A 68513-nucleotide genomic window follows, 5' to 3' on the forward strand; every position below is an offset into this window, starting at 1 on the left:
AGACCAAACTATCTTGCAAATCGCATCTATTACATGTGAATTTTCGGACCATTGTCCCTTCTCTCATCCGTACACTACTTCTACTACTAATGAATTTCAACAATCTGTCACAGCTCAGCATTTCCTCCACAAAAAAAGGCACTAGACATCATCGTTGTAGGGTGACATCATGGCCAGCTGACGAGAAAAAACATTGCTGTTAATACTACTGTATAAGTGTATAAACCCATTAAATAAATCGATGAACAGATGAGTATAAAAAGTTAGACCAAACATACAAAGGACTTGAAGTCTCGAACTAGTCGAGACCTTAGAACCTCTTCTTTGCATGAAAATAATTCTGAAGATCCGAAGCAATTGCATGTTGCCCCCTTTGAGATATGTAGACATGGCATCTCTTCAAACTCATTTCCATTACTCAGGAACTACTTTGGTTATAAACTTTGTATATATTCATACTGAATACAATTATATATATATANTATATATATTATATATATATATATATATATATATATATATATATAGTGATAGATTTAAAATTTGGCATGAAAGGTCATGGATTGATCAATAATTTGGAACAAAAATTAATAACTTTTAAAATAATATAAAATTTCATTAACAATTTAAATATAAATTTTCATAATTACTAATACAATAGATATCAAGCAAAAAAATTAATTTTAAATTTTCACATTAAACATCATAAGTTGTTAAGTATTTATGGAGAGAAAAAAAAAGAAAAAAATTTGTTTGGTTGATTTATGAAAAAAGAGAATAGGACAAAACCTTTTAATTGATTGATTTTCACATTAAATATCGTGAAGAAAAAGGGAAAACAAATTGTTTGATTGATTTTAGAAGATTATCCAATAAAATACATACTAAAGCCAAATCTTCCAATACATATTAGTAGTTATTTGATTTGAAGAGAAAAAAAGAAAAAGATTGTTTAATTTTACAAAAAAAAGGACGAAGGTTTTTTTAATTTTATGAATAATAATTGTTTAATTGATAGATTTTCACATTAGAAATCATAAACTGTTAAATAACGTATTTTTTATATAAGATCTTATTTGATTTGAAGAGAAAAAATTTGTTTGATTAATCCATGAAAATTATTTTTTTGATTCATGAAAAAAGAAAATAGGATTAAGGTTTTTCTAATTTGATGAATAACACTTTGTTAAAAGCATTGATGAATAATAATTGATTGATTCATGAAAAAAGAGAATAAAAAAAAGTTTTTCTAATTTGGTGAATGATAATTGTTTAATTGATTTACGAAAAAAGAGAATAAGATAAATTATTCAAAAAAAATAGAACAAAGGGTTGAAAAAAGGGAAAAAATATTTTTTTAATTTTATCTAATTTGATGAATAATAATTGTTTAATTGATAGATTTTCAAATTAGAGTTCGTAAGCTGTGAAATAATGTATTTTTTACATAAGATCTTATTTGATTTGAAGAGAAAGGAGGAAAAAAATTATTTGATTGATTCACGAAAATTGTTTTATTGATTCATAAAAAAAGAAAATAAGATATAAGGTTTTTCAAATTTGATGAATAAATTTTTTAAAGCATTGATAAATAATAATTATTTGATAGAAAATTAATTGATTCACGAAAAAGGAGAATAAGAAAAGGGTTTTTTTATTTTGATCAATGATAATTATTTGATTGAATCATGAAGAAAGAGAATAAGACAAATGATTCAAACAAAAGATAATAGAATAAAAAGTTGAAAAAAAGAAAAAAAGATTTTTCTAATTTGATGAATATGAAAAAGAAAAAAAAATAAAAATTTAAGTTCAAGAATAATTGAACCTTATTCACTTAATGATATTACTAAAAAGCTTATCACTATTTTAAAAAATTTTTAATTTAATTAAAATTGATAAAAATATATATGTCAAAGTTTATACATATAATCATAAAAAAAATAAAAAACTACCACCCTCTCCCTCCCCCACTACATATAGATCAAATTTTGATCTGTCACGTCATTGTGATTTTATTAAGATATAACCCAAATAAAAAGTTAAAATGTTTTACTAGTATCCAGAGTTAACGTAACGTAGTATAACATTTGAACGTGTAGTCGTGTACCACGCGGGTGGATAACCCCATCGTTGACCATACTCTCTGAAAATGATACTCACCGGATATGTTTGACGTCGACCGTCCATTTTTCTTCCTCCTCGAAATTATATACTCCAAATTTAGTTCTTAAATATATTATGACCAATTTAGTTATCTAAAAGCGATGTTCACGTTAGCAATGTTAGGCAACGAAGGTACGCACAGTACATGTATAATTTAGCTTGACTATTTGATTTTTTTTTATTCTTGGGTTTTAATTGAAAGCAAAAAACTATATTACAAGTGATGCATCTTTGAAAATATATCTGAAAATTAAGAAAATAATATAAAAAACGAAAGAGAACAAAAAGGAGTGTTACTTTGTTAAGAGACAAATAGACAGAGTTCAAGTAAACTTGATAATTTTGGACAAGATACATTAACACGATACGAGAAAATATAAGATTAAATATGTTTGGATATAGTTTTAATGTATTTCACATCTAATCGTATTTGGCATATTTTAAACATACAAATTTTCATATTTTAACATGTTAGACACAAGTAACATATTTAAAATACGTTTAATTAATTATATTAATCGTATTGTTATGTTTAAATGTGTATACGGAACACGTCTATCAACTTATTAAAAATTAATAATCAAAAATTGATTTAGCCTTACTTAAATAATTTTAGTTTTGGTGTTTGGAATTATTCATGATTAATGATGTGGTTAATGATATGTATTTAATTATGTATGAAACTTATGAATGATTTTAGATATTATTGGTATTTTAATATTAGATGTTAATGAAAGATTTTATCATGTTACATGATAATGAATTTTATATATACTATTTATGTTAAATTTTATTATATTTAATGTTATTATTATTTTGCTTTGTTATAATTATTTTTTTAATTATTGATTTTAAATTTAAATAATAAAATTGTATTTATTTGTAAATAGTTTTTATTTAATCAAAATGTGTTAATCTAGGGACGGAGCTAGCCAATTTTTATTAGGGGGGCCAAAAGCTAAGAATAATAAAAGTTAAAAATTTTTAAAGTTAATATATTAAACTTAACCATTAATAATCAAAAGATTTATAATAAACAATAATTTTATATAACATGTTAATAAAAAGAAACAAAAATAAAAAAAACTTATAATAGTGCTTCAGGAAAGTTTTATTTGACAATACTGATATATTTCTTAATATAAATAATTAAATTATTTGTAAGAAACTTATAATCTATTTTGTTTTAGAGTTTTGTCTTTCTCAATATAAATGACTAAAAAATTACTGTAGTCAATATTCAATATTTTTATTTTATTATATTTAAGTTTATAATACTAAATATTAAACTATAATGTATAAAATATAAATAGTTAAATACGATATATATAATTAATAATTTCTTTTTTTACTCAAAATAATTTCTTTTCAATTAAATATAAAGTGTGAAGCATATTAAAAACATATACTCAAAATAGTTTTTTTATATAATTAGGATTAATAAAAAAAATATATTGGTGAAATTTTAAATAATAACCAATAATGTAACGTTATAACTTATATTTGAGAATTACATATACAATAATTTTTTAATTTTAAAAAATTAAAATCATTAAAAATAAAATTTACATAACAGAAAAAAAACTATGACAAGTAGAATATATAACCTATATAACAAAAACAAAAGAATATGGTTGATGATTCGTAAAAATTTAAAAAATAAAATCTATAGAAACTTAAAACATATAAGCAAATAGAACAAAATTAAAAAAATATATATAAATAAAAAAATTAAATAAAAACTTTACTTCTTTATAATTTCACAATACAATAACAAAAAAGAAGAGAGGGAAAGATGGGTGAAGAAACTTAAAAAATTAAAAAAATTAAGAACTTTAGTAAAATTAAATGAGACTTGTAAAATCATTTTATTATTTTTAATTTTTTAATTATTTAATAAAATATATTTTAAAAATATATAATATATATAAATTTTCAAAAATTTTGGGGGGCCCATGGCCTTCAATTACAAAAGAATGCTTCACCCATGTGTTAATCGTGTCATGTCGTACATTGATATGTTTAATAAACATGTTGTGTTATATATTTAACACGTTTATTAAACATATATGTATATATATTTCATATTTAAGATATCAATATTATTCGTGTCGTATTCATGTTTAACCTAAACGTGCTTCGTATTTAATTGTGTTTGATACATGTAAGATACGAAAACACAAATTATCAAGTCAAATTTCAAGTTGCGTGATTGTCTACTTTATATATTTTTTTTCTGTTCAACTAAATCTCCACATAATTTTCATGGTTTGTAAGTTTTCAAAAATATTTGTGTTAAAATTAGGACATTGGGAGGACAAAAATTTTAATTCCTAAAAAAGAAATAAAAAAATTATAATAAGACTCTCAACTCACTACATATAGAACGATAATAAAAATTAAAAATTAAATCAAAACAAAAAGAGGAAATTTTACATATATCTTTTATCATTTCAATTTTTTTCCTATGATATTTTATATTTGTTTTCTAATCAGTATTATGTGTGTAACTTCTATATACCTACAAAGGGTTAGGTTATTACTTTTATCTAATAGAATTACAAAAATATCTGTTAACAAATAGATTAATTTTGAATTGATAATACATATTTTGATAATTCATTAAAAAAATTAAAATTGTAAAAAATATAAATAAAATTTACCCAAACAAAACTTATTATCAAATTATAGATACTATTTATCCAATTTACAAATTCTGTGGTAGCATTCCTTACGCGAGCTTACGTTGGAGACAGAGAGTAGCTCGATTCGAGATAGTGCTATGCATAGGATAGTATTAGTTTTCTACTTTTAAATACAGAGATATAACTAAAAAGTTCAGTTTCCACGTCACTGCTAACATGATTAGGAAAATTGCACAATTCTTATATATATCTATTAACAAGGAAAGTGCATAATTCTTTTTCACTTTTCAAATTTCATGCACAAAATTGAAAATTTTGTTTTATTAGCAAATACTATGATCTTGAACTCCACAAAGATGGAAAGAGCCGAGGCGGTATTAATTTCATTTGTTTTCTCCATCTGGTATAACCAAAGTGGAGGAAACTATTTTGTGCCGGAATTAACGTAAGCTCAAACAATTCAGGGAGGAAAATAAAAACAATGTATAATTTTTTTATGGATGTGACATGCCAAAACGTACCGTGGATTAACAAGTAATGTAATGGTCCACTACTATAGGCACTTAACTAAACCAAGTGGGGCGGCATTAGATTGACTTAAAATTTTGGTTTATACATTAAAAAAGATAATCGGTTTTGATAAAATTATAAGTTCTTTTTGGGCATTTGTCAACGGGAATTGACAGTGGCTAGTGTGCTCAAGGTGTTTTCCACATGCCCATTTGTCGTTAATCAATGCTTTGTTTAATTTAATCAAATCTTAATCAATGCGGGAACAGGATTGGTCAAAGCTAGCCAATGAAATCGTAGGAGTAGCTTTCCTTATGATCCATATATTTCTATTTTTTTTTTCTAAGGTAACCAATGATAGATACAGAGTCCCAAACGCCAAGTTAACGGGAGAGTTGTGAACACCGAATAATGGGAGTGGCATTGCATGATCCTGATCGGGACCAAACACACTCAGTTCTGTTCGTGGGCGCTTTTAGAAATAAAGTGATTCTTCTTATAACATTATAGTATACATTGCACCATTTCGAGTTCCCTGTTTACTTCTCTCTTATAACATTATAGTATACATTGCACCATTTCGAGTTCCCTGTTTACTTCTCGGATCTTGCCTGGTTGACTGGTTCGTTTCTAGTTCACAGTATCCAATCTCCATCCTACTTGGAAATTTGGTGAACTTTACCAAAATTTGAGCATTTTTTAGGACATTAACCCCACCCAAATTTGACAGTCTCAAAAACTGAAGCTTCATGAGCTGTACAAGCTGGCTAACAGAGTCAGCGGTCAGCACATTCCTCAACCTCAACGAACCTGCTAACTTCACACTGCAAATGGTGCCCCAAGCTTCAGATTATAACAGGATTTTCCTCTAAGCATGGAGCTTAAACTCTCTGTATTTTATGATACAAGGAGTTATTGGGGATATTTCCTAAAACCCAAATATCCATTTCGAAAGTCTGATGTACACAATTAAAAACATTACAAGACTGATTGGGTTTATTGAGTGTATAATCGCCCTCATATTTTTGGAGTATCAAGAAAGCGTTTTAAATGATTTGTCGAGTGCAAGACGATTGCAAGGAGTGAAACGGTTCAGACTCTGTAATAGCAAAATTAATTAAGGAATATGGTAAATGACTACCATCTGAAAATTAGTACAACTAGACTGTCTTTTGTATAAACAGAAGAAAAGGGAAGAATGCAATTATTCTTTCTTTGGAAAGAAGGCTTTTAAAGAATGAATAGACCATAAGCCTCAGCTCAGATTCATCCCTGAATTGGCACAGAGTTACTGACTGAGCCTCCACCGAACTGTTTATATAGTATATATGCAGTGTGCACTGAAACCGGTTTCCAGATTCAAATAAAGTCTACACTTTCAATGCTTGAAACCGGTTTCCAGCTTCAAAAACCCGTTTGTAATATCCATGAGCAGTATCAGTATTAGTTTAACTATGTCTTTCTCTAACAAATCCAGATGGTAACAGGATTTCAGAGATATCAAAGCAAGGTGAATCTCATAAAGCTTGAACCTTTCAAGTCAGAAGGATTTTAAGCAGAGAGCAAGTTGCTGTAGGAGACGAGAGGTTGCGAAAGTCGCAAATGCTAGGACTATAACAAGGACGAGGGCCCTCTCCCGTACTCTTGATGCCGTCCCTAATGCCATGAGGCAAAACATAGGTTTATCAACAACCCAAAACCGCGTCGTTTTGCTTTGAGCCAGCTACCCCTTTCACGGTGTCGTATTGGTACGAAATCTTAATCCAAAAGCAGTAACTTTTTTGTACCACATTCTTGGAGTTCGGATTTAAACCTCAGTTTCACCACGACGCTACTTTCTCTAAACCCCCTGCGACAAGACAACAAAGAAGATCCACCTGTACTTTTAAAAAAGGGCAGGCGGTAGGCCCCCAAGTCGGCACCACCTGCCAGAGAGGGTAAGCCTCAAAAAACTGCCCCAAGCTTTATTCTACACGTTTCAATTTTCGTTTCGCGCTTCCAACGAACCCAAAATTTCCTCCTCCTCCCCAATCTCCCTCCGTCTTTCCAATATTTGGAGCCAAAACACGGCGCGATCTGTGCCACCCCGCCACACGACACCATATTTTTAAAGTCCATTAATTACTTAAACCAATAATAATACTCTTTAAAACCCCATAAAAAATATTTTTAAAAAATATAATAACCATCTCGCCTTCCACAAAACAAGACCTCTTCCTTTCCTTGTCCGTCTATAACTATAATAGTAGTAATAATAATAATTTCACATCGACTCTAATTACCCTTCGCCAACTTTTATTTTAATCTCTTTTGCTTAAATTTAAATATTCGAATTCGAAATTTCTTTCAGTGTTTTGTTTGGAAGATGGATAAAGCAGGGAGAAGCGTGGGAATTTTGTAGCTTCTTCCTATTTTGTGTTTCATTGTATCAATCGGGACTTTTTTAGGGTTTTTAATCGGGATTCCGGTGCGCGTGGTTTTCAATTGCGCAACCATCGACAACCGAATACTCTACATCTAGTTGGGGCCTTTTGTTTTGATGTGAATTAGGGTTTTGGTTGACGTGCGTAGATAGATAGGGGAGATGATAATCAAACGGACGTCGAAACTTGAAATGCCGAGTATGAAACGCTGCAAGATGGAAGAAGCGAGCTGCGACGACTACGAAGAAGACGATATATACTACGATTATAACGCGAACCCCAAGAAATTGAAATCGAATTGTTACTATTCCTACGGCGAATTCGAAGATATCAGCAGCGGCTCAGGTTATTGGAGCAGCGAGGGGTCATACTGGGCTGGTGAATTCGAGTCGAATTCACTGAATGTGAATAAAGCAAAGCAATCTAAGAAGAGTTCCAAGAAGAGTGTGAAGCCTCCGTTACTGAAATCATCTAGAGGAAGAACTCAAATGCTTCCTTCCAGATTCAACGACGCCCTTCTTGATTCATGGAAAAACGGCGAATTGAGTGTCGATTACGAGGATTTGAGCTTGGAGGACGATGAATTTGATAGTGGAAGGTCTGAATTTGATGGGTCGAGATATATGAAAGATATTCGATATGGAAGCTCGGATTTGTATCTAATTAGTAAGAAAAGAGAGGAAAGAGAAATGGATTATGTAGGAACTAATAGTAGTTTTGATTATGGGAATTATTTGAATTCTTCTTTGGCATTGCCCGGAACGGAGGAGTTTGTGCCTGGGTATAATGGTTATAAGGGTTTAGAGAAATTGAGAAAAGGGAGAGCTGGAAAAAGGAAAGATGTGTATAAGCCTGAGGATTTTGCTTTGGGTGATATTGTTTGGGCGAAATGTGGGAAGAGATACCCTACTTGGCCAGCTATTGTGATTGATCCGATATTGCAAGCTCCTGAAGCGGTCTTGAGTTGTTGTGTTCCTGGTGCTATTTGCGTTATGTTTTTTGGGTACTCGAAAAATGGAACTCAGAGGGTAATCTCATCTCTTAAGTTGCTTTTGTTGTTGTTTAGTTTATGGCTAGTATACTTATATATTCGCAATTACGAGCAGGACTATGCATGGGTGAAACAAGGAATGATATTCCCCTTTGCGGAATTCATGGACAGGTGTGTACTCTGTAGATGACCATTCTTGGCTGACGTTACTGTAATGCCTTCAAAATAAGGGCTTTCCTAATGTTCTTGAAATTTCCTTGTTCAGATACCAGGGGCAGACCCAGTTTTACAAGTGGAAACCAAGTGATTTTCAGATGGCACTGGAGGAGGCAATTTTGGCAGAAAATGGTTTCCTAGACTCAGGCCATAAGACCCAGCAATTAGGATACCCTGAAGCTCAACCCAGTGGTTCAAGTCAGGATCTGGATTATTTATGCTCTCAAAACCAGGTACGTTTCAGAACCACTTTTCTTGCATCTCTGAGTTGAGCTTCATGACATCAATAAACTTGTGGGGCATTTCTAATTTTGGTGACCTAAATGACATGGAATGCAATGTGTAGTTGTAGTATGCTCTAGCTCAGTTGGATTTTTCTTTCTTCTTCCTGTAAATTTTGGTTTAGCTCTCTGATTTCTCAATTTTTGGCTTATAAGGCTCACAAAGTAGTTAAGTTGTAAGAATTCCCTGTTGATTTCTGCAGGATGCAAGACCTTGCGACAGCTGTGGCTCAGTTGTCCCATTGAAAACTATGAAGAAAATGAAGAAATCTGCTTATGAGGCTGAGCTTTTGTGCAAACATTGTGCTAAGGTTGATTAAAAATTCTTACTTTGGAGGATGTAGGTATGTTTGAATCTGAACGCCAATAAAATTTTAGTTTCTTAAAATGGTGTTCATGTTTCCATTACAGCTGCGGAAATCAAAGCAGTATTGTGGCATATGCAAGAAGATATGGCACCATTCCGATGGTGGCAATTGGGTAAGATATCTGCAGTTTAGATTTTGTAACTATTTTCATCGATAAAGCAGTTGCAGAATTTGAGATTGTCGGTTTAACTGAATTAGGTCTGTTGTGATGGTTGTAATGTGTGGGTACATGCGGAATGTGACAACATCACCAGTAAACTTTTCAAGGTGTGCTTATGATTTTGAACTTGCCTGTTTTTATGTTTTTGTTCCCCTCTTATGTTATTGTTTACCTAAGTAATTAGGACTAATTTGTTCACTGTTTGAAGGATATGGAGCATACGGATTACTACTGCCCTGAATGTAAATCAAAGTTCAAGCCCAAATCATACTTAGTGAAAAGAGAGCCAAAAAACAAGTATGTTGGTTCAATCTGTGTTCCTCCTCTTTACAGTTCCATGTGAATTTACACATTTGTCTTAAGGGAACCCTCTAGATTCTTTTCTAAAGCTGTAGACTTAATAACGTGATAAAACACTAAAACAGATCTACGGAAAAAGGGGGGGAAAGTGGTGTTCCTCCTGACAAGCTAACTGTAGTCTGCAATGGCATGGAAGGAACATATATTCCAAAACTTCATTTGTAAGTCCTCAAAACCTACTAAAATATTTGGAATAGGTTAAAGTGGGTTGTTCTCTACTGTACTTCTATCTACCATAATTTGTTCTTACAAAAAGATTTTCTTCACATTCTAGAGTTCTATGTGAGTGTGGGGCATGTGGGTCAAAGAAGTATACGCTCAGTGAATGGGAACGGCATACAGGCTGTAGAGCCAAAAAATGGAAGTACAGTGTGAAAGTCAAGGACACAATGATACCTCTGGAAAAATGGGTTTGTTCTTTTACTTATTCTTCTTTTTTGATTCTTGAAGCATGGCTTTGTTCTTTTACTTGATTTATAGTTTAACTTGCTTCAAAACCCTTTTTTTTGGTAATTTATAGGATTATTAGAGCAAGAACGTACTCTTTCATTTTCCCACAGAGAAACGAGCTTTATTTCTTTTTTTAATTTTGCTTCCACCTTTTTCTGCTGAAGGTTTTTTTTCATGGCTGTTCTTTAATGTTTTTGAATCCTATGTAATACCTTTTTTTTTCTCTCCTTTGAGCAGTACATATCTGGCTTGGCCATGGTAGTAGTAACTCGTTATTGTGTAGTCCTTACATGTAACTTAAGCTTATAATGCTTTCAGATGATGTTATTAAGGCTAACTTCTGTGTGCATCCTATATAACTGATGCAAAGATACTAAATTATTGCTGCTTTCTGATTGTTATAGCTCAAGGTCCCCCAACCCTCAACCTCCCAGAAACACCAAAATAATCCCATTGTTTTCTTGTTTTTTATAATATATTCTCACATGCATTATGTATGTGTGGTTCTTGTGTGCAGATTGTTGAATATAATGCCTTTGGTGTAAATACTATGAAGTTAGATAAGCAGAAGTTGATGGGTTTTTTGCACGGTAAAATATTATTTCAATAGGACTTTATTTGTTGAAGTTCTTTGATCCCTTCCTTTTGTTTTAAGTTGCAGAAGTTAATCAATCTTTAAAAGCTTGAACTTAGTTATCTACTACTTTCATTGTAATAGAAAAATATGAGCCTGTTGATGCAAAATGGACGACAGAAAGATGTGCCATTTGTAGATGGGTTGAAGACTGGGACTATAACAAAATTATTATCTGCAACAGGTATGGTATGAATCAATTTTTTAGTTGACTTTGGCTACCATTTTATGTTTGCCAGATTTATTGGAAACAAAATTTTCTGTTTTCAGGTGTCAAATAGCTGTTCACCAAGAATGTTATGGGGCAAGCAATGTTCAAGATTTAACTTCTTGGGTTTGTAGAGCTTGTGAAACACCTGATATTGAGAGGGAGTGTTGCCTCTGCCCTGTAAAAGGCAGGTTATCTAAAATTAGCTTTCACTCCTCGTTGAGATTATATATGTACATTGTGAAGATATTTTAAGGCACTATTATAGCCATCCAATCAAAAAAAAACCCGGGGGAGGGGTGGTTGTGGTCTCTGAAATTTTGGGCCATCCAAGATTGTTATGGGGTTTGTAGAGCTTGTGAAACACCTGATATTGAGAGGGCGTGGTGCCTTTTCCCTGTAAAACGCATGCTTTTTGTGGAGTTTGACTGTTTCTTTGAACTGTTTGTTGTTCTTACAATATGTAAATCTGCTTCTCCAGGGGGTGCTCTGAAGCCTACCGATGTTGAGTCACTGTGGGTTCATGTCACATGTGCCTGGTTCCGGCCTGAAGTTGGTTTCTTGAATCATGAGAAGATGGAACCTGCTGTTGGAATCATTAAAATTCCATCAAGTTCATTTTTGAAGGTATCTTCTGAATTAAATGATCCTTTTAAACTGTTATATCTTACGATAATTCAGTTTTAAGATTTTTTGTAGGTAAGCCTGAGGTCTGGAACTGTCATCATTTTCTGCAATGCATTTTAATATTATTATGATTACATCACAACATTTGATTGCTTTTTATCTGAGTGCGCTTTAATTGTGTGGATGACAGAGTTGTGCGATTTGTAAGCAAACTCATGGCTCCTGCACCCAGTGTTGCAAGTGTGCAACTTATTTTCATGTGATGTGTGCATCAAGAGCAGGATATAGCATGGAAGTAAGTGTTTTTTTTGGCTTAATGGCAAATGTTAATCCCAGATTTATAAGTTGAGGAGTGTTATATGAACTTAAATGGTTGCTAAAATGCATATGACTGACTTTTTAAGTGCTTGTGCTTTTATAGAACGGGCACTTTTGTTCTTAACTCATATTTGTGGCTATCTTATGTATTAAATTTACAGCTACACTGCTCAGAGAAGAATGGAATACAAATGACGAAAAAGTTAGTGTATTGTGCTGTTCACAGGCAAGGATTATGTTCCTTCCCTTTTTTTTTTCTCAACAAATGGAAGGGAATACCTTTTTACCTTCTTCTCCTGTGTGCATCATTTTTATTGTTTGGATTTTATCCTTATACTTTGGTCTTTGATGCAGGAGCCCGAATCCAGATGCAGTTGTTGTCATGCATACTCCTTCAGGGGTTTTTGCTGCCAGAAACGTACTTCAGAATGAAAATGAATGTCTTAGAGGTTCAAGGTTAATTTCATCAAAAAATGCGGAGCTCCCTGGATCCCCAGCTCCAGAAACCAATGAGTTTGATGCATACTCTGCTGCAAGATGCCGTGTTTTTAGAAGATCAAAATTTAAGGTAGATGTCAGGGAACTTGTGATTTGCTGTCATTTAATTTTTTATATTCTGTTAGTATTTGCCAAATTTCCCTGATTATATTTTTATACTTCTTGAAACCTTTCTATTTTTTATCTTCATGAAGTTAAAGTCCATTAATTTTATGCGATTAATTTTGCCAATTAAGTGTGCTTTTTTAGCTAAAGTGAAAGTTGTTTGCTGGTACTAGTTACCATTAGCTTCATATAAAGTAAACTGCTAACATGATGCAATTATTGGTATCATTATTATGTTACTTATACTACTCTTGTTGTTTGCCAGAGGGCTGAAGGGGAGCCAATATTTCACCGACTGAGTGGGCCAAGTCATCATACTCTAGATGCATTAAGTGCATTGAGCACGTATAAAGTATTATTCCTGTCCTTAATGTAGTAGATCTCCTATTTTTTGAACAAAAAAGTTTTTCATTTGGAACATACATTGTTTATTTTTCCTTCTTGGTCCTTTTATATTGGTCAATGAGGTAGATAATTTACTATATTTATAAAAACCATTATCTCGTTACAGGAAGTAGATGATTCTACCGTTTTCTTGTCATTTAAAGAACGACTATTCCAGTTACAGGTAAGCTATGATTCTTGATTATGTCCCATGGTTATTTCTTCATTGATATAGTTTTCTAATTCAATCTTACATCTGTTTGTGCCTTTAGAGAACTGAGAATCACCGAGTTTGTTTTGGCAAATCTGGTATTCATGGATGGGGCCTCTTTGCACGTAGGAACATTCAGGAAGGAGAAATGGTACTTTGTTTGTGCTGCTATCTCTGTTTCTGTCCATTTCTTAAGTCATTTATGTAGATTGGGTTTGAGGTTGGACTTCATCAAGGCAACTATTATTATGTTTGGTGTGTGTTGATAGTCAGCTTGTCTATCTTCAGGTCATTGAGTATCGTGGTGAGCAGGTTAGGCGTAGTGTTGCAGATCTTAGAGAGGCACGGTATCATTCTGAAGGAAAAGATTGCTATGTAAGTTTTTTCAAATCCCCTGTTTAGTTTATGGATATGCTGCATCTGTTATTCAAACAGGTTAGATTTGACAATCTTTATGGTCTAGATTTTTAGTTTATAGACATAAAATTCATCATACTAATGAATCATCATGAAGAATAGTTCTGCACATGATCTTGTGGTGGCTTATACCATACAAGTACTACAAAAATCATTGAATTGATAAGCCAATGCCAATATTTTCTTGGTTTCATGAACTTTCAAGGTTTGATTATGCTGAAGTACCCACTTGATTAGTAGTTAGTCTTAGCATTTAATTTGATTTGGAAAATGTTACTAAACTTTTTGAAGACCACCTTGATATGTTTATGTAGATTGTATAATTTGCTGAAAGTCCAGAAAAAGATTGCATGCCATAGTTTCACTTTCAGCCAACCATCAGATATTGAACCGAATGTAGGTTAAAATAAATGTCTCTATCATCTTTGTGATCATGTATATGTTTTAAAGCATTTATAAAATGGCTGAAGTTTCTACATTTGCTGTACTCAATTGACACATGCTGGAGTCTCTAGAGCCTCCTTGATTGTCTGTAATTAATCATGTTTGAAACACCCTTGCTTTCTGGATACGTCCATTTTTAATTGTTGCTGCTGCTGCCGGCTACTTTTGTTTGGTTACTGGTTTTTAATGAGCTGCTGCCGGCTGCTTTTGTTTGGTTACTGGTTTTTAATGAGTATTCAACATACAATGCAGCTGTTCAAGATCAGTGAGGAAGTAGTGATTGATGCCACCAACAAGGGGAATATTGCACGCTTAATCAACCATTCGGTATGGCCTTATAATTGGATTGATGCTCCCTCCCCTTTTCTTTCCCACCAAAAGAAAAACAGAGGAAGTCGTTATGATTACTTCTGTAGCATTACGAGTTATCTTTTTATGCTGAAAATGTCACATCCCTTTTGCAGTGCATGCCCAATTGCTATGCACGGATCATGAGTGTTGGTGATGAGGAGAGTCGGATAGTTCTTATTGCTAAGACTGATGTGTCTGCTGGTGATGAGCTAACGTAAGATTTGTGGATTCCACTTTTCTCACTCTTTCTTTTTGTCCTTGTATATTCAAGCTAGTCTGCATTCATTTATCAATACTTCAATTGCAAATTTGGATGATATAATATCATTTACGTATGATTTGTCTGGCAGGTATGATTATTTGTTTGATCCCGATGAGCATGATGAACTAAAAGTTCCTTGCCTATGTAAAGCTCCCAACTGCCGGAGGTATATGAATTAATGTCTATACTCCTCTTTACCTACAGAAGAAGCATTAAAGAGCTCCGAACATGGGGAACCTCTCCCCATTGACATATTTGATAAAATCAGAACCGAAACAGATGAGGAATGCCACAGTGTTTGTCACACATTGAGCTTGTCATTCTTTCCTTTTTTTCCCCATAACCTCATTTTTTTGTAATTCTTTACGAATAATATGTAAATTTACCAGCTCTTCGGCTGGTGGCTTTTATTGCATGGATGTTGTTGCACTTGCACCTTATACCATCTTACCTTACAATGTGACGCCTACGCCATTTTATATACTAGAATGTACTCATGTGCGGCGCACACAAATACAATAATACATATTGTAATAATTATATTTATTATATTTTTTATTTTATAACTTTTTGTAGGTGAGGATTAAAGTAAGTTCATGTATTAAAAATTATATATGCAAAATGTTATAGTCAGTAGTTAAAAATGTAAAGTAATATTACGATAATTTGTAATTTTATATAATCATTGTTAATTTAGTTACAAAAAGTAGTGCTTGTAAACAAAAGTCTATGTAACGCTTTGGTAAAGCTTTACAAAAAATGTATTATTTTGCGTCTTTTTTAGATAGTATGTTATTGTTTTGTTAATACTTTAAATTTACATAAAAAATAGAGTGATAGTGTGCAATAAAACATGAAATTTGGTAATTAAATAATAATTTAAAATTAATAGTAATTGATATTGGGTTTAGAATCATAGAATTTTAAATCAAGGATTATAATTGAAATGATAGGATTTCAGATTGAGAATATCAAGTATTATGTTTGAAAATGTAGCATTACAAATCGATGATATAAATAAACAATATTAAGGATATTATTTATTATATTTGGAATTGAAAAATTTCAAATTAAGAATATCAAACATTAGGTTTGGACACGTAGCATTACAAATCAACGATAACAAGTATAATTATTTGATCTATATTATTGTAGATGAAGGATATAAAGATTATGTTTGGTATCATAACACCTTATATCAAGGATATCATCTATTATCAAGGATATTTAGTGGATATCATATTTGGTACTACACAAATCTCATTCTTAAGTTGATGCCATTATATATAAAAATATCAAGCATAAAATTTGATGTAATATTTAAATAGATATTATATTTAGCCGTACAGAGAGCATCTGTGAATAATTCTTGATAAAAGAAAAATCTATTTCAATACCGTTGTACTGCACGATCACAAAATCCATTTCACTTCTGACTTGGCTAAAATGCAAAAAAAAAAGTAGAAAAAGAAGCTTAAATGCTCTCACATAGGGTGAAGGAAACCATGAATGTGACTCTCTACAAAAGAGAAGAACTAAAGGAGAAATGGAAAGTGTACAAGGAATAACGTTGAGAAGCTTTTTCCTAGTGAAAAGATTTGTTGTAGAAAATGGTAGTAAGGTGGTTTGACTTATGTACTGAAATGAACGGTAATGATTTGATCATTGCTCAGATAAAAATGCAGTGAATAGTTACCTTTTAACAATCACAGGTGATCAGAAGAGACAGGTTATGCTTTGAGAGCAATAAAATTTGTGCTGCCTTGTCGCTTACGCCATTGAATTTCTTTGTCATTTTTCAGAATTACCTTTTTTTTATCTTAATTATTGTCTTTATTTTAATATCTGTAGATATTTGTGATGGTAGAGGCAGTTGTTGTATACAAAGTTAACATCAAATAGTTGAAATTGTCAAGTTGATTTCTTACATGTTGATAATCCCTTATAGTCCATGAACAAAATTAAGATAATTATCTATTGGTATGCATTTGCAGATATCTGTGATGTTAAAAGCATTTTGTTATATACAAAAGTACATAATTCTGTACATTCATTCCCACCTAGCTAACAAAAAGTTTGTCGTTATCAACAAAATTAGCATAATTCTATGACAAAGCTGAACAACTGACCTTGCTTGGTTTTGCACAGCATTTTTGTAGCACTCCCTCAAAATTAGCCTAATTCATTGTACAATTTATTCATAATAGTACAGAATTTTCAAAAGAGAAAAGTCATAGGCTAATAAAAGCAGGATAATATTAGAAATCAGTTCTTTTCATTCTAAAGAAGAGATGTACGCACCTCAAAATATTAAAAATAGCATAGAATGGTGCTTAAAACTAAATAAGCAAGATTCCTACACTTCATAAGAACAATGTATATTCTTTTGTTCTAGAAAACAAAAGGATGAAAAGTCCACTGCAACAAACAATTACAAATACTATATTACACAACTAAACAACAACTAAACTTTTACATTAGTTCCATCGGGCTAACTATCAGGCTCTTAAACTTGAAAAAGTATCCATAAACTGATGGTTTGAATGTAACTTGTTTAATTCCATAATAGAAGGAAAAAATAATGTATCAAAAAGAAGAATCCTCTCGATGCACCATAATATAGTGTCATATCAGATTAAAAGTTTACAAATCATATTATGTAAAATAGCTAATAAATAATTATTGACACCTTTATAAGCATTTGCATCATAATACATGGTGAACATACATTGTCTCAAGGTAAATAAAATAAATAAATTAACGCATTTGTGAAATCCCCATTATGTCACTAATTATGCGTAGAAATTTGAAGAGAGTAATTATCCATGGATGCACCGAAAAAAGTAAATAACAACCCCATGAGTTATTTAATTTTCCTCAAGTAGTTAAAGCCCAAAAAACAATGCTATCACCTTGAGATACAACACAACTGATGTAGATTTTTGTTGGTTTATGTTAATATCTCACGGTTTTTCACAGAGCAAAAAAAAAAAAAAAAAAACATCTCGTGGTTTTCCAATGGAAGTGAATTGAGCAAAATATTAAAACAATGTAGTATTGAAAGGTGATAACAGCCTCAATCAAAATTATAATTTCAAGCAAGGGAACTAAGAAATAAGTTATAGCAACTATATAGTTTAATCTAAATATCCCTAAAACATGTAAACAACAATCTCCTCATTCAAGATACATAACGTAGAAAAACTATGAAGCAAATGATTTACAATTGTTATAAGTGCTGACAAACAAACTGAAGCAGAATCCTCTGCGAAACAAAAAATGACAAACAAATGAATATAGAAACCCATGAATCATAGAAACAAACAAATAATTTAGGATAAGTACTAAGGAAAAGAAACAAGCATAGGACAATCAGTACATGTATAAGCAACTTTTATGAACAATCGTATATTTATTTTTCCCTGGAGGATAATATTTTCACATCAACAAATAGACAGAGAAGTTTGAAGTTTATAAAAAAGTTAGCATTTTCTTGTAAGTCAAGCAATAAATTCAAGTCCAAAATTTGTACGTAAAAAGCATAGGAATTACAGATAGCACAAACCTAACCTAAAACAGGTTTATGTAAATTTTTGGAACTTGTGAGTAATTCAATTTCCCCACAAAAGAATGGAAAAAGTCAAAGTAGAAATTAAATTCATAAACAATAACAAAAAAAATTAATAAAAACAACAACCTCAAGAACATGATAAAACAAATAGGTACATAGCAAAGAATAAATATGGTAAATTTTCGCAAGAACAAATAGAGAAATTAAAAAAGAAATAAAACCTATAACTAATAACAAAGCAAGGTCATAAACAAAGAAAATATAGGAAATCTAAAACAACTCAAAGAAGACAAACGGTGTAGAACCCAAATGGCGAAATTGAGAGGTAAACACAGGAACACATAAAAGCATAGATAAAAGAGGGAAAAAATGCAAATAGAAGGAAAAAGACAACGAAAGAGAGAAAATGCTACAGTAAACTTTTGGAACCCACAACACCTCCAGCAAAGACAATTGAAGACCCATGATTGACATCGAGAGGACAAGGCCAACAGGTCCAAAACACGGCACTGAATTCAGGGAAATCACGTCTATCTGCCGTACAAATTGGTGTCGTTGGGTTCAAATCCCTATAAACCAAAAACTTTCACGTCACTGTGAAACAATAGAAGAAACACAGATAGAAAAAAAAAGAATGATATGGGAAGGAAAAAACCTTATGTGGGCCTTAAGCTAAAACCCAACCAAACCCAAGATAAGAAACCCCTTGAAAACGTCACATGTCATACAAATAGATTTTCACTTATTGACCTCGAGGATATCCGCATGAGCTGCCTTCAATACAGAGGTATAGATATTTATTGTTGGCTCAAGAGAAATTGAAGATAAATTAAATAACATTTTACAAACCTAATTCCATTTGTACTGGAACAAGTATGTCAAAGACATCTTATCTTATTATCTAATATATATAAATTGTGTCTTAGTAACTTGTTTGAGCTACCTTTGATTGGTTAAACTCATTTGTATATACAAATTTTCCAAAGTTCTAGTCCATGGTGAGGTTTATGTTGCAGGTGAAGATGGATCTTCTATGCAAAATTAAGGTGGCATTTGATATTTTATAATATAATATAATTGTAAGGAAGATAATATTATAATGTTTGATATATTAGTAAAATAAAGATTAAAATATAAAAAAGATAATATCAATTTTCAAAATTATCCCTATATCTTAAAATATAAGTTTAATATATTTATATTTTTTTATTATTAATTTTTATATCATATCATCTCTTACATATATTTTTCATAGCATATATTTTGTTTTCATTTCTTAATATAATTTCCTATATTTTATATTTTATTTAAATTTCTTTTCTTTTAAAAAGACAATATCTAATATTTTATTTTAAGTTAAAAAATAAAAATATTGCAGAGTACAATGCAATATGATTGTATTAATTTTGGACTGCAATTACGTTACATCTATTAACTGTAATATGATTACATTGTAGTGTTTGTTATAAAATAAATATTATAATATAATTTAATTTGATCTATTATAAAAAATATATTCACACTTCTCTCATACTAAACGCTGCTTAAGCCCTTAAACCTTAGCCATTATGTTTGGAGACCTGAGCACGTTGATAAGGAACCAAGTAGCTCAAAAATATTTTAACGAGGCCCATTTTCAGATCCATTTAACTCAGCCCGATCCAGGATTCAGATCCGTAATTGAACCCGTTTCATTTTTTATTTTCCTTTTTGAATTATTTTTAAATATGAGGATTTCGCGCGTCACCTGTATAAATACCCCAAGATTGAAGGCCTCTTACAAAATATTTGAATTCGAAATTCTTCTCAGATTCACGAAGAAACAAAAGAAAAGAGAGAATGAGGAAGCGATTGAAGAGAACGAAGGGAATTTGCAGTTGCACATCTCCTCGTTGCACTGATCGCTCTTCCTTCAGTTGGTAATCTCTCTCTCTAACGATTTGGAGCTTGATCATTTTGATTCTTTCAATCGTTTTTTTATTCCATTGAAATTTGGAGCTGGTTCGACTAGTTTAATCATGTAAAATAACAAACTATGAAAGTTGAATCTGATGAAATGAGCGATCAAAAGGATTTTTAAATTTAAACTACTTTGAGTTTTAGCCGATTCAGCTAAAACAATTTGATGATAAAGCCTTTTTTTCATTTATGATAGTTCTTCTCATTCATCCAACTTCGAAGGTTCGCGCTTCTTCATGTATCGACGATGTTTTTTCGAAAAAAGAAACAAGGAAAGAAAATAAAAATCTCATTTCTGTTGATTTTTTTATCCTAAAGAAAAGGTCTCCATGAAGAATTGATCTAGAAGTTTAAATGAGTCTCTGCTCTTCAGAGACGATTCAGCGTTAGTTCTACAAATTTTGGCACTCGAAATGCATTTTTCTCCTCGAATGCAACCTGTCGCTGTTTTGGAATAGGTTGAACTAATTTCATAATGGTCAATTGAGTTCATTTAATCGTCTAAATCTGCTTGTTAGCTGAGAAATGGTGGAATTTGAACTGAACTAATTTCATAATGGTTTATTCAGTTCATTTAATCGTCATCTGAGAAATGGTGGACTCTGAAATATTCACTGACTTTTTAAAGCTCTGTAAATCTTCAAATTTCCATAATGCTTAAGGTTTCTGATTCTTTTTTTTAAAGCTTGACATTGAAGGTTCAGTTTCTGTTATTCCGTTAAATTTTCTAAGTTACCAAAGATATCCTTGATATTAATTTCCTTTCAGTTAATTCTGTTATTTGATAATATTTTAGAACAGAAGTTGATTATTGAAACGTATCTAGTTTGTACTTATTGGTTTTTGCTCAAAACAATACACGATTACTCATAAATATTCAGAAAAAAAATAAAATTCTCATGAATTAATTTTCGAGAAAGTGATCGGCCCGCCGAGTCAAGTTCATATGTTGATTCAGTTTTTTTGTTCTTTTTTTTCTCAGCAACCAAACAGTAATTAATTGTTAAATTTTTGTCATATGGTTAAATTAATCTATAACTTTCATATACTAAAAAAGGTACGAGCAGGATATGTGGACATACATAGCCAGGTTTTTGGATGGAAGATCATTGGTGATGCTGGGAGCGGCGAGTAAATGGTTCAACAGCGTCATCATGCAAGACTGTGTATGGAAGTTCGCATGCCTGCGTGATCTTCAGGTTCCTGATCCTGGCCACGTGGCATTCAGTTGGGCCAAGCTCTACGCTTCAGCTGTTGGTAACCATCAAATCCCTTTATATACACGTGTACATTAACTGTTTAATATTTAATTCCACTGCTAAACATAGCTGTCTGATTGACATGGTTTTGCAGATGGGAGTCACTCTTACATGTTCCGCCAGCAGGAGAAACATATTGGTTAGATATTTTTATCAAATCCAATGGCTTGTTAATAGTTTGGAGTTCAAAGTCTAGCACCATTAATTGTAGATTTTGTTGGATGCATTTGATTAATCTATAGCTAGAATCTGAAATTATGAGCTAGTGGTCTTAGTATAAGGACAATTTGCTATTGACTGAATTTTGTTTTTCTTGGGGAGTAATCAGACTGGATGCGCATTGGGGCGTTTTCTTTCGAATCAGAAGTAGCATTTCTGAGCGAAAGGCTGAGTGCACCTGTGAAAATCCCAAAACAAAAAATCGTAGATGAGATGCTGCAGTCGTGCGGGACATGCCTGTTAAGGAAAGTCAAGACAGGAATCTGGATAGCTGGTACTGTTAAAAATGGGGCAAATTTACTCCTGGCATTTTTCTTTTGTAGTATGGTCTCATGTTCTCATGCAAGTTGTGGTCAAAACTCTTACCTAAGTTTGTGCTTCAACATGGTTGATGTTTTCAGATCTACAGCTTGTTCGATGCCCCGTGTGTGACCAAGAAAAATGTGAAGGTGAGAAATGAAATGACTTACTGCCCATTAAAGTGCAGAGTGAGAGATTTTGTTCCTCTTATTAAGCAGATGAGAGTCTTGATAGTAGACTATGAACATGCAAGTCAAGGGTTAGAAATCTTGATCTTCACAGTTTATCTCCGTTGTCTCATTTTCTTTTGATCTCTGTTCTGTTCTCAACTACGCTCCGTTTTTTGATCTTATTTGCCACCTTAACAGCGGTGAGCTAATTAATCAACAGACTGGATATCCTTGTATTTGTCAGGACCATGCTTTACACTGGATGACGTAAAGACCAAAAAAAAAAACAATTGGCGGATGCAATCCTGCTAAAACATAAATGACTGGTTTGGTTTATATAATGCCAAATTTTATTTGAGGGCAGGTTGAGAAATCTGCAGAGCATGAGTTTAGGGTCTAAACTGTACCACACACATGAAAACTGTTCTCAAATTTTTTGATAGAAAGGAATACAGACGTCAAGGAAAAAACTTGATTGTTTTTATGTAGGGACAATGCAGATGTTGGATGCCAGGCACATTGAGCTGTTCCTTAGTCAGGGGTACCAGGATGGAAGTTGGGACTATGAGCTTGTTGGATCTCATGAAATCAAAAAAAGAGTACCAGGAGCTTATGGGTCCATTTTTGACTTCAAATACCTCACAAGCAAGACAGCAGCAGGTAAAATTTTATTCTCCACCTGAAGTTTACTCATTCTGTCATTGTCTTCTTGTCAAGAATGCATTCACATTACTTAGCCCCTGTGGATAGAATCAATCAACAATTATTGAGATGAAAATGCTTTGGTGGCTGCCCGATCCATTCATGACCAAGCCAGAAAAGTTTATTAACTGAGCTTTGCTTAATGAATTAGGTATGAAACCTCTTTGTTCCACCAAGCTGACATGTGTGCTCCAACAGACTGCTAAGATTTAATTGAAAATTGATAACTGAACTTACTTTATAGGACGGGATTGGGGCAGCTTTTTGGTGTTATAATATTTCAGTTTTCTTTAACCATTCAACAAATTCTATAATAAGTTGGTGAGACGGAATAGTCCTTGTTTCTTCAATTTCATCTAGTATAAGGATAAAGGATAGTCCTCTTATTGCTTGCTTGCTTGCATAACTAAACCTTGAATAATCCTCTTAATCAATAATGCACAACTTCCAACTGTCTTTTAAAATGAAAGTTCCATTCATCATTAGCAACTTCTTAATTAATTGGTTATATCACTGATTTAGAATACTGACCTTCCGATTTATGGGGGGTTCAACCAACCAGATTTACTGCTAGAGCATCTTCCTGTCACTTATCATCTCAATTTCCTGCATCAAATGTCAAACAGTACTAGAACACAGTAATTACTCTATTACGTAAATAAAGCTCTATATGGAGCTAGCTAATCATGAGAAAGCCTTTACTTTTCTGATCCTAAATAGGTGGCTGTAAAAGCTTCTCTGAGTTAAGTGAGATTGGTTTACTCCCCTTACTGGAAAAGATGCTGAACAATCTGATTTTGTTTGCCAATAAACTGGCAGGGGTCTTCAATTATAAGTCATGGATAGGACGAGCCAATGACTTTCAACCAAAAGCTATAATTACTCTTCATGCAGTTGCAGTCAACACCAATTTACTAGAAAATCAAGGTAACAAGTCCACAATCTGCAAATCTTGTGAAAAAAATAATTAAAAGGAAATTTGCAAATTACATGGACTGATTGGGTGTAGCTGGCATAGTTTGGAGCTATTCACCGTGGATTTCAACTATGAATGACAAGATTGATTGGAGAAGATTTCTTTTCCAATTAATTAATTTGTTGTGATTTGTTCAGTTTTCTTTCTTTTTCTAAGCAGGAATTCTAATAAAGTACCATACCATGAGAGCAGGAGCTGAAGGAGAAATTGTTTCGATTAGAATCTCTCAGCAGCTTCTATGATACTGGTTGAACCCCCACACGTCATTGCAGTAGTTCTGTTCCAAGGCCGTTTGTGACTACTTTCGAAAATTTCTCATCATTCAAATTGATTTGTTCTTACTTCTAACTGTTCCGTTAGAATAGGAAAGTAGAACTCAAAACATATGAAAATTGGTATTCCCCCACGTAGACTACTTTTTCTGCTCAGCATCAAAATGACAGGTCACAGATTAGGACAAGCATATGCCTGCAAAAATGCAAACCATTGTCAGAAATACGCATAAACTTGTCTGAACTTAAGTGTGTATTTGTGGATGCATGGCACAGTGCGCTAGTTTTTTTATTCTCTTTGGGTACCGGAGCAAGAACCAAAGATACAACAGCTCAAAAAGGAAACAAAAAAAGTGAGCAAAACAGAAAACAGAGGATTTAGGGCCGCTCAAAGCAGGAAACACGCTTGCCGCCAACAGCGCCAGTTTTCCAGTTTACTTCTGTAGTGGGATGGGGCCTAAGCTTATCAATCACCACGATCGGTTAGGTCATATTAGTTTTATTTTTCAATTTAGCCATGTCTATGGAAGCTTAAGAAAGGGAACCGGTAAAGTTTCCACAGATCATCTCAGACTGAAGAGTCTATGTTTCGTTTCTTCTAGGCCATGAAATTGAGTTTTTTTTTTTTACTTTGGAGCAAGCATGTTTTAGAAATTAGAATTATGCTGCATTTGCACATGGTAATTTCTAAGTTCAGTCATTAAGAAATTCTCACTTCCTCCTTTCTATGCGCTTGAAAAACAAGAAGTAGAAGTAAACATTTGCATGGGGTGTTCAGGGTTGGTGTGCCTTAGTCTACAGACTCCCCAGTAATTAATGACACATAAGCAGACAGCCTTTGGCGATGTCGACTTGGAATTTTTCTCTCATACAAGCTAGAGAACTTTTATTTAATAGTTGACTTTCTATTGTAGTTGAATAGTTTAATGGAGTCTTGAAATGGACTGCTCCCTTTTTCCCCTGAGATATGCCCATCCCTGGCTTCGGTCTTTTTGAACATGGATATCCTCATCCTTTTCTCCTTCCTCTTTCCTCTTGTATACGCAGCAGAACGTTGTTCCCTGACCAATTGCGGCAATAATGAAATTCTTATCCGATTTCCTTTCCGACTAGAAAGCAAGCAGCCTGAATACTGTGGATATCCTGGTTTCAACCTTGGATGCAAGAGTCAGAGTACGATTGTTCTAAAACTTCCTTATTCTGGAGAATTTTTCGTTCGCGACATCAATTATCTCAACCAACAGATATATCTTTATGACCCTGATAACTGCCTTCCCAAGCGACTTCTCAGCTTCAATCTTTCAGGTTCTCCCTTCGTTGCTCCTTTTCATCAGAACTACACCTTCCTCAACTGCCCAACTCAAGTCACAAAGTCTCGCTTCACCACCATTGATTGCCTAAGCAATTCAACGAACTCCGTCTTGGCTACTTCTTCCATAAGTCTGGCGAATTCGATGGCTGAATCATGCCAGATAATCACTACATTGCGGATTCCTGTTTCATGGCCAGCTCAGTATGATGAAGCATTGTCATCTGAGCTTGATGAAGACATTGAGCTAACATGGCATGCACCTCAATGCGGAGATTGTGAGTCAGAAGGCGGCATCTGCGGCTTCAAGAGCATCGGTAGTGAAGAAGTTGACTGTTTCCATCTCCCTAAATCAGGTAAGGATCTATCTTTCTTGAATCTTGATCATCATTTTGCATATCCATTTTTAACATCACATATCTTGTTTAACCCCAAACTTCACCCTTAGGCTAAGAATGACTCAAGGACTCATTGACTGGGTCAGGAAACTCAGGATAATCTTTTGAAAAAAAAATGGGTTAAGAGAACTGGGGACGGAAGCTGAGGGGTTGGCAAAGTTTGTGAAAAAAAGTATGGGCCAATCACCAAGCCAAGAATGAATTGTTTTGGAGTAAACAAATAAAAATAATGATGAATGAGTGACATGTACGAATCTAGTGGGTTTTCAGTGTTATTGACTTTAGCTAAAGATGACGGATTTATATATTTAGTTATTGTTGTTACATTATAAGGCATGACCCACTATTGCAATGTCAACTAGAAATGAAAAACTTAAGATAGAAGAACTAAGATGGCAGTTCTCCCGTAGAATACCGGTTCAAACCAGGTGGTGTGTTATGTGTATTAAATTAGCTAATCTCTATTATGCTTTTGTAAAAGCCAAAAGTCGGAAGCCCCTCGATTCTGCTTCTGGGGTCATCCCCAGCTTCAACTTCTATCAAACGCATTTCCCTTCGTAGAAAGCTTATCACGTTTCCAAGTTCCCTTGGATTTATTAAAAAAGAAATGGAAAGAGCTTCAGCAAATGGCCAGTAATTAAATCTCCCATTCGTATTAAATTTTTGGGAACCGGGTCATTTAAAGTGTGAACCGCCTGGGGTATCCCAAGGAGTTCATATGGTAATAAGTTAAAATGTTGTAGAGAATAACATTGATCCGCCATGGTTGGGAGCGATGGAGGAGAATCAAGAAGAGCATAGTCTAAACAGGATCTCTATTAGAAATTTACTTCTTCGGGAGGCCTGGGTAGCTTCTATTTTACTCCACAAGATAATCGAACTCGTAAAAATATATGATTTTTTGTTTAAGTAGATGAGCGGAATGAAGTGATTCCTATTTTAGTTAAGCATCAGAATAGCAACTCGTGTTATTAAAATTTTTCTCATGATCTCATATTTCAGGCAGATCGGGAAATGGTCTTCAAGTTTTCAGGATTATCTGCTTGTCAATTGCTGTACCAGTACTCTCATGCGCAATAGGAATCGCCGTCTTTGCGTGCTGCCTCGACAGTCGCCGTCGCAACAGGGCCAATTCCACACAGCAGAACACCGGACATTCTGCGGTGACACCACAACCCACGCTCGTCGTGACAGGGCTGGACCAGTCCACAATCGAATCCTATCAAAAGTTGGTGCTAGGTGAGAGCCGGAGACTCCCTGGCCCAAATGACAGCACTTGCCCCATTTGCTTGTCTGAATACCTTAGCGAAGATACAATCAGGTGCATACCAGAATGCAATCACTGCTTCCATGCAGAGTGCATAGATGAGTGGCTTCGAATGAACAGTACATGCCCGGTGTGCCGATACTCTCCATTCCCAGTACATGCTGGTTCACATACTGACACTGTTTGATATATTACAATTTTTTTTCTCACTTCTTGTATGGGATTACAATAGGCATACCTCTTATTCTTTATCCCTTCAAGAGAGTCAAAGAAGCCTGCAATCTGCAAATTTTTTCCCTTAAACCATGATTAAATCAGCTCATGAAGCAATGACTGAGACAAAAAAAACCTCAAATATTCCATTTTATCAAAAGGACAAATGAGAATAAAACGAATGGGTTTTTTATAACATAAATCACGAACATCATCATTCCACAAATCTCAAACTTTAGTTTAGGCAAGGCATGTTTAAAGTCGTAACTATTTCTTGTTCCATTTTATTATAAGAGCAAAGAGCCCGTCAAGATTTCCTTAGGTAACAGGATTTCAGGATTCAAGTACCATGTCATACATTTTTAAACAGGACAGAACGAAGTTAAAAAATATACACATTTCATAATTTGACAAAAAGGACTCCTCCATGATACTACGAGGTCAAATGAAGTCTACTACATAGGTTTTCATTTCTTTGCAAGCAACTTCTTTGGAAGCTTATCCAAAGGAATGGATTTTAGCAGGAAAAGCCGGGCAGCTCGCTCTTGCAAAGTACCCCCACATTTTAGCCCACGCGCCTGCAGTTCAGATTTCAACCTCTCCAATCCAAGAACCTATAGAAACGATAAAATTGTTAGTGCTGAAACAGCAATGACAGTAAGCACTATTAAGAACAATAGCATCACTATGACAACTTAATTTTCGATGCCAGTTTCAAATTCACTTCCTGATATCTTTTCTTCAGTATTCTAGTTTGTATGGTGCGTTTATTTTTTAACAAAGCACACAACGATAAAGTCTAAACAACATCAAAGAACTATGACGAGATTTAAGCTTGGACTAGAAAAAAGCATTCAATAGAATTGCAACAACAGGCTATTGCTGAAATATCCTATCTCATCCATGTAGGCAATCATAAAGTTGGCTAGTAGTTGCAACTTTTTTAACCCCTTCTAGATGAGTTAATGCTATTGATCTATGTTAAAGGGAGAGGGTACTAAGGGCCATAGTGCACAGAAAGCAAAACAGTTTCACATATTATTTAGCTACTAAACACTTTCCTTAAAATCATCTATATCTACAACCTTTAATGGTGCTTAAGTTCCAAAATCATAAATGATAAAATGATTATCAAAGGTTAGCAAAATTCGCTGTCTAATAAACTAGAAAGGAATGAAGAAGGAAGGGCAAAAATGAACTAAGCCTACACACAAAGAGGAAACAGGAAAAGAACTTCAAGTGTGCAGCCAAAAATACCTGCATCTCTTCCGGAGAATTGAAGTCATCAAAGTTCAATGGCTTTTCTGGTTCTGCCACATTAGTACCTGAAACTACTGTTTCTTCATGAACTTCTGACTTCGCATTAGATAAACAATTAACTTCATCAATCAGTTTGCTCTCAACTCCTCCATTTACTGAAACTGGAACACTGAGACGCTGACTAACTATTTCCTTCTGATCTTCAGTTTTAGTTCCATTATGTTCCTCCATCTCAGGTTGAACGGCATCACTTCCAGCAATCACATCTGCCTCCATGCAGGCCGCATTTGCACACTGTGCTGTCTTCTCTTCATAAACCTCTGGTTCAACTTCAACCATGCTGTTAACTACATTGGGAGCATCTTGCCCACCAGATTCCGAAGTTCGCTGCAGGACAATCTCTTTCTCTTCCTCAGAACCACTCTCACTTGAGACTCCACCGGAAAAATCTCCATCATGTCTTCCCCCAGCAACTGAATCAGAACTCCCCTCAGTTCCCTTACTAGAATCTGAATGATTCCCATTGTTCAAAACTACAGATTTCTCATTTTCCTCGTCATCCTCATCCTCGCTGCTATCATCACTATCACTCTCATTCAATTTCCTCTTCCCCATCCTATTCAAAATAAGCAAACAAAAAGAAATAAATATTCCAAATATTAACACCAATCTTAACATAACAAACAAATTAAATGATCTCAAAAACATACCCAATTTTCAATCTTTTGGGGTCAGTTCCTCCTAGCACAGCCTTCCGCTTTTGGTTCCGGCACGCTGCCCTAACAGACTCTTCAACCACCGCCACGCACCTCGCTGACTCCTCCCTGTATTTTGCGACATACTTCTCGGCCTCACCATCTCCAACCCCCTTTTTCCCAGTTTTTGCCTTCTTCTTCATAAACTCCTCCGCAATCTTCTCCAACTTCCTATTCTCCTCCTCTGCCTTCCACTCCTCCAACCTCTTCTCCGCATTCACATGCCTCAGCCTCCTTCCGCTCATGTCCCGGCACGCCTCGAAATTGCTCGTCTTTTTTTGCCCGGCCTTTGTGGCTGCGCCACGTAGCAGCGATCCGAAACCTCCTTTGCCACCAAGAAGACGGAGGGATAGGTTGAGGGTGGCGTTGGGGTGGGATATCACCGCATCGTCCTTGAGTTGATGGCCGCGGATCAGGCGCTGGAAATTGATTGGGATTTTGGTAATTTGGTGAATTCGGTGCTTGACGGAACCGACTTGGACTTGTGGGGTCGGGAATTGGAGCGATAAGGTTTCGCCATTGAGAAGTTTAACGAAGAGCTGTAATTGCCTTGGGTTCTTGTTGTTGTTGTCTCCATTGATTCGATGATCTTCCATTACTGTTATGTTTGAGCTTGGAGATTTCAAATTTTCCGGGTCCTGTTTGAAGGGAATTTTCGGAATCAGGGGAAAAGAAAAAACCTAGGGTTCGGGTCCTGATTATAAAGAACCCCTGCAATATCCCGATTAATCAATTTTTTAATCGGGTTATTTTGGGAAATGGCGGTGAATTGCCGCTTGCGGGTCCCGCTATTGCACACTCATTCTCAATGGGTATCCGGGTCAATTTTTCGGGTTATTCTTTAATAATATTTTCTCTTTTTTTCTTTTAATCTCTTTTTACCATTTTAAATTTTATTTATATGTTTAAACTTTATTAAAAATCTGTGAGTTTAATTTTATTGTTGAACATAAGATGTCCAAATTTTCTACTTCTTTTGTCAAAATTTCTGTAAAATAATTTATATCAATTCGCTAAGTATTTTAATTTTTTATCTAGATAAACATTTACTTATAATTAATTATGCAACATGCCAATTTTATGCAACTATTAGAATAAAAAAATTTTACTATTTATCGCTGGTAAAAAATTTTCTGTTTTACTAAACCATATGAATTTCCAAACATTATATTAAATTTCAAATTAAAAATATAAAAAGCCTTCGTTGACAATTTTTTTTTTATCAATGATATATAAATAAGGTTTGGATTTAAAAGACTATGATAAATCAAATAATCGGGTTCAGATCCGGAGCATCTCGACTCCACCGGGTTTGATAGTCCTTTTTATTTGGTCGTTTTAATCACGAAACAAGCAAGTCCTAAAACTGCTATGATTTCTTTCTACAGAGCTCAACGGCTCAACCGTAGAAGCAAGCGACCCGAAAATCTCCTCTGCATAATATTCGAATAACTAAATGAAGAAAGAAGATATACCCGATAAAGGTCGGAGTTTCCCGGAGGATCCGAATCTCCCTAAATGGGTCTGCCAGAACTGTCACAACTCCCTTTGCATGGTCGGCGTCGATTCATACGTCGACAAGTTCCCAAACGACTCCTCTCGCTCCGGTTAGGGTTTCTCCAATCTGTAACAAATTTAATTTAATAATTTTCTTTTTAATTTCTGCTTGCTTGGATTGTTGGATTTAATTTTTTTAGTCCCTTTAATTAGTTTTTGGAATGCTGCATGTCACCTCACGTTTGAGGAGACCCCTTTAATTAGTTGATAAATAAATACTGTATTTTTAAACATCAAGTTTGGAGTAAAGTTGCAAATTTTCTAACTTAGGGATTGGTTTATTATCTGCATGTAATTTGACTTGGAATAAAGACCAACTTTGCGGATTATTAAATTTTTTAAACAAATTTTGGCTGCTAAACCAGTCTATAATTGCAATATTTAAAGCTGTTTTGTGCTAAAAAATTTGGTCTCTATGAACGAAAATGCAGCAATGCAGGGGTCTTTAACTCATGGAGCTAGCAGTGTGCTGGGTTCAACTCGTATGGACAACTCTTTTGTTGTGCTGCCAAAGCAAAAGCCCCAAGCACAAGGGATCCCTCCCCGTCCTCGTGGTGGGCCTGGACAGCCTGATGCTGGCCACCCTGGGAAGGCTATGGAAGAATCATTTGTGGTGGTGTATAAGTCGGAGTCTGCTTCTGATGGAGGTGGGGCACATTTACCATTGTCAGAAGGTGGACCAAACAGTCCTTTGCAGCCGAACAACTCTGGATTTCACTCGACTATTACTGTCCTGAAACGTGCATTTGAGATTGCCACGACTCAGACACAGGTATCGCTTATTTTCTGGCATTTTTATTCAGTGCTTCATTGTTGTATAGAGTATCTAAATTTGATTCCACTTTCTTGGGCGTTTTTAGGTTGAGCAACCATTATGCCTTGAATGCATGAGGGTGTTGTCTGACAAACTTGACAAGGAGGTTGGGGATGTGACTAGGGACATTGAAGCATATGAAGCCTGTCTTCAGCGCTTGGAGGGGGAGCCGCAAGAAATTCTCAGTGAGGCTGATTTTCGTAAGGAGAAATTAAAGGTAATTGTTTGGCAGCTTCTGAGTAAACTTGTTTATAAAACAGTAAAATTTTGGTTCTTATGGTAGTGCTTAATCTACTAAGGGAATCATTGAGGGCTTTTAATCTTTGTTGATGTTTGGACGCTTCAGGTTTTAGTTCCACATTTGAACGATGGAGGGTTTCATTCACAAATGTGAATAAATTTTTGGTTTTAAAACAGGGTATCAATTCAGTCTAACTATCAACTGCTATGATCAATGTGCAAAAAAATCTCTGCAAATTTTGGAAATGCATGGTTGATTAACCATTTCCTTATATTAGAACTTTTCTGTTTTTATAAAAAAAAAAAAACTTTTCCATAAGTTAACCTGCAGTACACTACTGAAGGACTAATGGATTTTAAATCAGGATACTACTAAGTAATCAGTCCTTATAATTAATATAAGCATCCAGTGAATTTTTGAATGATTTTCGGAGTTAAAGGCATATTTGATTATCTGTTCATTCTGCAAGATTGAGGAAGAAGAAAGAAAACTTGAAGCAGCAATTGAAGAAATAGAAAAACAGAATGCCGTAGTAAATGCTGAACTAAAAGAATTAGAGCAAAAATCAAACCGTGTCAAAGAATTGGAGGAGAGGTAAGTTTCTTCTTCTATTTCTATATCCTTCATATGCATTCTCAGATAAAATTGTAAGGTACAATGCCTTTTTTTCACTATTTTTCCTTTGTCCTCCCTCTGCAACCCCACTATTTCTTAAACCAGAATGCAGAGCACACTTTGAATTGTATATAGCTGGCAATTTTAACGTATTATCTCCTTATGTTTGTTGAAATCAATGTGTCACAGGTATTGGCAGGAGTTTAACAACTTTCAGTTTCAATTAATTGCACATCAGGTTTGGTGTAGATGCCTTCTCTTGAATTTTTTTTCTTTGATGTACTATTAGTCAATGAAGCAGTCCAAAATGGCTCAGAAATTTCTTATGCTTCAAAAATGTTTCTCAAATGTCAATGTTACTAATGTTGTTTTTGAATGATATGCTATTGGATCAAATTTTTGTCTACACTAAAGTGTTATTGAAATAGCTGTAAGCAGTAAATTGGAGAGATAGTTGCAAACAATTGTTTCCTTAAAATAACTAAAAACACTCTTTTGCTGCCTTCTTACATGAACAAAATGTTTCTGCTTAACAGGAAGAGAGAGATGCAATTTTGGCGAAGACTGAAGTTTCACAAGCACATTTAGAGTTGTTAAAGCGAACTAACGTGCTCAATGATGCTTTCCCAATCTGGCATGATGGAGAATTTGGAACTATAAACAATTTTCGTCTTGGACGACTGCCTAAAATTCCAGTAAGAAAATTGGCATCATTTTCCATATAGAAAATTGTTTATGTTGATAATTAATAGTGGCTGATATTTGGTGCTATTGGTTTAGGTTGAGTGGGATGAAATAAATGCTGCCTGGGGCCAAGCTTGCCTCCTTCTTCATACAATGTGTCAATACTTCTGGCCAAAGTTTCAGTATCCTTTCTAATGAGTGTTACTCTATGGAGTACTTTCACAAAAAGTCATATTTACATTTGTGTGTGTGTAATTGTTGAAGTTGAATATGGTCAACTTTTTTTTTCTTATGCTGTCATCTGTATGTATGTATTCTGCCGGTGTAAGGTAAAACAATAATTAAAATGTGCAGTATCTACAGGGGAACTTTGTTACCTTTCATGCTTAAAGCTGTTCATAAAGAGACATGTGATGTATCCTTAATTGGTGAATCAGCTATCGGATAAAAATAATTCCCATGGGAAGCTACCCTCGGATAAAGGACAGCAACAACAATACATATGAGTTGTAAGTATCAACTTTGGATTTTCTAAATTATTTTATTAGGAATATTAAAATGCAAACATTTAAACCTGAAAGGCTAGCTGTATTCTCATATTACATAATGCATAAAGGTGGGTTTGATCTGATATTATTTGATTCATTCAATAGAAAATGCTTAAATGCCTACATGGTTGTCATTGGTATTCTAATGTATTGTTTTCAACATATAACTGATGCATTAGCAATCCTGGGAAATGTCCTCTTTAAATGTTTCAATGGATCTTGCTTGTTGTATGTTTGGAGTTGCTTGCAGTGTTTCAATTGACATAAATGTCTTTAGGTTTGGTCCAGTGAACTTGTTCTGGAGTACAAGGTATGACAAAGCAATGACACTATTCTTGACATGCCTTAAGGACTTTGCTGAGTTTGCAAATTCCAAGGATCAAGAAAACAACATTCCACCTGAGAAACGCTTCAACTTGCCCTATAAGTGAGATTTCTTTTCTGTGCAGAATAGTACTTTTTAGTCTTTTACATATCTGAATATCAATGCTATTTTGGTGGTTTTAAATAGATAGAGTAGATCCAAACTCTGAGTATATTGTGTGAACATATTTCCCTTTTCGCTTCGTTTTCTTAAGTCATCGCATCTTACAGGATCGAGAATGACAGAGTGGAAAACTACTCCATCACACAAAGCTTCAATAAGCAAGAGAATTGGACCAAAGCTCTGAAGTATACCCTCTGCAATCTGAAGTGGGCTCTCTACTGGTTTATTGGAAGCACCAATTTCCAGCCCCTGTCTGCCATAGTTTCTTCGGCTACTGAAGTTTCAGCTGCGGGCTCTTTATATGCAAAACGTGGTCCTGATCCCAAATATGTAGCTCGAAAGCCATCAAATTCAAGATAGTGGAGTACATTTTACATACCATTATGTAAATAGGGTTAGACGCACGGATCAGTTTCGTGAACTTGCAGCATTACTTGTATGATAGAACACATTTGGTGCTTTAAAGATTTTGTTCTGTAATTCATAGTTTGAAATATTTTAAAGGTGACGTGCAATGGTCCTGTCTACACGATCTTAGTCTGAACATAAAGTTTCCATGTTTTCTTTGTGTTCAACTGATCTTGGCATTCTCCATTGAATGGGTTAAAGGGGACGATAGTACGAAACTGGACTATTAGCTGGACCTTAAAAGTTGTTTCATGCGTCATCCTTACTCCATCAATCTGAGGAGTTTACTATATATGACGGTATTGGATAATAAAGATAATTGAACTTTGCAAGGACAAATAAAAGTCATAGTGATATTTTTAATAGATTATTTTTACCAACTAATTAATTATTTCATTTAGTCTTGGCCAAAAAAGAAATAATAATTTCGGGCTTGAAGAGGAACTGGAGGTTGAAACAATGATAGTAAAGTGCGGGGCCTATTCACGTGACTTCGTTGCTTATTCTAGTAGGTCAAGGAACAGGCATCAGCTCCAAACTCATGCGAGTTGCATGGCAACAAACTATGAAAGTTTACCCAAACCAACTGCTGTAAAGGCACTATATATGCTTTACATCCTCATCCTTCAAAGAGCAGGAGAAACACATTTAGGAATAAACTCATAGACCACCATGGCTGTCTCAATCAACTTTCTGGCCATGCTTGTTTTACTTATGTTATCAGCCTTGGCTACTGCAGAAACTTCACTACTTGCACCTTCATGCGCTGATGTTACCAAAGCAGTAGCCCCGTGCCTCAACTTCCTGAAAGGCAAAGGTGGTGCAGACCCATCCCAGGCATGTTGTGATGGTGCTAGAGACCTCGCTAAAGAAGCAAGGACCAAAAATGATCGACAAGCAATCTGCGAGTGCCTTAAAACAGCATTAGGAAAAGTTGGCTCTTATGACGCCTCCCGAGTCCCTCTAATTGCCAAGAAATGCAATGTCGATATTAATATTCCTCCAATTAATGACAAAACAGATTGTTCCAAGTACTCATCTCTTCCTTAATTTCTCCATCTTTCATTTTATGAACATTTCATTGATTTAAAGTTTTTGCTTGCAGGGCTGTCTCTAGTATCATGCCAAAAAGTCTTTGAGTTGCCACGCTAGCAAAGAGTTAGAGCTGGAAATGTCAAAATAAGAGTATACCAAATAAATTGTATCTAGATGAATGGATTAACTTTGTAGTATGTTATTCAACATACTTCGTACGTTAATGAATAATAAATCTTAATTATATATTTTTGTGAGCGTCTTATTCATTAAATATATTTAAATTATTTATTTTATTAAATATCTAAAAAGTTTAGTGATAATAAATCATTATAGTTAATCATACTAAATAAAAGGAGAGGTATTTTCAACTCTCAAGCGGCAAAAGCATTACATCTAGACTTGTGAAGGTGTTTGGTATCTTTTTAGCCACTTAAAGAGGATACTGCTTAAAATCAAGAAAAACAGAGGAAAAATAATCCGTGCAGTGGAGTGGTGAACCATGGATCGTTTACTTTCCTATGGGCTCAAAAGCCCAAATTGTAGAAGACAGATGTAATAACCACTAACCAAGGAGAAAATTCTGATTAAAGGGAAAGGAACCCAAAGCCCAAAGGCCCATTAAGAAGGCAAAAATGTTTTACACACGATGGAAAAAATTTAAAAATTTGTCTGTCAAAACGGTGCCTGGGGGATGGCTTGAATTGAATGCCGAAAAATGAAACTCCACAGAAGTTGACAAGAGACAGAGCTCACTCATCCGGGAAGCAGAAAAGAGTTACTGTGGTTGGTTCTCGTTATACCTCTGGTTGATTGGTTAGTAGGAAAACGTAAGAAAGTAGTGGAAAAATACTAGTCTTTACGATTTTTTATGTCATTTGAGGCCGTGGGTAAATGGAAAAGTAGTGGAAAGCAGCCGATCATTTTGCATACTTTAGTTGAATTTAACGTCATTTTGAATCCGAAACGACACGAACAATGAAAAGATGCTTTTTTTTTAAAAAAAAATCTTGTTTTCTTCGATTTTCTTAGCCACCAAAAAGATAGTGAAATTATGCTTTCTCACTGCTCTTTTTTTCTTTTTTATTTTTTTCTCTTCAATTTACTAGGGTTCTGGGAATTCGAGGGTTAATTGTTTCATTAATAGTTTTGGGTTTTTCTTTTTTAAATTTCTAAATGAAGCAACGAGCTTCAAAGCTTAAAGCAGGGTCCTTTCTTTTGTGATCGCACATTCTCAGTTTGATCATCTACACTTCTGATTATTTCGTGTCATTTAGTTGTTAAGTTTGCACTTAGCTTGCAATTTCCATTTGGAATTTACATATTCTTTTTTGTTTTCTGAGCATAAATTGCCTTTTAGAGATGGCTTTTAGGGGTAGCATCTCCTCAAGAGCTACCCTTCTTAGTAGACGCTTGAACCCATCATTTAGCCATATCCTACATACTAACAATGATAATAATTCTAAATCCCACCCTCTAAATTTAAGTCAATCGCTGTCTGCCATTCGTAAAATTTTGTTTCAAGGTTCATCCAATGCAATCAATGGCCTTGGTTGTTCTCTATCTCAAGACAGGACATCTTCATTATTTCCTCAGCCGATTGGAGATGGATTGCCCTCATGTAGATTTATGTCTAGCACAACTGGAGAAGGATCCGAGAGGATTGATGATGTTGGTTACGTTGCGGAGGCTGTCAGAGGGAGGACTGTGGATGCACTGACCTCCCAAGCCCCTGGAATGAGTATGGTGGCTGTTGCAGCTGCAGATTCTTCTTATCCTGTTGTTGCCTTGCGGTACTTGATGGATACTGTGCACTCTTAGACTGGGCTAAAATGGTATCGGCGTTTATTTGTATTTCCTACGAGTTATTGAGTCATTATTATTATTTTTTTTTCCGGGGGGGGGGGGGTGGGGTTTGTGTNGGGTGTGTGGTGGGTGGTGGTTGTTAGGGGGAGTTCTGTCTATGTGGGATTTGAAAGATATCTCTTCATTGCGAAAAAGCTTGGCTTAGACATTGGCAGCTATTCATGTCATAGAGATTCCGGAAAGGATGAAATGCACATTTGGTCATTGTTGCTTTGTGATGCTTGGGTTTAGCAGTAGGACACGTGCATTGGTTTATTATTGGAAGTAAATGTTTATGGCTTCCAGGTGGGCAACTATAGCTTTAACAACTTTGCTGATCCGAGGGGCTACAGATCCATTTCTTATAAACCAACTCAAGGCTTCTTCAAAACTTAATGTTAGTTTTCCATTTTTCTTCTTTCTTTCATTCTTTTTTTTTTTTGGGGGGGGGGGGCGGCGCGGAGGTGGGGTGGGGTGGGTTGGGGGAGCATTGCCTTCTTCCTTTTAGTGACTGTCATGCCTTAATAAATTTTTCTATAATACTTTTTTTTTTTGAAAATCAATTTTTCCATAATACTTGGCTTACAATTGAAACACTTGTGAATGCTTAAGTTTAGATGAAAATTTAATGGGTAAGAACTCCTGGAAATGATGTGAATTTAATATTATACTGACATGAAAAGGTCAACCTTGTAAGCAAACTATTTAATTTGGCTCCTCGGTTCAGGTCTCAGTTGTCTCCAGATTTTCATTCACCATTTTTTTCTTCTTGTTCACATACAATTTGTTTTATTGATTTGCATTCTGTTAAATAATTGTCATCCACATTGTATGCCATTTTATTGATTTATTTTAGTGTCATACAGTTGATGAGGCCACGTTTAGAGGAATTAAGGCAACAGATGCAGGATAAGGTGAGATTTTAATTTATTTAGCCTGTTGTGTCAGGGACACCTTTTCTTTGGACTACATAACTCCCATAGATGCTTTTCTTAATGATGTTTTCGAGTTCACCTCTTTACAAGGCAATCATATGGCCCACCATGCATGCAAAATGTTTTGATTCTACTATTTCTTATTAAATAAGATAGCAGATTAAAGATCATTAGGAACTGTTGCTTACAGGTTATTAGTACATGTTGTCTTCCAGGCTGTGGATCATGAGGCTTCAGCTGAAGGCCTGAAACGAGGGAAGGCCCTATTTGATGAGTAATTAACAATTCAGTGTGTCTGACAGGGATAACATCGAAGGTATATATTTGCTGCATTTATGAAAGTCCGCCTTTTATTCTTGTCTACTGGATCCTGCAGTAAGTTCTGCATGCTGATTGTCTCCTTTCAACACATTGATATTGTAATTTTCATTTTTTTCTCTTATTATGATTTGAATTCTTAGGTATGGAGTCACTCCGTTTACTCCATTCAAAGGACTTATCATTCAAGGTCCAATCTTCTTCAGCTTTTTCATGGCTGTAAGATATAAATCTAATTTGTTTTATTATCCAATCTAACTTTTTGTTCAAGCTCCCAAGTTCATCAGCTTTCTCCTTGCTAGAAAGTAATATTTATGACTGATTTTCTATTCACTGACATTGATGTATATAGATTAGAAACATGGCTGAAAAAGTTCCATCATTCAAAAGTGGCAGAGCACTGTGGTTTGTTGATCTCACAACTCCAGATAGCTTATTCATCTTACCTGTTCTTACAGCATTGACTTCTTGGATTACAGTGGAGGTAGGATTTTGTTTCCTCAGATGAGGCACTGCAACTTTGTAATGTGGAATTTTGAGTCTCATTAATTTTCACTTTCTGCCATGTGATTGTAATGTTTCTTGTAGATTGTGTCATATTAACCCTTAACCCTTGACTTTCCTCAGTGCAATATGCAGGGGGTTGGGGGGGGAGGGAGAGGGGGGTGGAAGGGAACCCAGTAGCTGGCAACATGAAAAAGTTTTTAAGAATTTTTGTTGCTGTATCAATCCCAGTGATGGTGACTTTTCCTAAGGTACATAAACTATCATAATCAATGTGCATAAAATGAAGGATCTACAATAAGTTAATTCCATATTTTTGTGCTTCATTATGTTTATATCTTTTATTAACCTCCCTGCCTGTTTGCATTTTCCATAATCCATCTTGCTCTCACACTTTGTCAAATCATGTCTTGGGTTGCAGCAAGTGGATAACTTGGCGTATTTATATATGGTTGAACATGCTTTCAGTAGAGCTATTTAGACAATCTGTTAGTGCCATGTGGAATCAAAATTTTCTCTTCTAGATAAGCAGTTCCCAATAAATAAGTAATTTGAATTTATACAATCATTTCCTTTCAAAGACATCCCAAACAACATAGCCTAGAAACAGGTGTGTTGAATTTGAAGTCTTGAATCTTCTTGGTGGTTAATAGGGAAGTTAAAATTGAGACCATTATTGATGGGTATTTCGAAGTTTCTCAAAAGAATTTCTTTTTTGGATAAGTAACAATTTTATATATCCAAAGGAGCAGGAGAAATCCTGCTACAAGGTAACAATGCTTGCAACTTAATACATACAAACAAAAGAAAGGATTATGATATTATCAAAATCCCCCCTGATGATAAAAATCAGAATTTGTTGAAGATAGTAAGCAGGCTGGCCATAAATTCTTAAACAAACAACCTCCAAAACACTAGTCTGCTGATAGAACTAGGTGAAGTACCATGTTTTCTACATTTATACTCTCTCCAAATAGTGTAGATATAAGCAGACCATGCCAAGTTGAAAACCTGTATTGCTGAAGACTGTCCATTCAGATTCACTATAGCCTGTTGCAACTCAAAATCCCAATTTCCAGCTGCTCCTTGAACCTGTGACCTCTGTAAGATAGCTGTCTAGACTTCCTTAGTAGAAGTACTTGTAAAGAAGATGTGATCCCTAGACTCATCAGCATTACCAAAGAAATAACAAGAATAAGACTTGAAAGCAATTCCCGAATTTCGCATCCTTAACAAAGTGGGGAGTTTGTTAAGTATACAAAGCCACGCTATTAAAGCATGTTTAGGAGTGTGTAAAGGATTTATCATGTCAGTTGTGTCAGGCAACCTTAGCTTGCGTGTGCATGAGAAAATTCCATGTGTCAATCACTTTACATTTACTAGATCCGCTAGGGAGCCAAACGAGAGAATCAACTTTTGTAGTTGGCGACTATAGTGCCATCTACAGCTGATTTAATGTCAAAAAAGGCCTGAGATCTAGACTGAGGCCAGTGCCATTCATTGTCATTAACAACAGCAGCCACTTACACCTGTTTGTGAAGTCCAGAAATCATCATAATCTGAGAAGAATATTGCAAGAAAGGGCCACATGGATGCCAATTGTCAAACCAAAAGAAAGTATTACTTCCATCATCAATCTCATGTTTATTGAGTAAAGCAGCAGAAACTCTTAGCCTTGATATTCTCCTCTAACTCCAACTACAATTTTGGGGGATAGGGATCTGCCAAAAGTTCCTGTCTCTAATTAAAGAAATTTGATTGGGAGAGTATATAATGGACACAAATATATACTTATATATGGAACACTGGTAAAAGATAGTATTACTAGTAACTTGTTTATTTCTTGTGGGTATGTGACTGTTTTGCGTTGGTTGAGGTCAACTGCACATCATGCAGGTTTGGAATTGAAAGTATATAAAATATTCATTGAATAAAACTTCATCTTCACAGGCATTGTTCTGTTACTGGTTCACCTCCAACCTGTTTTCACTTGCATATGGCTTAGGTGAGTCCTTCAATCTCAGAGACAGGAATGTCTTTGATTGTTACATTATTCAATGGACTAATCTCGACAGCTTCCTGGACTTAGAATGCAGGGAATTTGGTTTTGTCAGATGATGCAATGAAGAATTGCAGTTTAACTTTAAAAAATATTTTTCTTTTTTTTTCCATGGGATCTATTGAGCTCAGTTACATCTATCCAACTGTTTGTCTTTACTTAATTCAGTAATTAGACCCCCAGAAGTGAAGAAATTATTAGGCCTTCCTGATGTACCTACACCAGCTGAGACTGCATCACAACCCGAATTTTCTTTGTTATCAGCACCGAAAAGGGACACTGCAGTTAAAACAGAATCTTCGTCACCTAAGACAACAAAGTTCACAGAGAGAAGTGTTCCTCCTTCAGTAGTTAGTCAGAGACGTCAAGGAAAACAAGTGAGAGGAAGAAAGAAAAGCAAGAACTGAACTCCTTGTGCTAGAACCCCTAGTTTGCTCATTTGTTTGGCCAAGTATCGTTCTGCCTCTTCAGCCTATGGAATTATTGAGTTAATCAGGTTTCGTAATTTAAACGTAGCTCCATTTTTGCTTCGAGGACATGCTGACTTGATTAGAGAATATTTCAGTCTGAGAAGCTCTTGAGGGGCTATCTCAAGGGTCGACATGCCATAGAGAATTAGAGAAGAAGGAAATCATAATTTATTCATGAAATCATCTATATTTAAATAATTATTACCTTCAATATGGAATAACCCTATTTTGACCCCTACCTAAGCATTTAAACTTGTGGTTGTTTGGCATTTAAGGAGGATACATGATTCCAAAATGCAAACAATTCCTCCATTAGGTTGGACCCAAGGTTTTGAAGATAAATTGCACTAGTTTATGCAGTAGGTTTAAAAGTACACAGGTCAAGCTCTGTCCATGGCAGTTGATTTTCCGAGAGGTGGTCTCACCATGAGTGTCTGTTCCCATTCAAATTTTGGATAGATAAGTTGCTGTTGGTATGTAAAACTGTCTACTTCTGGACTGACTTTGAGCAGGCTTGTACCATATACATACCATACAGAAAACTTTACAATAACTTTAATTTCCTGAGGAAAAATTTTGAAATGAAGAAAATCTATGGGTATATCTGTTTTAAAGAAGCTTTATGCATTGGAAACAGTAATTTCTTCCAAAATTACTGGAATATAAGATCAAAACTCAAAACTTAGCTATCTTCAGCAGCAAAATCAGGCTCTGCCGGCTTTTGAGGCAGTAGCGGTGGTAATCTTTGAGGCAATCTGGTAGTTTGTGAATTGCTGTGCCTCAAGTTTCGTAATGCATTGGCAGCAAATTTTGATGCATAAAGAGTGGCACCAAGGCTTGGCGAGGTTCCAGACTCTTTTGCCAAAGCATCTTGCAGCTTATCCTCTGCTTCACGTAAGGACTTAACAAGCTTCCTCTTGCAGTGCCGGCGCCAAGCTGCCTGAATAAAAGATGCTGCCCATGTCTGCCACTGCACCGAGTAGAACCTGGTAGAATGAAGCATTTGATATAAATAAGAAAGAAAAAGGAAGTTTTCGGATGGCAGTGAAAGATAAGTACTTGTTTCTGGACTTACTTGAAAGTGTGCTGGAACTGCTTGCTGTGAAGGCGTCGAAACTGGGAGGCCACAAACTTCAAGTCATCTGCCATTAAAGCAAAAGCTTCCACTTCTTTCAGGGCCTGCACGGTTCTAGTCGAGATAGGTAGATTGGAAGAGGACTGGAGATCCAAGGCCCAGGTAAGAAGATCATCTCCACAAAAGTCACCGGCCTTGAGATGAACAGCATTGAAGAAGCCAGTTCTTCCACCATTGGTGGTCGTACTTACTAGGTTTCCTCGGATGATAAATAGCATCTCCTCTACGGGATCCCCCTCACGGACAATGTAGCTCTTGTCAGTGTAAAGCGCCAGCTTGAGACGATCACACATTGCATCTAATAGTCGCTCATCCATTTTCTCAAACATTGGCACCTAAAGCAAGAATCGAAAGAAACTACAGCTTAATCTTTGACAAAATACAGTTTATTAAGGTTGAAGCTTTTTGGAAAGCACTCACTTTCTTGAGAAGAGCCAAGCAAAGATGCCTCTTTATATCCCTCTTGAGATCTTTAGGAAGGTTATTAATCAGAGTCTCTTCCACAACCCCTCTGGTTTCTTGCCATTTATACTGTTCGTAACGCCTGATACGTTCCCTCAGGCTCTTAGGAAGCATTCGATGGGACATCCATTGTTCTGCATCTTGCCTTTTCACTCTCATTTCCTCTATTCTGACTCCTGTCGACTGCAGATATTTCTGTGGAAACAGAACAAGTGATGTTGAGGGAGGACTGTGAAAGAGTTTAATCATTAATGGCAACATTAAATTGTACCAATGAAGAAGAATCAAGAAGTACCTGCATATTGCCAATAAGCAGTGAAAACAGAATCAGTCCAGCAATGGAAATGAAGATAGCGAAGATTATCTCCCCAACAAAAGTGCTTGTTTTGAGATTTTGGCCCAGAGAACTAAGAAGGTAAAAGGGAAAAGTAACCTCCAAGTTAACAAACTATTCAAACGAATAATGAGTCACTCAAAAAGAACTAGGGTAGAGGGTTATCGTGTTTGTTACAAACCTTAGATTCCGCAAACCCCACCAAAAGCAGTAAAAGAATTTTTCTGGAAAATCCCAGGTTTCCACCACACCTGACTCAAGTGCATCGATGAATATCCCGAAGTTGAAGACCTTCGGATCCGTTATGTCATCAGGGTTGGTAAAAGGGCATGATGTATTCAGCAATCTTACTAAGTCGTAGTTTATTGGTGAATTGTCTTCACAATACAATGCAACTCTTTCACCACTGGGGGTAGCATCGCGCCAGCACCTGTCTTCTCGTTCTATTGAGATCAAGTACCACAAGGCGCCAACAAACTGGTATGTTATATTAGAGATCAGAATATGAGAAAATTCCTCAGAATAATGTATAAATGATTCATACATTGTACCAAATTAAACCTACATGACTGGCTAGCATGTAGAGGAAGAGATTCAAAGCAGCTCCGGCCCATGCTGTTTCAGTAAGCAAGCCAGAAGTTCTTGTAACTTCTTTGTAAAGAGGGAAAATTCGAAGGATTCTTGGAACATATTGGCAGAAAATAATGTATTTCAACCACTCCTTCGTGACCAATGAAATCGGGCCTTTTAATGTGGGAATTATGATTAGGATCACCATCTTAGCAAAACAAACACAAGTGTTAAACAACAGAACGAACATCAGCTTTCAAAGTGAATGCTTAATTACCTGTTGTCATTTGGTATGATTGAATTAAGTCATGGATTTAGAATGCAAGTGTAACTTCAAGCTGGATCAAGAAAGTGCATTTAAATACCTGTGGGAATGGAAGAATTGCCAGAATATCGATGATGAAGTTCTTGGACAAGTACCTCTTTGCTATGGCCCAACGATCCTCAATCAACTCACCCCTACCAAATACCCGAGAAGAAGGGGCAATAAACGCAGTGCGGAATTGAAAGATTATGTGAAGTATATAGAAGGCATCCATGAATGTTCGGAGGACGCAAGCAGTGATTTCCAATTTTTCATCTAAGTTAAGGCATTTCCGTTTACCATCCATCACGGGGATGTAAAAAAACAAGGGATCCAGGGCCAGAGCAATTGTACAGGATAATAGAAATATTTTATTCCAGTTCTGAAGAAATTGCCCCTGTGGATTAAGAATACTCTTCCTGGAACCCAATGCCCTCTTTTTTGTTGGTTTATTACCCCAAGAACGAAAGCTTATCGGTTTCTTCAAGCTTCTAATCCTTTCAAAACCTTTCTCAAATCCTCTCCGGAGACCGCCCATAACAGCATTGAATGATGGTCTAACTTTCTCTGCAAATGATCCATCATCTGAACTCCAATCTTGAAACCTGAGTAGAATCAAATCAATCCAATTAGATATCATAAAAACCATAGTCTCAATGAAAACAAAATCAGACTGCTTCCTTATCAAATCCCCAGGAGAGTATTCAAGAAAAAGTGACAATCAAGACCAGCCTATAAACTTTTCTTCTAATAGTTAATGCAAGTAATTACCCTGCTTTCATTCTAGTGCCTAGCATCCATGTAATTGACCTACTTGCATTGTGAACAATTACCAACAGTTTCCCAAACAAGCGTTACAGTTGACTACTGTTCATGACTTCATGCTAAGGTTGGCTTATATACTTAGAATTGCACCGAACAAAATGGAAACTGTTTAGGCATTATTACAAAGACCAACCTTACAAATTTGTCTCGCCGGAAATTCATGACTTCAGCCAAGTTCTCTGATAGTTTCAAATGCCAAAAAGGGTTCAACCTTGAGAGTTGTCCAACTCCTTTTAAAATCCAGGCCCTGCCAAATTCGTATTAGCAATCCCCTCAAACAAGAAATGAAACCAACTTAATAACTTAGAAGATAAATAAGACTAATAAATGCATGGCAAGCCTTATAACGAAAAGTAAGTTTTCGTCTGTATTGAGTAAGGAATGGTTCATCTAGAAAATCATTTAAGTAAGACCATAAACTTCACCTTATGCCACGGTCGTTATCTACCATGCACCTAACACAATTTTTTTGTCTTTTTGGTCAGCGTGTAAACGACGTTAACACTATGGTCTTTTTTTTTTAATTTTGTTCTCTCTTTTCTCCTTTAGCATTTTCACAGGAAGAACGTATAAGTTGCAGAAATCAAAACCATAGGCATTAATTATACGTTCAGTATAAATAAGTTACATAAAAAATAAAACTATTTTCATGTTTCTTCAAAAAAAAATTGAGGAAAACTTGAAAACCCAATAAGACCACGAAAACAAAGATCATCAATCTTTCATAGAGAGACCAAAAAGAGTAACAACAACGGTCGTTGTTACTTTGCTTTCCGCTCAAAAAAAAAAAGAAAACAATGAAAGACTCACCTTAACAAAGTCCAGGCTCAAGAAGGATTAAGGTTCTTTTCATTTATGAAGAGGGGTCTGTAAACTGTAATAATTCCCTGGATCAAAAGCTTCCAAGTTCAGAGACTTTCAGACCAACTAAACCAGGAACAGAGGAAAAAAAACACAGAGCAGCAGCCGTTTTGTTTGTGGTCTCACAAAGACATAAAAACGATTATCAGTAAGGAGAGAGAGGGTCTAAAACAACGGAATTAAGGAGTAGTTTCGTTAAGGGGCAGCCCTTTTAGAAAAAGGAAAAAGAAAGTTCGTGGAGGGAGTCGCTCATGGCAGTTATTGTCTGCGTTTGTTTTCCATTTCCAAAGAGAAAAACAAAGGAAACAGGGACGAAAGACTTAAAAGAGAGGGAAATATATATAAAAATTAAAAGAGAGGAAATCTACAAAAAGCAAGATCAAAGGGTTTTCTCATTTAGTCACGTGGAGTTATAAGAAAAAAAAAAGTCAAAAGAGAAATAAAAAACATATAAAAAGAAGCCCGCGTGCAACGCACGGCCATAGTCTAGTATATATAAAAACAAAGAAGGAAGACAGAGTCTCCAGACTACAGGGGGATAGAAGAGTCAAGCCCAAGGTCCCTTCAAGGGAGCCTCCGAGAAATTGTTTTGTTGGAGTAGCTTTCGGGGCCCATTACAGGACAGAAAATGGAAATTGCTTAATGATTTTATCCACTCAAATTGCCCAGTTTCTTTTGGTTATCCGAAGAATGATCTTTTATTTTTATTTTTTATAATTGAGAGAGGAGTGATTTGAATTCTATATTTAAGATAAAAAAATTATATATTAATCAATGAGTTAAATACTTGAGTGCTATGATCCATTAAATTTAAGATATAATACTTTAATTTTTTTTAATTATTTAAAATATTTTTATTATTTTATTATGTTTAATTAAATTTTTATATTTTTATTTTAAATCAAATAAATTTTTATGATAAATGATCGATAAATTATTATTTATCATTTTACGTCCATGTGATGCTAACATGAAATTAAAGTAAAAAATATAATATAATTATATTATCATATCACATCAACATATTCTATTACTAATTGTTTGACATGCCAACATCACGTGAAATAAAATTTTTTAAACTTCATGTAATATAAATTAACAAGTGATAATTTAATTAATTACAATTAATCAATTTTTAATTATAAAAATCTAATTGGTTAAAAATAAAAATAAAATAACTTGATTAAACGTAATATAATAATAAAATTTTATTTAAATTTTCTCGAATAATTCAAGAATTCATTTAAGTATTATGTCTTAAATTAAATATTTGGATGAAGTCAAATTGTCAACTTTTAAAAAAATGTAGAAGTATGATTAATTAAAAATTATTTTAACAAGTTGATTATAGACCCCAATATGTCAAAGTCATTTGTTTTTATATTGTTTATGGTTATAGTTTCCAATTTTGAAGTCTTACCACTAGAATAGTACAAATTAGGGGGCCATTAGTTACCTTTACACGCATGAAATGTTACATGAATATAAAAATAATAAGAAATATGAGTATTATATATATATATCAATATTAATTATGAAAATTGATATAAAACAAAAATAAGCTCTACAACTATTCCTTTAATTATAGCAATTAAGCTATCAACCTTTTATTTTGATGTCTAAGTTAAATTTGGACGAAAAATGCGAACACAAGTAATCGGACCAAATCAAATGAAAATTTGATAGCTTAATTGCTAAAAATAAAAAATTAGGGGCTAAAAAGAAAATTTAGTCACAGTTTGACACAAGCTATCAATCATTAAATTTTTCTTGTTGGTTTTGTAGTTTTTAAATAAGTAGGGAGACAAGTTTGTTAATCATGCTTTCTACTTTCTTGCTCAGGCATACTGGAAAATATTTATAATTAAATAATTAATGATTAATAGCAATAGTAAAAATATCGTACAAAAGTCAATAACGTACTATCGCGTCAGAGTTGACACCTCCCGCGCTTATTGACTTTAATTATTAACACCCAAATGGACATATATCTAATATTTCTAATCTTTCCCCTCCTTCGCTTCAAGTGTAAAAGAAACTACGGTCCAATTTACCGGTAGTTATAGGTCTCAACTCGGTTTGAGATATATATATATATATTATATACTATTATTATTTTTTTTTATTTACTTTAATAATTAAATGAACAAATAAGACAAACTCGGCAAAGAAAACCCATAGTCCAAACCGATCTCTAGACAACTCTATTTAAAGAGCCCACATGAAGAAAGTATTACCCTTTACATTGAAGCAGACAGGACGACATCAACCAATAGTCTAATATTGTTGGTATTGCTTTTTTTTTTTCAATTAACTTTTTAACAATGAATTTGCTCAGCTGTTGTGGGCCTTGTGGGCTTGCAGTTGTACATTTTTTCTAATGCCATCTTTGAGTTTTTATTTAATTTCCTATTTATTTTTATATAAAAGAATACTACAAGTGGTAATTAGGTTTAGACTGCTCGATGAGGGTTGCATTTTGTGGTCAAAGGTATATTATCTAATTGTATATTTAAACTATATATGCATTGTATTTTTTATATAATATGTATATACTGTAATATTTAATTTTATTATATGTGCCAAAGCATTGCAATTATTTGGTTGCATCATCGAGAACGTACCTCTGGCATCATGTTAGCAAATCATGCAGAGGATTGGCATTCAAATTTAGGACAAATTTCCTACGACCTTGTCAACTGTAGAAAAATCTATCAATTAATGCACTAAAAAGTTTTGAACTTAACAGATCAAAACGTTGAACATTCACCGTTTAAATGTACTATTTTCAAAGCATTCCAATTTGATAAATGAGAACTTGGATACTGAAAAACTTTATAATTGGCAACTCGTTTTAAGCAATTTAGAGAAAAAAGCGCCCGTCTAGATGAGGAATAGCTCCCTGATTGATAATTTTATGGTCAAGACATTCAACGTTTCGGAAACTAACCACAAACAAAACTATTGACCTGCTGGATGAGATTTGACTCGGCTGTCAAAACTAGGCAATCTGATCATACAAAGTCTCCAGTTAAGTTTGGTTTGATGATGTTATCCCATATGCTGAGTCAGCAGGCATTATGGTAAATCAACTAACCGTCACACAGATACCTCATCCACATGTGAGAATCACTACCAGTGCATCGTCCATCAGGTATTAAAGACGAGGCGTGTCCTGAAGCTAGCAAATTATTTTAAATAGTATTTCCCATTAGAAAAGGGAGACATCAGAGCTTTCTTGAGTCGGTTCCTGTATTTCTTTTATTCGCATGTAAACTCATAGAACAGAGTAAGGTTGTCTCAGCTTTCAACCATCAATAACAGAATTTATTCCGTTTTCAGAATGAGCTCGATTGATTGCCTCGTCAAAGAGTTCAGGTGGGATGGGGAAAAGATTGCAATGATTCCCTCGTCGTTAGAAAACAAAAGATTACGAACAAATGGTCCTCAGGTTCTCCAAATAAAAATAAGGTCTCATATCAACAATCTGAAAACTTACAACTAAGGAGAACTTGGCTGCTTTCCTGTTTGCTTACTGCTATTGATTGATCAAGCTAAAACCAAAATTACACTGCTAAAATGTTCAAATTTGTTAACAATTCAAAATGCCTACTGAATAGATGTCAAATGCTGTTCTTATTGATCTTACTCTATCCTATCCTAACAATTTTAAGAAGGTAAGGTACAATACTCACCTTGATCTACGATTTCTCCTCATCGGACTGAGAGCATGGCTGCCCAGGGACAGAATCAACAAAAAATTCCTCCACTGAAACAAGATAGATCTATCAGTGTACGGTCAAAAACACAAGGCATACAGAGTTTATTTGAATGGCGGAAATATCAACAAGCTTAGTATTTCAAAATGTCACATTGATGCAATTTGCCCACTTAGTACTATAATTCACAAGCCCTACTCTGTGATTTTAATTACATGTGGATATAAAGTCAACCATAATGAATGGCATGGAAGGTCTGGTAAAATCATTTTTGATGCCAATTATAAAGCATCCCATTTCTGTTAATAGATAGAACAGGTATCACCATGTTTTCTAACCTTCTACGCTACTCCTTTTTTCTTTTCTTTTTTTGAAAATAACATTCTAAGCTACTCAACATCCTCTAATGATTCTAATAGGCATCAAGGTAAATAGCATTATGCGACCTCATTACCTATATCCTCTTGCTCCGGAGAATCAAGCAAAATTTCTGAATCAGAAGGAAGAAAAGGAGAACCAGAATAGTTCCCAAGGGCTCCTAAATCTGTAACAATTCCAACGGCCACATTTTATGAGAACAAGCTCCATAAAGAATAGCAATAAAAAAGAATGATCAAATAACAAATATGTAAGGTTCCTAGAATAAGGGTTTCCAAGGCCAACAACGAAGCAATGCATAAATTATTAAGAGCAAAAATTCGAAAGGCAAATACAAAAGCATGAGTCTTGAGATGTGTGTGTGAGAGATAGAGATGACAAACAACTTCAATAAAATTTTAACTGAATATCTTAGAGTGGTTCTCATAGCCACAACATACCTCCCAAGTTTGACAAGTCTGCTGTCAGATCTGTGAGGCTAAAATTCCACTGAATCTGATCAAGTGATCTAAGGGAATCTCTAGAATTCCCAGCTCCATTATCAGGTCCCAGCTGCAATCCTACTGAACTTGCAACATCAGTTGTGAAGGCTGAATCCAGTACTGAAGTGTCTACTCCCATCCCTGACATGTCTGACGCAGTGAAGGGGAAATTCCCACTGGACGCCACTGATGTAGGACTCACAGGCATCTCTGACATAGATGACATGGTAGTGGTTGGAGGAACTGCAGGTGTTACATTAGTGGCATTGTTTTCCATCACCATGCTACAATACGAAGAAAACCAGTTACCATTAGCTTAACTTCTCTGGAACAAAATACTTAACCAGAAATAAAAAATTTTGAAAGCCAAAAATAAGACATAAGAAGAGGAGTAAAGCTAAAAAAAATGTGACGAGTACTTAATGTCCAACCATTCTTTAAGAAGGGTGTTTGTACAAATTATTCATTTCGCTAACCTAAAACAGTTTAGGAATATGGTTTAATTGAACAGAGGTGGTGTACAATAGCATGATATAACCTTAACCCAATCATTGATGTGTTGCAAATGTGATCAAGCAGTTCCTGAACATTTCAACCAAAAAAAGTGAAACAAAGCGACACATAATTACATTGCAAGTAATCAAATTGTTAATTAGGCAAGCTGTTTAGAAAGAAATATAGGATGTGCTCAGGAAAATAAAGAAGAAAGGCACCTTCAAAATTACCGGTAAGTAAGTATCTGTAAGTCTAATAGACAATTAATAATATATTAAAACGAAGATGGTTAAGTTCTCACTCGTTCCCTGAATTCATGCACATAGGTTGAAAATTGCTGGGTGCAGGGACTCCATTGACCACATGACAGCTAGATATGCCCATGGAGTCAAGATGAGGTTGCCCCGTAGCTGGAATTGGAGGCTGTTGCAGCACAGGGTATCCCATTGGTAAGTTGTTAACTGCACTGCAAAGAAGTGGAGTTGAACAACCATGATAGTGACATAAACATGCTAACCAAATAATAACAACTCCTACATCAACTTTTTACTTCAGAGATACTGATCCCAAAGGAAAGTTGTGATACAGTTACAATGCCACATCCCTCTCACTGATTCTCTTCTCCCAATTGAAAAAGGAACTGCAAACTTCCTATATGTAGTCAAACAAACAGAGACACCATATCATATGAAAAGTTACAAACCATTCCCTACAAGTGTTTGAAACCCAGGGATCCTTTTCCTTATGTTGAGAATTTGAAAAGAGGAATGTGATCATCTATTTTCCCAGAAATTTATCCTGTTCAAAAACTATTCTATGGCAATATTAATACTTATAAAATTTCTCAACAATATGTGGCTATTCCATGCTGATCTTGACTCTGCGATTAGGTGAGTATCATGATCACTTTATCATATAACTAAAATGATAGAGGCTTGCATCCATTATTTATTTAGTCAGAACTTACCGGGCATGGGATGGATCCCATTTTGTATTGGAGCCAAAGGAACTTTTGGAGGCACAGGGTATTTCATCAGATGATATTGATGCTCAAGAAAATGGTTAAATAAAAGGATTTGCTTCTTTAACTTCAGCCTTATGTAATAGGCCCGGAAAAAATCAGCATTCTCCTCTTCTAGCTTCTGCCATACTGAATAAACAACAGTAAAGAGAACACCAGAGTGAGGTTCCCAACTCTATCACAGTTGAACAACAAATATACTTGATAATTGGTCACTAAGATTTAACTAATTCAAAGATATCATTGCACTAAAATGAATTTTACTTTGCTTTAATGGTATGTTCTACTAAATCACGTGCATTTTTTATGCATTTTCTTGAAAATTCCAAATAACATAAGCACATATGCAGACTAATAAAGAGATTCGAGGAAGCATACCTAAAGTTGTGAATCCAGGGTCTATCCTTGCTCGAGTCAGGAGAGTTTTGACAACCTCATCTCTATTCATGTATAGTTGTAAACATCGTTCAATTAAATTCTGGACCTGCACCAGCCAGTTTACATAAATTATAAATCAGTGTAAATAAAACTCTCTCTACCATCAAACATCCTGGTAAGAAAACTGAAAAAGAAAAAAGAAAAGAGGATAAACAAATGAAATATAAAAAGGGACCAGTTTCATACAAGTTCAATATCTTGGCGTGAAACTTTTCGGCCATCATTGCTTGAAGCAGACACAGAGCCAGAGTCTGCTAAGGGGGCATCTGTTGTTTGATTGTTCTGCTGTTCCGTTTTTGGTTCGTGTGAAGCTTGAGTTGAGGGTTTTATATCTTGTGTGCTCTGTAATTGAATATAATATATCTTCAAGTTAGCATCAAGGAAGAAGATCTGAGTGATAAGCAGATTAATGCACCAAACAAAAGGCTGTAAACAGTTCCTTACTCTCTAACTTTGGAGTAATGACCACTTGCAACTAAACGAAGTAACCACTTAGCTGACACCTAAGAGCAATTAATTATAAATAAAATTACTTATTAAAAGAGAAAAACACCTGTAAGTTCTTCATTCCAACTGAAAGCCAACTGCTTGCATCTCTTTGCTCAGCTCAGACACTCCCCAGCTAAGGCCACATAATTCACCAACATCAAAATGTTGGCAACTGGATCAGTGGCATGCAACCTGGGAAGAAATTTACAATCACAAGGCTGTGAGCCAAAAGTACAGTGAAGAGAACTTCTCCCTTTAAATATTAGTACAAATTAAGTTTCAACAGATAAAAACAAAAACTATGTTCAAGGTGAAACAAGAATATACCCCAAATGCCACTTTACTGATATTCGAATCCTGACCAAAACAAAGAAATATACCATGTATAGCTATTCTAAATTTCTCCACATAATCTCTTCAAAATTAGACAATTTTACTCACTCTTACGCATGACTACGTTGCTCAAATCAATCATTAGGTTAAATAAGCATTAACTCCAACAAACTTACAAAAACATATCTTACTAATTACTTCAAATTCACAAGGCAAAAAATCGACAAAAAGATCTACACCGGTTATTGTTAACTAATAAAATCCTTCACTTCCTCTCAAATTTTTCCGTAACACTTTTCAATTTTCGAATGCAAATAATGCAACAAGCAGAATCAAGTCCCTAAAATTAATTACACAAACTTTGCAAGGTCAGAATCTACACAACTGATCTTATCTTTCTAAAAGCAAAGACCTTTCTCGCAATCATTTGTAAAGTCCATACTACTTTTTCAAAGCCTACTTCCCTTCTTTTCCCCTTTTGGCTAAAAACTGCAAGTAAATGACAGTCAGTTTCAGTTAACAAAGCGAAAATTCCGAAAAATCATTTTGGCATTAAGCTACGATAAACAAGTAGAATTAAGAAGGCGCACCACAAATTTAAATTTAGCAATACTAAAAATAAATAAAGATCTAGTTAAATTTACCTTACAACCAAAGCTGCCGACTCTTGAAAGCACGCGAAAACAAAGAAATTTAAACTTTTTGTGTCGACGAATTTAGAGATCCAAGCTTAAGATTTAAATCAACTTTAGGAAAAATAAATTTCTATACGAAACAGTGTTAATTAAGTTCGGAAGAGTTACTGTGGCTGTAATGAAGGATTATTCGATGAAGATTCTGGATTGAAGCTGAAATGCAGAGCGCTAAGGACTTGGGAGATATTTTGAGGATGGCTTTGAGAGATATTTACAGCGAAATAAAGGGGACAAAATAGGAAAAAAATTGAATTTCGAAGCAAAAAAAATGGAGGCCAGAGCAGCAGTGAAGTATATGGAAGATTTGAGCGGAGCTTTTTAGGGTTTATTATGACATTATTAATATAATTATTTTCTTCTTCTTGTTGCTGAATGCTAAAAGTGGAAAGAGGAGAGACCGCAGAGAAGCCAGAGGAGAAATTTTGGGGAAAAAAAAAATCTTTACAGAATGTCGTTTTTCTTGGTTTATTCTTTTTGGCATTTTATAGTTTTGATTTTCTGGTAATAAAAAGCGTCAATTTGGGGAGAAAATGACGGTCGGGACAAAGGAAAATATAGATATATATTAGATGTGTTAAAAATAAAGGGTACTTTTTGAAATTCCGACACGGCTTCAACGGCTTGAGCCTCGGCTTGTCCTGGAGATCTTTACTAATCACGTTTCACGAGGCTGTCGTGATTTAAGCATCTGATCAACAAGCCATACTCTTTCTCTTCCCTTTTTTTTGGTGATTTAAATTATTAATGTAAAGCTAAATGGATTTTAATTCTGAACTTAACCTAAAGTTTATCAAGTGTATATCAATATAAATTTCTCTAGATTTTCATTAATTGTACTACTATAGATTTAATATATATCGCCATATAATTGTACAATCTCAATTATATCAACAAATTCAATAATTCAACTCTTGATTTTAATTAAATTTTCTAATTAGATCGTTTATGCACTCGATTCAAAAAAATTGTGTAGACCCAATAAACGATGTTATCAAGTTAAATTATCCATTTTGTATTGATCCAAATTATATTAAATATGATTTTTTAAAGTAATTGTAAAATTATTATCTAAATTAACTTTTGCATGTTAGTTATTATATTATCATTTTCACTGAAAATTAATTTTTAAAAATAAAAAAAAGAGTAAAGTATGTTATAGAAGACTGAATGCAAAAACAATAATTACGAACTTTAATTTTTTTCAATGATAATGAATATTTTTTATTTTTATACTATCATATTATATTATTTATATAATCACTTAAAATATTTAAATAATTTTTCATTTTATTATGAGATTTTAAAATGTTTTTATTAAATGATCTAACTATTAAATCATTTACTTGATAACCTAAACTCTTAAACGAACTATTATTCAATCTCATTCTCATAATTATGACATGTAATAATTTAAATTTCTTGTGTTACATTTGAAATTAAATAATAATTAAATTAAGAATTAATATTAAAATATGTATCTAAATATTTAGTTCATTATTAATACATGATTTCTCTCTAAAAAAAAATTAATAATGAATTTCTTTTTCTCTCCTAATAATTAATTACTGGAGTGGTCCCTCGCTTTACGTGGGTGCATTTTTAATAAAAAATAATTTTAAATTACATAATATCATAAATAAAATAATAATAGCAAAAAGAGAGTAATTTTAATTTAGAAAAATTAAAAATAATTAGTTTTAAAATATTTTCTCATGTCTTGTTAAGTAAATTTTTTTATTTAAATAATTTTTAATTTTTAAAAACATTTGATTTTTTATACTTTAATATATGTTAATATTAATATAATTATATTTTGTTAATTACAATGATTCTAATAATGAAATTAAATTAAAATTAAGAAAATTTAATATATTGAAAGTCATTATTCATAAGCTACATAATTTATATAGGTAGCCAAATAAAAAAAGCTACATAATTTATATAATAAAATTATTAAAATAAAATGACTATTTTTTTGAAAGTCAAAATAAAATGAATATTAATTACGCATATTAAAATTTTATTAATTTTAATGATGAAATTTTGTAAATTATATCTTCAATTTTAATTCCTACTTTTTTATCTTATGCCTTCATAATTATTTAGAATTAATCCACTAAAAATAATTTTGAGATCCCCCAATATTTTAGTAAGTCATTATTAACTTATTCAATTAATTATTTTATTTTTTATTACTTATCAAAAAAATAGTTTCATTTTTTTATTCTTATCTCTTTTTTAAAGTAATTTTATAAATTTAATTAATGAAAAAAAAGAAATTACATAAATAAAATAAAATGAGTAAGCCTAAAACTAAACCAATTTAGATTTGTGTGAATACGACTCACCTCTTTTTTTTTATTTTTTTCTATTCATAAAATGACAATACTGTTTCAATTTAAAGAAAAACACCAATGAAGTAACATTCTTTGTGCATATGTTTAATTTATATGTTGTGCAACGTTACCCAAATTAAGACCTGCAAACAAAATATTACTGCACCCTTGGACCTTGCAGCATTTGCAGAAGCAGTGGTCTGATCTATTTGAATAATATTGGTGATTTGGTATGTATCAAAATGCTCCATATTTTCATATAGATTTAAACTTAAGCATAAGCAATTTCTTTTCTTCTTTTTCTATATCTAATATAGAATATAATTATTATATTTTTATAATTAACTCTATCTAATTATACATATACGAAAAAAATGACAAGAAAGAGGTTTTTTTCAAAATTATAATGATAAATAAAAGAAGGAGTGACATGATTAAAAATACATGAGACCCTAGAGTCTAATCTCTTTCGATCACCATTTGTTAGGAGGCTTAACATGATTTTTCTCTTTTTAGACAATTTCAATTGTAAGTCTTTCAATTGTAAGTCTATTTTCACTTATCATGAACTCTTACTCATCGAATTTTTTCATGGTGACGTGGTCAAATCTAGAAACAGCTTTGAATTTTTTTTAATATACGTTATAGATATTTGTTGTAATTAATGGACGATCGTAAGAATTTGAAAAAGAAAAAAAAAACAAAATGAAAATGCGAGGCGGTGTGGGTGCGGACTCGTTAATGAAGGGACCTAAGAAAGTGACAAGGAGTGCTGTAATGCAATTCAAGTTGTTGATTGTTGTTTTACTGGTATCCCTGTCGTACACAGCATGCCGTCCGCCATGGTTATCATAATCTTTTTTTTTTTTCCTTTTAATATGTTTTGGGGGGCCCACTGCCAATGTGGTCCATGCCTTTGGAAATCTTCATTGCCCATCAAGCCGATCCTTGATTATGAATCAGATATTGCCCCTTGAAATTACTAGGAGCCTAGGACCACACCCCAGCAATTATATAGTTGAGATCCAACTCGGACAGTTCTTTTTCCAATCTTTAATTAATTGCTTTCTACTTTAAAACAAACTCGAACCATTTCCTTTTATTCTATTTCCCCCCACCACTTCAATTTTATTCATTTTAATCTTTTTTTTACATATTAAATTAACATTTTTTTATGCAGTGTGCTATGTTGTTGGAAATTTAATGAGCTATGCACAATAAACTACACACGATTCTTTTGTTGCAATAAAAATAATTCACACGTTACTTCAATATCAAATTAAATGAACCGCCTAACAGACTTGAATCAATTATTGTGCTTGTCGGTGAAAGACCGAATCTTAGTTATTTCTTTGGTTTGTAAATTATTTGAATAATTAATTCATGAAATAACATAAGAGCATCAATCTAAAATCTTTATTCAGAATTCATCTTATCCCTATTATTCAAGTTAAGTCAGGGAGGCAAATCACTTGCTATGAGACAAACCTTTCATGAATGATGAAACAGTATTAAAAAAAAAACCCTTTTTGTTCTTTTTATTTTCATACATAAAAATAAATAAAATAGTACAGTAGAAGAGTTTTTTTTAATATAGTACTTGGAAGCTGGCTCGTGAGCCATCACGAGCCAATCGTGCTCTACACGTGACATAAATTAAAGGAAAAAAGGGTGGTTAGGCACATATCATTATTTTTATTAAGAAAAGGTAACATTTTATAGTCATTAGTATTACGAAATTTGGAGTATTAATGAGGTTGGAGAGAAATTGACCAATAAAAAAAAGACACATGTGACAGCTTTGTTTCCTTACACACCCCAACCAACAACAGCGCGTCACACATATCCTGATCCCTGACAAAATTGTCAGAGGAGCGACCAGTCACATTCGCTTAATGGAAATTACACGTGTCATAAAGTTAGCGGTGGAGCGTGGCTAGCGTGTGGCCGTTTATTTCCTTGGGATTTGGGGGGTCGTTTTTTAAGGGTGGGGAGAGAATTAGAAGAGGTACGACATTCAAAATTCCCGCTAAGGTTGTTGTCTTGACAAATGGCGCCATCGTCTTGACTAAAATTAAGTTTCCCTTTCAAGTGATGTTGGTCCCATACGGAAATCCAGTCACCTTGACATGCCCCCTTCCCACGCAAATCTTTCAGGTCTACGCACAGTTCCGAACGTACATCATTGCCGGTCGACCAATGCCAAAGGGGATCATCTTGTTCAGGAAACATTAATTTTCACACAACTTCTGCTTGATGGTTTGGCAATTTGTCGTCCGCTGGTTTCTGTTTGTGTTCCACACAACATGCCCTTACCACTGCCGAAAGATACTTACGACGTTACGCTGATGGGAAAAACACCAAGGGACACGTTATCTTTGAAAATTGAACTTTATCTTCTGGATTTCCCCCCCCGGGCTCTCCTTCACGGCTGCGAAATTTCCAGCATGAAAACCAGTCAAAATCAATTTAATGTCGTGACGATTTAAGTTGTTTCGTGATTGTGTTGGTCACTTGAAACACGGCATCACGTTAAACCTCTAGACTATTCTGCGAGGAACATATAGGAATACTATTTTGGCTTTTGCCCAGCTCAACAAGCTCGATTAAATTCTGACTAATATGAACATCTAGAAATCAACGTGATGATGATGACGACTACCGTACTTTTAGTGACGATGATGGTAGCCGATAATTATGAACTAGCTCAAACTATTGTTGGAAAAAAGCCAAGGCCCTCCAGGTCTCTACTGTCATTTCCAAACCAACTAATCACTCCAACAAGTTTAGGCCACAATAATTAATCTCACACTCTAATCACAAAATTCCTTTTCAATTATTGTCCATTTTCCCTTTTTCAATTTTTGTTTAATTGTCTGGTTGTCCGTGTGACATGGGGTTTGCAGGAAATTCAACAAAGAGATTTGATATGAATAAATCCTTCTTTAAAAACTTAATTTGCTGAATTTTATTAAAATCTGAAAAGAAAAAAAGTGAGAGATAAAAAAAAAAACTTAACCTTTTTTTTTCTTATTTTCTTTTCCTCCATTTATAAATGGCTTAATTAGTAATGTAGTAGGCAGTATAATTTGTCTCTATTTCCATGGGGAAATTACATACAGTCCACCAAAAGAGGAAAAGTTCAAGAACCGTTTTACAAATGAACCATCTTTGGATCATGTGGTGTCTCAACTTCTTCAGGACCTCCAAAGCCGAGGGCCTTTTCCATGGCAAATGTTTTTGTTGCGTCGAACAACCCAAAAGTTGAAAAAAAAAATCGACCGATGACCTTTGGCTTTCATTTCACAAAACCACAAAAATCTCCTGTGCCCCACTTGATTGTTACACATGCCATGCCATTATATCTTGGCATACTCCCATATAGCTGCATGAAAAAGCAATTGAAAAGTTCAAAAAGCTTCTCAATGATTAAAGTAGAATTAATGTTGTCCTGCAAGTCTTTGCTCATGTAATCCTGGTTGCAGTATTATCATATCAAATGAGACGCGAACATAAGAAAAAAAAAACAAAAATGGTTCATTATTTTTAATTAAAGAAAAGCATTCGAATTCTATGTAGAGTGGCATCCAAGGAATTATTTGAAAAGATTACGAAGGCAAAACAAAAAGAAGTGGGTTTTGGTATGAGTACTACCTTGGCATACAACACAAGGAATGAAAGAATGAGCAAACATCCATGAGAGGGCCCAAGACATTGGTTAAACTCATTATGGAAATTATTGGGAGAAGGACCACATAAGCTTTCACACCAACTCTTTCTTCTTCATGCATTTGTCCTCACTTAAAAAGGACACACCTCAAGTTTGAGCCACTAACAATTCTTGTGTGTCCAAACAAGGGACAGAAACCCAGCAACCATATAAGCCTCGCCTGCCGCCTCGCGTGTAGCTTCATCCAGATTAATATTCCGATCAACGATGTGACTGTCTTTTTGTCCTGTTGTTTGCTCCCTTTTGGTAACCCAAGGCCTGGAAGAAAGGAAAATTTCGATTCAATTCAATGTTTGGTTTTCTTTTTGTTATTTCTTCTATAGATCATTAGGCATGGTATGCACCATACACACAAATAAAATTGCAAATGGGTGGGTTATATATTGGCCTGCCCAACCCATTTTCATTTTAACCTATGTTAAAACTTAGTGGTTCAATTCTTTCCTTCGGCCCAGATAAATCAGATTTTGGGCAAATGGGCCGGGTTCGCATAGAAATGTTTAAAACCCTTTTCCTCCAAAACGGCGTCGTTTAGATGCGCCCCTTTCTTCGCTTTCAAATGAGTGAATGACAAAAACCTAAAACCCTATCACCGTTTCATTCAAAGACGTTAAACCCTCGAAAATCCTAACTCGCCATTTCCCGTCACTTTGGAAAAGCTGGCACTGCCACCCGGCTGTCGGAAGCTCTGGGTAAACAAATGCCTATCAAGTTTCTGCCACAGCTTCGTCTTCTCAGCCCGTCTCTACCGGTCACCCGTTTCCCCTCTATGAGACCTGGAGCCTCCATTGGCTCTAACGGGTCCATGCCCGTTTTAAATAGGGTATTCCCTTTTAAACTCAAATTCATTGGCTTATCACCTGGCTTTAACGGACATCTCGGTGTGCGGAGCCTCTCCACCAGGTCGTTTCGAACTAGGCCCGGGTCAAGCTCCGAGTTCACTCGTAAAGACAGGGGAGATGTCCGTGCCTCGAAGAGTCTGATCGAGGACGAGGCAGAACTCAGTGACTGGGTCGGCGAGTTGAGAACCGACTCGTTCCGTGGTCGACTCACTAGCGAAGACGAGGAATTAGATGCGGATAGAGCACGTAATAGAGTTAGGAGTAGAGATAGAGAGGGAAATAGGGGTTCCGTGAAGAGGAGAAGAGAGAGTGAGTTCGACAATTTTCGTGAATCGAACAGGAGGGGAACTCGGGGCAACCCGGGCTATTCTTTTTCGAGGAATTCTCGGTTCAGTAAGCGGTTTGATAGTGAATTAGAAGACGAAGACAATGATGACGATGAGGAGGAGGAGGAATCTTACTCGAGGAGAAAAACTCGGGGGGCAAAAAGAGAGAATAAAAAAGTGGATTCAAGGAAAGGAAGGGGGAACGAGAGGGGTTTGAATTCAAGAAATATGGGAAATGGAAGGAGAAATTTGGGAAGAAAATCAAACTTTCGGGAGGATAAAGATGATGATGCTAATGACTTTGAAGAAGAAAGAGGGAGGGTAGTAAGAGCTACTGCAAATTTTCTTAGCGAGGAAGATAGTGATATTAATGATGATGAAGATGATGAAGATGATGTAATTTTTAGGAAGAATGCGAGTTCTGCGCTTGGATTGGATAAGGATGTTAGGCAAACTGGAAGTCCGAGAAGTTCACCAGGGAAATCTGATTCTTATTTGAGTGAATCAAGGTATGTTATATCAACTATTGTGAGAAATGATTTTGATTTCGTTGGCTTTTTCTAAATGTCTGATTTTTTGTTATGCTCGTAGATTTGATCAATCTTCACTATCTCCCTTGTCACTTAAGGGAATTAAGGATGCTGGCTATGAGAAGATGACCGTGGTACAGGAGGCTACTCTTCCAGTTATACTCAAAGGTTTAATTCCTTTACGGCATTATTTATAACCCAAATTTCAACAATGGGATCCTTTTAGAATTTATTGTCTCGTTTGTTACTCTCGAACACTGTCATTGTTAATGATGAGGGTAGCTAAATGTGCTGCAAGAGGGAGCTGCAAAAGGTGTGGGCATTTTTAGGATTCCCATGTTCAATAGTTTCTAGACGATTATCTTTGGAATGGTTAACAGGTAGCCTCAAAAAATTAATTTGTGTGGTTTACATCTTTTCAGCTTTATATTCTGTAGTTTGCCTGACTACAATGTTGGTTTGAGCTGTACCCTTAGGTTGCTAATCAGTTGATGTCATGAAATTCTGAAATGATATTGCCACTGATTTTGTACATTGTTTGTGTGTGCATATTGGTTATCTGCTGATTTTATTCATTATCTCATTGTTTTTCTTTATTTAGGCAAGGATGTACTGGCCAAGGCCAAAACGGGCACGGGAAAGACAGTAGCATTTTTGGTAAGATGCTACTTTTGTATGTTCATGTGCATTTTGTCTGTGTACTAAGGTATTATTATATGCTGCATGACCCATTATTTTCTATTGACCTCTGCATGCCTTCGTATTATCAAAATTAACAAAGCTTTTTTCTTTTCTTTTCCTTTTTTTTTTTTGCGTAAGATCTAAATTATTGTTTGCTTTTTCAAAGAAGTAAGTATCAAAGCAAGGAATCAAAATTGTTGTATTCTATGTTTTTTTTATGGCCTGTTTTTAACTTTGCTGCCCCTTTTAGCAACGCAATTCTGGGCATCATAATTAATTTACTTGAAGTCATCTTTGTATCCATTGCGGGCTGGAATTCCTGAACTAGTGAAACTTACTCCAAATAGTCCATGTTAGTAGATATGTTGGAGTTGTTCACTTTGCTTGCTGCAATGTTCCTTCTTTTCAGCTTCCATCGATTGAAGTTGTTTCAAAGTTGCCTCCTATTGATCGCGATGTAAAGCGGCCACCAATTCATGTACTTGTAATATGCCCAACTCGAGAGCTTGCAAGTCAAGCTGCTGCAGAAGCTAACACCTTGTTGAAGTATCATTCTTCTATTGGTGTTCAAGTTGTTATTGGAGGTACAAGACTTGCTTTAGAGCAAAAACGCATGCAAGCAAACCCTTGCCAGGTGAGTTTGTTGTAATTAATACTTGCTTTCTAATTCACTAGGCCAACTCTTGAACAAAAATATTGATCCTTATTTACATTATAAACTGTTGGAGCATCATTCAATTGGAATGAAAGTGAGAGAATTGAATTGGATCAATGGATCAAAGGATCAAAGTTTAGATGTTTTTTAAACCTATCTAATTAGGGGACCATCAGGTCCCTCTCAATCAAATTCTGGGTCTTCACTGTGAGTTAATACTGCATTTAATATAAATGTCATGTTGTAGTAGGATGTTGTTACATATTACTCCCATTTAACTCTCAGATTCTTGTTGCTACACCTGGAAGGCTCAGAGATCATATTGAGAATACTGCAGGATTTGCGACAAAGCTGATGGGTGTGAAGGTCCTTGTACTTGATGAAGCAGATCATTTATTAGACATGGGTTTTCGTAAAGACATCGAAAGGATAATTGCCTCTGTTCCAAAGCAACGGCAAACACTATTATTTTCTGCTACAGTTCCTGAAGAGGTTTCTATCTTTATCCTTTGTGTGTATTGGCTATTGGTGTTTTACAAATTTGAAGAATATTCTGAAGTTACTAATTGGTGTGAAGGTCCGTCAAATCTGCCACATTGCTTTGAGAAGAGATCATGAATTCATCAATACCGTTCTAGAAGGCACTGAGGAGACTCATTCACAGGTAGATTTTGCACCCAGCTATTTGTTGGGTAACATGGAATTTTCTTGGTGTCTCAATTACTTAAATTTTGGAATTTTCAGGTCAGACAAATGCACATGGTTGCTCCACTAGACAAGCATTTTTCCGTACTGTATGTTCTTCTTAAAGAACATATTGCAGATGATGTTGACTACAAGGTGCAATTTTACTTTACAGGTCTTTGCTTCAGATTATTAGTTAGAAAGTTCCACATAAAGAAATTTTATTTTTCGTGTCTCCAAAGCCTCCGGTAAAATGAAGATAGTGTTGGCCTCATCTTTGAATTGTCTAATCTCAGAGGTTAATATCAAATGTGTTTTTCTCCAAATGTCGCATAATGCTATCGTGCACCTTATATTGCTCATCATTATGTTGATCCTTGGACAAAATTTGTAATATAGCGGCCTATTTTTGCAGGTTCTTGTATTCTGCACTACTGCTATGGTAACAAGACTGGTAGCTGACCTTCTTGGAGAGCTGAACCTGAATGTTAGAGAGATACATTCAAGAAAACCACAGAGTTATAGAACCAGGGTATCTGATGAATTCCGCAGGTCAAAAGGTCTTATTCTTGTGACATCTGATGTATCTGCTCGTGGGGTTGATTATCCTGATGTTACACTTGTCATACAGGTAACAAGGTGTTATTTTTCTGTGGTGATGTAAGTGGTCCCTTTTGTCCCAGTTCTTTTAGTGGGAAAATTTTGTGATATGTTTCAAAATCTGTGGTGGAATGAGGTATTTTGCTTGCCATGTCTGAAATCCCAGCAAGTATCCAAGTGCATTGTTTCTTTAAAAATCCCTTTCAAACCATTCATATGTGCAATGTCCTGTTCAATTTTAGGAGGAAGACAAATTCTTCAACTAGAGCTTTTCCTGTACTTTCTTCAATGTATATTCCTTCTAGAGTACAATAGTTGTCTTCGCAGTTGGCTGTTTTATTTTACAATGTCGTTTTTACCATTACAGGTGGGCTTGCCAGCTGATAGACAACAGTATATACATCGGCTAGGTAGAACTGGGCGTAAGGGTAAAGAAGGGCAAGGTATACTCTTGCTAGCACCATGGGAGGAATACTTTGTGTCTAGTATCAAGGATTTGCCAATAACAAAGGCTCATTTGCCCTCAGTGGATCCAGACACAAAGAAAAAGGTGAGCTTTAAGTAGAATTTTCCTTCGTTTTTGGTCTGTGTTGTATTCTCCTAAGGCTTTCTATTCCCATCGTCATTTTCCTTGCAGCATATTAACTAACATGAAGATTGCTTGATTTTATGTGAAAAGTTTATATACATTGGCAAGTGAATATCCGGGAAAATATTTCATGGTGCTAAAATATGATTGAACAGGTGGAACGGGCACTTTCCAATGTTGAGATGAAGAACAAGGAAGCAGCATATCAGGCATGGCTTGGTTATTACAATTCCACTAAGAACGTAGGCAGGGATAAGTATAGACTTGTGGAGCTTGCAAACGAGTTCAGCAGAAGCATGGGTCTCGACAACCCTCCTCCAATTCCCAAGCTCGTCCTTAGCAAGATGGGCCTAAGGAATATCCCTGGTTTGCGTTCCAAGTAAATCTGGAGCTAACCAGTGATTCAATCGCATCAATTGTCAGTTCATCACATCACCCGTGAATGTTCCTATAGAAGGATGATTGTAGGAAATTCCTTTTGCAGATCACCAGATATAAGAAATTATTAACATTGTCTTCAAATTTTTCTTAGTGCTGTATTCAGATTAATGTGTCTCATTAGTTTGCTTCTGTCGGTTGACAGAAATGTAATCTTTCTATCCCCCTTCTACCAAGTTTCAGCCTTGCTCCCAGGCAAGTGTAAGAAGGCTAAGACCCCGGGGAGGGTAAGGAAGACTTAGTCCCTTCGTTTTAATCTCATTTCTGGATCAATCAACATTATTGCTGTCGTTGCAGCACTGACGACAGCTGAATTCATAGCAATGCCATGGAGCACAAGATACCCAATGATCTCCATTAAGAAAGGCAACAAAAATGGGCAAAGTTTGAGAGTCGACACTCTATTAACCTTCTTCCCAAAAGAGGAAAAAGAAGAACGCAATTTAAACGGTATCATACAATATGATAATCCCCAAAGATATTTGGTTTCTTTATGGAATTGTAACGTAAATTGTAAGAAAATTCTACAGAATTCTGGTTTCCCTCGGCGTCTAGGCCTTCAGGTTTGTTAGAGAAAACAAAACTTTTAGCCTTTAGGTGCCCACCACGCATCAATCCTTCTGGACAAGAAACGTATCTTAACAGGCAAATATTTAAATTAAAAGAAGAAAAAGAAAGAAAATTCTAGCATCATATTTCACTAATCGATCATTTTATACAGTGTGGTTCTTCCAAAAGAAATCATGTTCTGTTGGAAGCTTGATCAACTGAAGCACCCCAGAACCTGCTCATCCACCAACAAGATTCATCTAGGGCAAGAACACATCAATACTAACATGTCATGCATGCAGCAAGAGTACTAGACATAATAATAACATGAGCACATCTGACATCTGGTTTCTTGCTTTGAAAAATGGTAATTCTAAGCAACTCATTTTTTACCATGGCAATGTTATCGATACACTGTAACTTTCACAAAGAAAGTTAACAAAAGCGAGCTTATACACTGAAATTATAAATCAAAAATGAAAAGCCCTATTACAATGTGGGAAAGAAAATCCTGATCATTGCAATTTATAAAATGATAGAACTCAGTTCTAATCCTAAGGAGTTCCTATTTCAGTTACAATGTGCAGAACCCTAAGTTTAAATTCTCTTGCCTCCGAGTCCTGCATTCCTTTCACCATTACTCTGTTATATCTTTGAAAACAGAGCAATTTTGAAAATGATTTTCATCATTCATAGTGTACATACAAGTACAAGCCAAGAAGCACTTCTGACCATCTTGTGAGAAAACCATTAAGAATCACTAAATCAGAAAATTCAATTCTTCCTTTCATTAGTGAGTTGAGAACAAAAAAGCCTGGTTAATGGGAGCTTTTCTCATTGTAGGTTCTCCCACCATCAATTCTTCCCTCAAATGGAAAAGCAAGATGTGGGAAATCCTCATCTTTCAATTGATAATTCTCATGGGCCACTGATCTGGCAATAAAATCAAAGTCCCCTGTTACAATAAAGAAATGAGAGCATCATAAAACAATCCGATTGAAACAAATGAAGGAAAAAATCAGAATATTAAAGCAAGAAATTTAAAAAGTGAGGGTTATGAACCAATTTTAAATTCAATTTTGTTGCCATATATGATATAACCACTAGTTATGGTTTATGACTGACAGACAACCCACCAGAATTATGAGGAGAGCGCCAGCCAGGAAGAGGGTGGCAGCAGAAGATTATGTCAGGGTAGGAGAAGGTGGGGGAACAGGCAGCAATTTCCACACAGCTCATTCAAGTTGGGCCATAGAAATTACTACACCATCAACGGTATTGCTAGACCAGCAATGGCAGTTGGACAATAGTATGGATGCAGGATACTTTTCAGGCTGACTGCTTTCAGTAAGTCTTGTAAAGAAACTACCTCAGAAGAACAAGAAGACATTACCTTTGAAGGTGGGGTGAAGAAGGCTGGTCTGGTGAAGACTGTTGAGCAGAGGAACCATGAAACCTTTGCTCGTCAAATACCCCACCTGAGCTGCTTCCATCACTTAACTGTGATACTTCATTCATGCCTGGAAAACCCACTGGTCCAAGGGAGCCAAACTCGAGCTGTTCGGCAGGGGAACTATAACCAGAATTATGATCGTAAGGATACAGCATGACCACAGACGGAATGGTAGGTCCATTAGATGATACCCCACTGGGGTTCATGGCTGGCAGTGGATACATGCCATATGGCATGCTGGCAGAACTACTTTGTGAAGAGTTAGAGCGGACTGGTCCATTGTGAGACTGGTATGAAGTAAATGAATCATGTCTATGTGAGCTCCAAGGCCTCTCAGCTCTGCTCTCACCAGCAACAGCTGCCAAATGGTCAATCGTGAA

General features: G+C 34.9%; 10 protein-coding genes, 1 long non-coding RNA gene and 1 pseudogene across 14 annotated transcripts in view; 7 read left to right on the top strand and 5 right to left on the bottom strand.

Moving 5' to 3' along the window:
- On the top strand, positions 7312 to 15569 carry LOC18613983 (histone-lysine N-methyltransferase ATX3). The gene is made up of 23 exons (XM_018119896.1): positions 7312 to 8772; positions 8851 to 8906; positions 9001 to 9184; positions 9436 to 9543; positions 9644 to 9712; positions 9799 to 9867; positions 9969 to 10057; positions 10186 to 10281; positions 10395 to 10530; positions 11088 to 11160; positions 11289 to 11388; positions 11475 to 11599; positions 11894 to 12039; positions 12230 to 12334; positions 12519 to 12583; positions 12712 to 12925; positions 13226 to 13312; positions 13472 to 13528; positions 13617 to 13706; positions 13844 to 13930; positions 14669 to 14743; positions 14881 to 14981; positions 15118 to 15569. The coding sequence occupies exons 1-23, from the start codon at positions 7906 to 7908 to the stop codon at positions 15206 to 15208; spliced, it is 3090 nt and encodes a 1029-aa protein (XP_017975385.1). The 5' UTR covers positions 7312 to 7905; the 3' UTR covers positions 15209 to 15569.
- On the bottom strand, positions 17264 to 19362 carry LOC18613984. Its single transcript, XR_001927637.1, has 2 exons — positions 19256 to 19362; positions 17264 to 19169 (listed from the first exon to the last, which is right to left on the bottom strand). It is a non-coding gene; the product is annotated as an uncharacterized LOC18613984 (long non-coding RNA).
- On the top strand, positions 20424 to 24640 carry LOC18613985 (probable F-box protein At3g61730). The gene is made up of 8 exons (XM_018119936.1): positions 20424 to 20519; positions 21617 to 21816; positions 21913 to 21957; positions 22147 to 22311; positions 22439 to 22486; positions 22997 to 23167; positions 24029 to 24136; positions 24345 to 24640. The coding sequence occupies exons 1-8, from the start codon at positions 20440 to 20442 to the stop codon at positions 24425 to 24427; spliced, it is 900 nt and encodes a 299-aa protein (XP_017975425.1). The 5' UTR covers positions 20424 to 20439; the 3' UTR covers positions 24428 to 24640.
- LOC18613986 (putative RING-H2 finger protein ATL21A) lies at positions 25167 to 27729 on the top strand. Of its 2 annotated transcripts, none has more exons than XM_007051498.2 (2): positions 25167 to 26122; positions 27167 to 27729. In XM_007051498.2, exons 1-2 carry the CDS (start codon positions 25456 to 25458, stop codon positions 27616 to 27618), a joined length of 1119 nt encoding a protein of 372 aa, XP_007051560.2. In that variant the 5' UTR covers positions 25167 to 25455; the 3' UTR covers positions 27619 to 27729. The 2 variants fall into 2 exon arrangements, 1 of the variants encoding a protein (XP_007051560.2); XR_001927808.1 differs by lacking the exon at positions 25167 to 26122 and adding an exon at positions 26866 to 27011 and having other exon boundaries at positions 27167 to 27247.
- LOC18613987 (protein SDE2 homolog) lies at positions 27899 to 30360 on the bottom strand. The gene is made up of 3 exons (XM_007051499.2): positions 29615 to 30360; positions 28902 to 29520; positions 27899 to 28258 (listed from the first exon to the last, which is right to left on the bottom strand). The coding sequence occupies exons 1-3, from the start codon at positions 30253 to 30255 to the stop codon at positions 28112 to 28114; spliced, it is 1407 nt and encodes a 468-aa protein (XP_007051561.2). The 5' UTR covers positions 30256 to 30360; the 3' UTR covers positions 27899 to 28111.
- LOC18613988 (beclin-1-like protein) lies at positions 30908 to 35180 on the top strand. The gene is made up of 10 exons (XM_007051501.2): positions 30908 to 31266; positions 31648 to 31988; positions 32077 to 32247; positions 32741 to 32865; positions 33076 to 33124; positions 33423 to 33581; positions 33667 to 33752; positions 34008 to 34079; positions 34396 to 34545; positions 34713 to 35180. The coding sequence occupies exons 1-10, from the start codon at positions 31116 to 31118 to the stop codon at positions 34963 to 34965; spliced, it is 1557 nt and encodes a 518-aa protein (XP_007051563.1). The 5' UTR covers positions 30908 to 31115; the 3' UTR covers positions 34966 to 35180.
- Positions 35637 to 36296, top strand: LOC18613989 (non-specific lipid-transfer protein A). Its single transcript, XM_007051505.2, has 2 exons — positions 35637 to 36044; positions 36119 to 36296. Exons 1-2 carry the CDS (start codon positions 35686 to 35688, stop codon positions 36150 to 36152), a joined length of 393 nt encoding a protein of 130 aa, XP_007051567.1. The 5' UTR covers positions 35637 to 35685; the 3' UTR covers positions 36153 to 36296.
- Positions 36732 to 42242, top strand: LOC18613990 (annotated as a pseudogene).
- Positions 42679 to 46983, bottom strand: LOC18613991 (putative cyclic nucleotide-gated ion channel 13). The gene is made up of 9 exons (XM_007051509.2): positions 46620 to 46983; positions 45943 to 46056; positions 45046 to 45589; positions 44676 to 44888; positions 44292 to 44587; positions 44072 to 44183; positions 43735 to 43971; positions 43255 to 43649; positions 42679 to 43165 (listed from the first exon to the last, which is right to left on the bottom strand). Exons 2-9 carry the CDS (start codon positions 45969 to 45971, stop codon positions 42862 to 42864), a joined length of 2130 nt encoding a protein of 709 aa, XP_007051571.2. The 5' UTR covers positions 45972 to 46056; positions 46620 to 46983; the 3' UTR covers positions 42679 to 42861.
- LOC18613992 lies at positions 50064 to 55179 on the bottom strand. 2 transcript variants are annotated; one of them, XM_018122747.1, is made up of 10 exons: positions 54670 to 55179; positions 54438 to 54514; positions 53757 to 53884; positions 53390 to 53545; positions 53144 to 53249; positions 52712 to 52894; positions 52046 to 52205; positions 51208 to 51533; positions 50844 to 50933; positions 50064 to 50439 (listed from the first exon to the last, which is right to left on the bottom strand). In XM_018122747.1, exons 3-10 carry the CDS (start codon positions 53769 to 53771, stop codon positions 50372 to 50374), a joined length of 1104 nt encoding a protein of 367 aa, XP_017978236.1. In that variant the 5' UTR covers positions 53772 to 53884; positions 54438 to 54514; positions 54670 to 55179; the 3' UTR covers positions 50064 to 50371. The 2 variants fall into 2 exon arrangements, with proteins under 2 accessions (XP_017978236.1, XP_017978230.1); XM_018122741.1 differs by lacking the exon at positions 54438 to 54514 and having other exon boundaries at positions 54670 to 55174.
- LOC18613994 (DEAD-box ATP-dependent RNA helicase 31) lies at positions 61366 to 66427 on the top strand. The gene is made up of 10 exons (XM_007051514.2): positions 61366 to 62463; positions 62546 to 62652; positions 63086 to 63141; positions 63575 to 63799; positions 64106 to 64312; positions 64398 to 64484; positions 64565 to 64660; positions 64920 to 65135; positions 65472 to 65654; positions 65849 to 66427. Exons 1-10 carry the CDS (start codon positions 61487 to 61489, stop codon positions 66074 to 66076), a joined length of 2382 nt encoding a protein of 793 aa, XP_007051576.2. The 5' UTR covers positions 61366 to 61486; the 3' UTR covers positions 66077 to 66427.
- LOC18613995 overlaps positions 67017 to 68513 on the bottom strand; it is a 7917-nt gene continuing 6420 nt past the window's right edge. The window contains exons 8-9 of one of the 2 annotated variants that reach the window (XR_001928328.1): positions 67817 to 68513; positions 67017 to 67635 (exon numbers count right to left, since the gene is read on the bottom strand). The exon at positions 67817 to 68513 is cut by the window's right edge and continues 162 nt beyond it. Coding sequence is in view for 1 of the 2 variants with exons in the window: in XM_018122726.1 (XP_017978215.1) it covers positions 67626 to 67635; positions 68074 to 68513 (450 nt within the window). In the remaining variant the exon portion in view is untranslated. The remainder of the gene's footprint in view (positions 67636 to 67816) is intronic. The other variant, XM_018122726.1, reaches the window with a different exon arrangement.

This window comes from Theobroma cacao, chromosome 1 (assembly GCF_000208745.1).
Source record: "Theobroma cacao cultivar B97-61/B2 chromosome 1, Criollo_cocoa_genome_V2, whole genome shotgun sequence".
NCBI classification, from domain to species: Eukaryota; Viridiplantae; Streptophyta; class Magnoliopsida; order Malvales; family Malvaceae; genus Theobroma; species Theobroma cacao.

Bases quoted from the DNA above. Each gene is read 5' to 3' on its own strand.
- LOC18613983 (XM_018119896.1), top strand. From the start codon at position 7,906: ATGATAATCAAACGGACGTCGAAACTTGAAATGCCGAGTATGAAACGC. The intron at 9,544-9,643 runs GTTGATTAAAAA...TTTCCATTACAG, and splicing joins TGTGCAAACATTGTGCTAAG to CTGCGGAAATCAAAGCAGTA. The intron at 13,707-13,843 runs GTACTTTGTTTG...GTCTATCTTCAG, and splicing joins ACATTCAGGAAGGAGAAATG to GTCATTGAGTATCGTGGTGA.
- LOC18613985 (XM_018119936.1), top strand. From the start codon at position 20,440: ATGAGGAAGCGATTGAAGAGAACGAAGGGAATTTGCAGTTGCACATCT. The intron at 21,958-22,146 runs GTTAGATATTTT...GGGAGTAATCAG, and splicing joins CCAGCAGGAGAAACATATTG to ACTGGATGCGCATTGGGGCG. The intron at 23,168-24,028 runs GTAAAATTTTAT...ATAAACTGGCAG, and splicing joins CACAAGCAAGACAGCAGCAG to GGGTCTTCAATTATAAGTCA.
- LOC18613986 (XM_007051498.2), top strand. From the start codon at position 25,456: ATGGATATCCTCATCCTTTTCTCCTTCCTCTTTCCTCTTGTATACGCA. The intron at 26,123-27,166 runs GTAAGGATCTAT...CTCATATTTCAG, and splicing joins TTTCCATCTCCCTAAATCAG to GCAGATCGGGAAATGGTCTT.
- LOC18613987 (XM_007051499.2), bottom strand. From the start codon at position 30,255: ATGGAAGATCATCGAATCAATGGAGACAACAACAACAAGAACCCAAGG. The intron at 29,521-29,614 runs GTATGTTTTTGA...TATTTTGAATAG, and splicing joins CCCAAAAGATTGAAAATTGG to GATGGGGAAGAGGAAATTGA. The intron at 28,259-28,901 runs GTATTTTTGGCT...TCGTTTCTATAG, and splicing joins ATTCTCCGGAAGAGATGCAG to GTTCTTGGATTGGAGAGGTT.
- LOC18613988 (XM_007051501.2), top strand. From the start codon at position 31,116: ATGAAGAAAGAAGATATACCCGATAAAGGTCGGAGTTTCCCGGAGGAT. The intron at 34,080-34,395 runs GTAAGTATCAAC...AAATGTCTTTAG, and splicing joins AACAACAATACATATGAGTT to GTTTGGTCCAGTGAACTTGT. The intron at 34,546-34,712 runs GTGAGATTTCTT...CGCATCTTACAG, and splicing joins CGCTTCAACTTGCCCTATAA to GATCGAGAATGACAGAGTGG.
- LOC18613989 (XM_007051505.2), top strand. From the start codon at position 35,686: ATGGCTGTCTCAATCAACTTTCTGGCCATGCTTGTTTTACTTATGTTA. The intron at 36,045-36,118 runs GTACTCATCTCT...TTTTGCTTGCAG, and splicing joins GACAAAACAGATTGTTCCAA to GGCTGTCTCTAGTATCATGC.
- LOC18613991 (XM_007051509.2), bottom strand. From the start codon at position 45,971: ATGAATTTCCGGCGAGACAAATTTGTAAG. The intron at 45,590-45,942 runs GTTGGTCTTTGT...GATTCTACTCAG, and splicing joins CGGCGAGACAAATTTGTAAG to GTTTCAAGATTGGAGTTCAG. The intron at 44,184-44,291 runs GTTTGTAACAAA...TTACCTTCTTAG, and splicing joins TGGGGTTTGCGGAATCTAAG to TTCTCTGGGCCAAAATCTCA.
- LOC18613992 (XM_018122747.1), bottom strand. The intron at 52,895-53,143 runs GTATGCTTCCTC...TTGTTTATTCAG, and splicing joins CCCTGGATTCACAACTTTAG to TATGGCAGAAGCTAGAAGAG. The intron at 52,206-52,711 runs GTAAGTTCTGAC...TTTGCAGTGCAG, and splicing joins TGGGATCCATCCCATGCCCG to TTAACAACTTACCAATGGGA.
- LOC18613994 (XM_007051514.2), top strand. From the start codon at position 61,487: ATGCCTATCAAGTTTCTGCCACAGCTTCGTCTTCTCAGCCCGTCTCTA. The intron at 62,653-63,085 runs GTTTAATTCCTT...TTCTTTATTTAG, and splicing joins TCTTCCAGTTATACTCAAAG to GCAAGGATGTACTGGCCAAG. The intron at 65,136-65,471 runs GTAACAAGGTGT...TTACCATTACAG, and splicing joins ATGTTACACTTGTCATACAG to GTGGGCTTGCCAGCTGATAG.